We start from the raw sequence: 72,089 nt of genomic DNA, 5'->3' as shown, positions 1-72,089 counted from the left end.
CGTTGAGTTGTGTGTCTACTTTTTGTGTGTGTGCGCTGTTTATCCACGAGGAGCAGCAGTATTTATCGTATTCATTGTTTGTTGGCACGATGCGGATACACCCCAAGTGGTGCCGGTTAATTTGTTCAGCAAGTTTTTTCTTGTGCTGATTTTCTTCTTGTTTCAAAGTTAGCAAACGGTCGAGCGTGACTCCCAAATAGGCTGGATTGAATTCATGTTTTAGACACGAGACGTTGAACCAGATTCTTAGCTCTAAGGAGTCTGCGCGGTTGTTCAGGTGAAAGGCCGATGCGACGGTTTTCGATGCGTTTGGAATTAATCTCCACTTCCGGCAGTATTAAACGTAATTTACCATGTCTTCGTTCAATGTTTTGTTCAATTCTTGGATTTTTTTTTTGTGGTGGAACGCATATGCTTTGTCATCGGCGTACAAAACTTGCGAAATTTGCGTGTGCAGTTTCGATGTAATTGGTGAGTGAAAGGACCTGGTCATCGCATCTATGTCCGGTACGGAAACCACCTTGGTCATCTAGCAGGATTTTTTCAATTTCCATTCGGTTGTACAGGACACGTTCCATTAATTTTAGCGTTTCTGGTTTTCCTTCGTTCTTGTTCGGTTTTAGAAGTGCCATTGTCCCAGTCAGCGACCACCGCAAATATCAATGTATTTTGATGTTGATTAATCTGTCCGCATTTAGTTCATCTAGCTTGCATTCAGCTGCAGCTAAACACTTAGCTCGTTAATGAGTTAAGCTCAATACATTGTAGCTCACCATATACATGCGGCATAAATACAGCATAACGACCGACAATACAATAAAACAAATTTATTTTGTTGCACTGCACACACACACATACACACTATGGCAATATTTTTGCTACATGCTTCGTTTGGTTCTGTGTTTAGTGCCAATTTTCATTATTTTGATATTTGTTTTATGTCATCAGATACATGAACATTGATGCTTAATTGACTGAATTAGTAATTTGCATTTTATTGGTGTGTATAGTATTATAACATACACGCTCGTTAATTCTTCATTTATTATTTTATAAACTTAGTTGAAAGAATATTTGCAACAAATATGTTCGAAAACAGTTGAGACAATGTTTGTGCCTTACAAAGCTCGTTCTTTTAAAGGCTCATACAGCTAAAACACCGAATCGCATTGTGGGATTTAAACAGCTTTCGAAAGCTTTGACCTGCTTTTGGATTCCTTTTTAAAAGTTGACTATTTCAGTGGAGTACAATGAAGCTTAAAGCTCTCGAAAGCTCTATAAAAGGAATGGGATCTAAAAGACGTTCAAAGCTTTCGAAACCTCTCCAAAGCACAAATACAATGTCATATGATAATTTATTCGCAAAATTATTTGTAAAGTCAAAATAATTCTTTCGTGGATTTTGTTTCCTTCCATTTTTTTATTCGTTCCACCCACATGCATTTCTCTCTTCATTTCTTCCATTCAACACTCGTGATGCAACTACTCTCTTCATGTTTCTCTTGATGAAAGCATTGAAAACGAAGTGGAACTAATAAAACTGCAGAACGATAAACACTGGGATAAACACGTAAATACTTGATGGATGATGGCAGCTATAAGCATAGTACCTACAGGTAAAAAGCAACCTGCTGCATTTAATGTAGAATAATCAGTCGTGTCAAGTCAAAACACCACATCGCATCGCAACACAAGACTGCTTTGATAAAGCTTTCGAGAGCTTTGAACTGAAATATTTCACTTTTTCAATAGAAACCAAAAGAAGCTCAAAGCTTTTAAAAGTTCGCCAAAGCACACAATGCGATACGGGTTTTTTGCGGAACACGGCAGTCTCATCTCATTTAAAAAATTTATTTTTACAAACTTATAGCGAAAACAACTTCTATCAGCAATGTATCGCATTACTATTCACAGATAATGCATTTAGATACTTGCAGCTGCAAATAATTTCTAAACTCATTATCTTCTGCAGGTACATAGAGCTGAAAGAATTACTTTTGTTCCACTTTACCACGTTGTATCTGCTGCATCTATTTTTTTTTTCGTCGCCAACATGATTTAATTTCCCGTTTTTTTTTTCCTGAAATGTGATTCAATTGCTAGAATGGTGCTTGACAAATCCGACTTGACATGGTCTTATTACAATTGCAATTGTGACAATTCAAAGAGTCAAATAGATCCGACATTCTATGTTCCAATTATGTTTCATCCATGCATTTCATATTCAATAAAGATCGCTCCTTTCCTTTTCAAATATCAGTTTATCATAACGTGCATCGGGATAGTCATTCCATCATTTTTTTTTCTTTTTATTTAAAAGAAAGAAGAAAAAAATTGTAAAATCAAACGAAAAGTGAAAACTTTGAAACTGAAGAATCCTTTGGCATGAAAAATCATTTCGAAGAAATAATAAATTTTGCAGAAAAACTATCGAGAACACATAGAGCATAATAGAAGAGTATTTCATTACATATAGAGTCTCGTTGCCATTTAAAATAAATGAATAGAAAACTGCAAATCCTGAAGTAAAATAATATCTTTCCCAGTTCTTTTCTTCCATTCTTTTTTCGTACTTCAAATATATGAAGTTACACTGAAAGTATACGACAAAGATCGAAAGGAGTAATGATGTCAATAGAATAATGCAATCAATTTTTGCATGTTATTAAAAATAAAAATGAAAATTACGAGACAGATAGAACGCTTGCGAAAAGACGGATTTTAATTCAAATCATTTCAGAGCACGTTTCCGACTCTTGTTAGAATTTCACCATCGCCTGAAAGTCATCACTTCATCACTTCGAAGTAGCAGTAAAAATGCAGAGACTATTTCTGGGAAAACAATTTTCTCATATTTTCCTTGCTTTTCCAACATTTTGCAGAATTTTGTTACATTTCCCTCGCAAATTTTTTATGAAAATGTGGGAAAATGTCGGAAAATTCAAGAAAATGTTTTCCAAAAAATTTTTCCTGAAAAAATACGAACAAAAACACCGACAAAGTGGCATGAAAAAGAATCGCAGAAGATGAACAGCGTGTAGGTAAAGAATCTTTTGCAAGAGTGCGAACAGTCAACACATGATGCCTGTCAGAAAGCCCGTTTACTAGCATCATCTTAAGAAGAATCTAGACTATGGTTGAGCGCTTTACCTTCAACATCTCTTGGTCTATGCCTCGATAACGGCACCTTAAGAATTTCGGTTGCTCTACGAATTACAGCAAAAATTTGTCACTCCATAAATGCATCTGCGGCAAAGACGCTGATTCTTATGTCTATCATGGGTTGAGCTGTAAAAGCATCAGACCGACATCCGAGACATCATTCTTTGAACGAAACACTTACAAGAGGTACAGTTTCTGCAGGAGTTGCAGCCATTGTAGAATTGTAGAACCACCTGGAGTCGCACGTGAAGATGGAAAACATTCCGATGCACTCACATTGATGCCACGGTCTGCTGGAAAATGTTTGCTATGCGACGCAACTTGCCGAGACACAGCAAAATCGTATTTGATGAACAGTTCAAGACATGTTGCTTCGGTGGTAAGAACGGCAGAGGATAAAAAGATCAGGCTATAAATATAATTCTTTAATTGGCCAATATCTCTTTGTTCCTTTAGGTTTTGAAACGCTAGGTCTCATGCAAAGGAATTTGTTTCCGAATTAGGCAAGAGAATCTCGAATGTCACTAACGAGAATAGAGCTACGCTTTTCCTTCGGCAGAGACTATCCATAGACATTCAACGCGGAAATTCAGCTTCTGTGGTCGGAACATTGCCGTCAACCCAAGCATTGGATGAGGTTTATTATCTTCTTTCAAATGACAATATAAAGCGATAGGTAATGTTTTCCCCTGATTCTCCTGAATCAGGCCAGTTTCCATGGGATTAGGATTAATTTTAAAATAAAGCAAATTTTCGTTATCCTAAAAAAAGTCAACAAATTTAGATGCTATTCGCACCTGGGTGAGAATAGTTCCAGAATTATTATTATTCGCTTTCTCGTAGGGACTCTGTTTGGGAAAACAATAATCCATACTTTCATCAACCCGAATTTTCTAACATTTTTCCAAATTTCTCCAAAAACTTTTTTTGAAGATAAAGGCAAATGTGAGATATTTCAAGAGAATATGCTACAGTCAGAGGCAGTGAAACTTCAGCATGAATTTGCTTCAGCTGCTTTTCAGCTGATCCACACATACAATCCCAACTGTTTATACTGTTGAAGCTGTCAGTTGCACGCATGAAAGAGTGGTAAAACAGTATAAGGGCGTGTAAACAGTTTTGATTGTATGTGTGGATCAGCTGAAGCAAATTAATGCTGAAGTGTAAAAATTTTTCACAAAAATAGTCCCTGCTTTGTCGGTCGAGTGATCCATAGAATAAAATTCAAACTTTAATTTTGACGAGTTGGGAGTTATGGGTTGGGCTGAAGGCGTGCTATATAGTCCAACTCGTCAAAATAAAAATTTGGACAGGGTTGTACGTCGTTCACATACAGTGTTTTGTGTGTCGATGCAGACTTCATCAAATTTTCCCTTTTCTTCAACGGCCAAAAAACACCTAGTTCAATTCAACAGCGCGAGAATGCGACGGCAATAATCTTCGCTTGTCATCTGTATCACGACAACATTCCCATCCTAAGTTGTGAATTTCGGTATGGCAGAAGAAAATCTAATATATTTTTTGCACGGTGCAAATTGCACGTAATGTACCCACTTATGTCGCGTCTTCTTCCGTATAAAAATAGTGTAGCTATGAGCAGCGTAATCACAATGAACCACATACATTTTTGCAACAAAATTCTGCAAAAAAATAGATTTAAAATTGTTTTTCTTTGGGATCGCGTCTAAATAAAAATCGCTTGCATTACCGTTTTTTTGTTTATTTATTTTGCTATCTCTGCAAGCTTATTATAAAGCAACAATGCTATTATACAAACACTATCTGAACGGTATGAAGAAAAACCAGAATAATCCATTTCGAAATGATGATGCATAGAACGCAGACAACATGCAGAAAAAAGGGGAGTGTAATCGTACACGAAGCAATGGTGCTTAAACTATGAACTTGACTCTGTTACGACATCACACTACAATGTGAATAACATTTTTATGCGGTGAGCTAATCTAAGACTGGCATCTAAACTGTTTTAAAAAGCAAAAATGTGGTTTTTCAGCTAGCGCTGTGGTGTGATCGCCGTAAGTAAGCAATCAGATGAGCTTAAATGTTGCTCCATCACTCGATATTTTAATTTCGAAACTTGCTAGAAATTCATTAAATTTATGTTACCGAACTGGTTTAAAAATCGGACCAGCTAGTGATGGGAAATGGATGTTGTTCGTTTAGTAATAGATCTCAGATATTTACATCACATGGACACACGAAATTTCTGAATGACTGTGAATTCTTATACCGAGATAATTATTGTATGTATGTGTTTGTTCGAGCCGACGGCGAGGCACACCATGAAGGGATGTGCATATGATGCGGAGCGTAATATTGATGATTATTTCACTAAATATTATTGAATTAAAAAAAAAATTACTCGCAAAATTTTCGCAATGGGCACAACGTTGATCTAATTGTAAATTACGTAACGTAATTGTTTGAAGTTTGTTATTTTGCCACGACGGATTATAGCTCTTACCTACGGCCTCGGGCTACAAACCTTCCTCTGGGCAAAATAAAAATCTCCAAACAAGGACGTAATGGACTGTACGCTTTGACAATTGTTGCTATGTGTCTCAGCGTTTGTGGGGTTGTAATTGATGGCAGTAATTTTCGTGACGACATTTGTAGGCCTTTGAGTAAATTCTCGAGAGTGTTTCCAATGAATGTATGGCCGAACAGCTGATCTACTAACACACTCTTCTTGTATGATAATTTATCATTGATAACCAATTAAAACACATTATTAACAATGTGTTTACTTCAATCATACGTGTTATGTGCGCGCATAACAATTGCTTACATTACAAAGTGTTTTTGTTTGTACACCAGCTGGTGCTTATTCGGCACATAGAAATCTTTTAGGAATTTATCTTGTATCTCGTTACCGATACTTTTATATAACACTGCAATGTGGTATTCATCGTGTAAAGGTCAAAATCGTTTTCTTTCAATAGAGTTTCCATCGATAGTTTCGGAGTTTTCTAATCGAAAAATTTACATTTTATGAGAGTTTATTACGAAATAAAAAGAAAATTTCTTTTTTTTCATATATGGTGAGAGGTATAGTGGGTTGGATGCTGCGAAAGTAATTCATTGCACGTGGTCTCGCATTAGGTAACAATATCGTGATAACGGGAAACTCAAGTAAGTTTTTCAGCAACAAGCTTCGGCGACTGTCTGCTCGACGAGTGTAGGGTTTTTATATACGAGCCGAGGCCGAGGTAGACAATTACACTTATCGAAAATCAATTACGGTAGCAAGTTGCTCAAAAGCACACAAGTCAAATTGTTTCCGAATTAGTAAATTACGAAGTTATTGTTCAATGAACAATGTTCATGTAATGCATCATTTTCGCTGGAAACAAATTGCTATGTAATGGTCAACTTTCGCAAAAGGCAGCCAATAAAAATATTACCATTCACAAAAATGAATTTAAAGCAGTTAAACCTCGGTACACCGACACGATATAATGAAGAAATTTTATTTTGGAAAATTCAATTAAAATAACGCTGCCATTTACATTAGATCACCAAATTCCAAAAACAATCATCAAAAGTTAAAATTAGAGAGATTGCGGATTTCCCTTAGAATAATTATGAGTCGATGTAAAACTTATGATTCACAGGTCTACCCTCCTCATACAATCGAATACAGAAAAGTTACTTAAAATTTTCAAGTTTTGCATCAACTTATATTTCTCAGTGAACCTCTCAATCTCTCTATTATGAACGGTATTTCTCGGTGGTATAGAAATTTAAATCAGTTGATTTATTTGATGCTATCGTTATACCCCAGCGACATATTTTATAGTCGAAAATCGATCTCAAAGAGTGTTTATACTGGCATGGTTTTGATGATATTATTAAAATTCGCTAACGTATCCCTTCTGTGAGAGAATGTAAAATTGCAAAATAGATTGCTTTTAATATACATATTTTGAGCACAGTCATATTATATTGGAGTGGTATAAGGTACCTGATGCAGAGGTGTCCTATGGCAAAACATCCCATTTTGAACTTATTTTTTTCTTTGATTTAAAATGAAAGCAAAATAAAATGATCGAGTCTGGTTTTTGACATTTGAATTTCAATTGTCAAAAACCAGACTTGATCATTTTATTTTGCTTTTACCTTACACAAAAATATTTACAGTAAATGAGCAATTTTTTTCCGAGACATAAGCGGTAGAACAACTCATTACCTCGGTGTTATGTGAATAAAACAACATCCGTCTGAAGTAGTTGCGAAATTTTTGGAAAAAAAAATCATTTGCATTTTGTTTCAACTACTTCAAAAGGCTGAGAGGTATACTGAATCATGGTTAAATTATGGTTAAAATCGTGAGTTGTCCTTTGCTGCTTATTATTGAAAAATATTTTTTCTTAACCAATTTTCCATTGGAAACGGGTTTCTCTATCCTAAGTGGAATCTATGTAAAGAAATTCTGAAGCAACAGTCCTTGAAATTATTTGCCTCGATAGAAAAACAATCCTTTTCCTGCTGTGTCAAATACGGTCATATTAACATTCATTTTGCAACATAGTTCAAGTCTCCATCATTTACCTTATGCATGCTGCAATTCCAATGTGGTTAAAAGATAGGTCGGTGAAGTTTGTTTGTTTGATGACTAGACTGGATTCCCGCCAAGTTTCAATGTTAACCCTTACCATCGGCAAAAATTAATCTATAAATATTAGGCCGAAAACACACGAGCAATTTTGCGTTGATTGGATCGACAATTATGCTGTGTTTTCCATCTTTAGTCTGTCGTAAATATCGGATTCTATCAATTCTATCAACCAGGACAATTTTTTTTTGTTGTCCCATTCTAATTTATTTCAATAAAGTGGATCCTCATAAGAAAAAACTTCTTCAACGACACATGAAAAAAATGCATTTTTATATTTTAAAAATGAAATTTAAAAAAAAAACTTTTATTTATTTTAAAATTCTGCGCGTAAAAGATAACTTACTGCATACACGCATATCTGCCAACATGAAAAAAATATCCTCACAGCATATACGTCAACTTCAAGTTGCTATTATTGTGTGAAATGTAAATAACATAACCTGTTTAAGTTGATTGCACATTTTTATAGTTTCAACGAGTTCAACATTAAAATCTCAAAAATGAATACGAGAAGTAAACAAGCGCAGCAACGGGGTCCTGTAGTCGGAAACAGCGAAAGTGTACCATCTCGGCCTGGAGGACTTGGACGCGGGGCAACAGCCTCAACATTGCCGTTATTGTCATCAACGGATGCTTTACCTCGACATTTAGGCGTTGGACGCGGAGCAAGAAGTCCTGTCTCGACACTACCTTTATTGATGCCATCAACGGATGCTGATGCTTCTATTAATATTAGACATGCATCCTCGAAATTTTCATCTACTTCGATACAATCAACAACCGTCGATATTCCTGCGCGTCAAACTAGGAAAGGACGAGGATCTTCTACTCTAGCGGTAGTTCCTGTAGGTGTCCGTCAGGTAGGAAAAGGACGAGGATCTCCAGTGGTTTCCACTACAAATGATGTGTCTCGAGGACGGGGTCGTGGAATAGGGCGTTCTAGAGGAAGAGGACGTTCTGGAGGAAGACTCACTTCTAGAAACAATGGGGTCAATGTACATATTACGATGAGGAAGTACCGCTGCGTTTAAAATGTACCGAGAATCGCTCGGTCTTCGATGCACATCCAATTCAAGATCGAAGTGGTCTTCACACACAACAAAATCAATGCGATCACTGAATGTTCAAAGTCCTTTCGCGGTTTTATCACGGGGGTTCCAGAAGAACTGCTTATTGCTATTGTTCCTCCGATTGGTACATCCAGTCACAGCGCATTTCTCTGACACTAACGAATTAATTAAGTGAATTTGTAATTTACACAACGTTAAACACTTACTGTTGTTAGCGTTTTAACTTTAATTTTCCAGCCGAAGTTTTTCTACAAAACATTCATCAACAAACGACGAAACGTCAAAATTATATTTTCATGCCTTGGGCAAAAATTACGGAATTTTTCTCGTAATTTGGGCCCTCGGCATGAAAAGTTGTATACGCATCTGTTGTGGACGGTTTATTTTAGGCACTTTCGCTAGTCGCCCTCACTTCGTTCGGGCTACAACTCGCGAAATTGCCTAAAATATACCGTCCACAACAGATACGTAAATAACTATTTTTTGATACCAACATTGAAAAATGATACTTTCGCCCCGCATATGAGGGGCGAAAGTAAAAAAATGCATCCCACGGGGAGAAAGTACTTAACGAAGAGCGAACGCAACTGAACGAACAGCGAAAGTGACTGACGTCACAGAAAATGAGAGAAATGAGTCGAGTTGTCAACAAAATCCGCTCATATTATGCAGAATACTTTGATCAAAATTGTAAAACACTGTGCGCCAGTGTTCTTATTGAAATTAGCATACAAAGTTGATACTTTTTGTTACTGAATGATTTGTTAGTTATATCTTAATTTTTGTGTGTGTTATTGTTGTGATGGCTAAATTATTAAATTTTTCATATACCAGGGGGCTGCCGCCCCCTGGACCCCCGCATTTTCTGGCTAAATGCCTTTTTTTTTCAACATTTTGTTGCGATGTTTGCGATACGTATCAATTTTCAATGTTGGTATCAAAAAAAATAGTATGAACGACTCGGGGCGAAAGTAAAAAAATTCAACCTGTGCGATTAGAGCCCTTGCCTTCGGCGCGGGCTCCAACTCTCGCACACGGTTGAATTTTTTTACTTTCGCCCCTTGTCATTCAATGTACTATTTTTTATGTAAACAATACTACCAACAGAACTTCTCTAAATCATCAAGAATGACAGTCTCCTGACAGTCTGCTTACAGCATTCTCACATAAGATTATGGCCGCAAAAATTTTTTAAATTGTGAAACTGTAAAAGGCTTATAAAAATGTTTAATTACACCTAACATAATTTCTGTGTGTGTTGTTATCATCACTAAGGCATATTGAATCTATATACGAAATAAAAAAAAATCCATTTTCCTGACGGATTGCTCGTGTGTTTTCGGCCTCAGGCCTGAGGCTCAGTATGCAAATAGTGAAATTCCATCCAAAGTTCACAAAGAAATTTTTTGTCAACTATTACAACCGTGGGACCACCAACTGTGTCCTAAACGAAACGTTGTCTTTGTTGTGTGAATGCGTTGGTTCTATACATCTTTTCCATAAACTTTTTTTTTGTTCACCCACCGTGATGTCTATTGCGGATGGAAATACCGTATTAATAAATCAACAGCGGCCGTCAGTGCAGCGTTCAATTTTTGAATTACAGTTAGCGGCAATCAATTTTGTGTTTTAGTTTACATGGACCAGCCATGTTCTGAGTTCTACCTGTTTATAAGAGTGTGATAGTTATAAGCACGCTTGGTAAAAAATGACCGGAAATCTTTTCAGTAGACTGGATTCTATGAGTTAACATGAGTTACACTTCACACCACGCACACTTTAGATACAAGTGGGGGCTTCATTGGATAGTAGAAGTTAAGTGCATCAAGTGCAGATAGTTTTCACGAGCGTTTGTTAGTTTGCTGTAGCAGCAGTGTACGTTTCACTTTTTAAAATATATTGAATTGATCAGGGGGGGCAGTTTTAAAGGTACAAAAGTAAAAATGACTTAAGCATCTGTGTGTGAACCAGTGCTTATTCCCTTGACTGAAAGTCATGGATCTTACGGAGGATAAACACTTTGTTCATTCTTTGATAACATGATAACTTGAGTAATTCTGAATGGATTTCAAAAAAAATTAATCGACGAGGAATTAAAAATTCTTTAGGTTAAGTTCGAAGATGAGCTATGAGGAACCGGTGATTTAAAAGATATTCTCAAAAGAATTTTTATCTCGTCGCTTGAAAACACGATAACTTGAGCAATCCTCAACGGATTTCCATAAACTTTTTTTAATCGACGAGGATCGAAATTCCTGAGGATAAATTTGAAAATAAGTTCGTCTGGAAGCTTGATGATTCGATAACTCGAGTGGTCGATTTTGTGGGATCAGAAATGGACCACTCCAGAAAATTATCTCGTGGCCCATACACACACACACGCACAAAAGCCACATACAAACTTTTTTCCTGATCATCTCCAGGTGGTGGCGAAAAATCAAAATTTGAAAATTTTCGAGTTCCATGATTTTTTTCCTATTCTAAAGACCACCAAGACCAGGCTGTACATTTTTTAAACCTTAAATCAGCAATTTATCCTTCTATGAGGTCTACTCTAACATAAAAAAAAAGAAAAAAGTTGAAAAAGTTTGCTCACCGAGTTTTTGTGAGTCATCAAAGTTTCGCCGAGGTCCGATTTTCCACAATTGTCAGTATGAAAAAATCGATTTTTTTTGGGAAAATTATTTGGAAACTTGTCTTGCGATAGCTCATTTGAAATGTATTTCCATAGCGGATGCAGAAATTGAAACATTCCTAGAAAAAAATTCAAATTATTCTGAGTTATACTTGGTACAAAGCCTAAAAACCATTTACGATCCCACAAAATCGACCACCCCTATCGACTAATTCTGAACGGATTTTCAAAAACTTTTTTTTATAGTCGACGAGGACTGAAATTTTATGTGGAATGAATAAGCAGCTCAAGAAGGTCAAAATATCAACAAACGACTAATTATTCTCACCTTTCGAACTGTTCTATCTAAGCTGACAGTAAGTTTTAAGCTTTTACACCCACGTAAATCAGCAAATTGCTTGAAGTATCAATATGGCTGAAGCTATATGGAAATTTGGTAGAATTGTAACTCGGTAACAACGTTGTTGAGCAGATAATTAGGTTGATGAATTTAATTTTTTTAACATTATGCTAAAGTTCAGCCTCAAACGTAATCCATTATCGTAAGTCCATAATTTAAATATCTACCACACAATAATGCAAACGAAAAAAATACATTGAAACGTCAGATGCCATAACCGTGAAAGCTTGCCATTAATATTTATATTTTTTAAATAAATTATAAATTATTCCGTACATTAAGCGTATGTATCCTTCTAATGTTCACCACGTTATGTTTACCCTAATAATTCTTCAAAAAAAAAAAAATGAATGCGAATGTGATAACATAAACCATTACCTATCAATAGAAGGCATAAAAATACAATAAAGATATTGTCGAAAACCCAATTCATCAAAAATAAATCAACAGCCCTAGCTCGTACATACATATCTACTATATAATACACATAAAGTATCGCAGACACCGACTGCCTGGTTTGCAACCTCTATGTGTATAGATAAAGGATCCAGCTTCCGAATTATTGTGTTTGTGTATAACATTTCAAACCAAGCACAACGAATAAAGAGCTTGACTATTATAAGTGAAAAGCTTTCCATGGTATGTGCTGAAGAGAATGAATGAAAAAAAAATGAAAAAAAAATAACACCGAGAACATCATTTATTATCTACCTGTCTAAATGTCCCATTTTATTATCTTTTGTTGGAAATTTTCTTGTTGGTTGCTCTGTGTAAGGTACCATTACATCCTATAGAAAAGCGGGTACACCTTCACCAAAATTGAATTAAATATTAATGTTTGGGTGTAGGTTTCTCTCTGTTGCACATAAAAAAAAATTTATGGAAATAATGTGTGGCGGTGAACTGAAAACCGATTCTTTTTCAGAGAGAGCGAAAATAGGCTATTGTGTTACCAAGAATGTAATTTAAGAGAATTTTTATCTTCTCCGAAATTTAGTTTTTTATTCACAGAAATTTATTATTTTTGAATGTTACAATCCTGATTCAGAAAAAAAAGGAAATCTCAGAGATGATTTTCAGAAGAAGAAAAAAAATTGTTGAACGAAACAGAGTTTTACCGTAAATCGTAACTGTTTTCGTTATAAGAACGCTTGAAAAACGGTAAATTTTACAACTACATCCGCTTACGACCAGGTCGTCTCTAATTCCTATCTTTTATCCATTTCATACCCATCTGGTACACAGAAAAAAATGGGAATTTTAGTTCCGTGTGGGATTACTCTCGATTTGTTAGGAACGGTTAGACATTAACGAACGTATTTTAATCTCTCGCGAATTTTTCTCTATGTAACAACGGTTTGAAATAAACTCCGACGGGTCCATGAACCAATTTCCTACATAACATTCAAACATTTCAGTTTTACCAGTATAGCCAGTAATTCCTGAGCCATAAGACTCGACACAGGTCAGGCCCTACTGAGGGATTAGATTTACATTCCAAAAAAGATTAGGTCGCCTACTGTTAATCTATAAAAGATTGAGGTACGTTTGACCACTGCTTCGATCTGTGAGAACCTTAAATATGTCTTTCGACATGTTTTTTTTTTGATTATAAAAGTCAAATTTTATTACAAACAATCGAAACGTACATCATTTTACATGGGAATTATAAGTTATAAATTTCGTTAAGCTTTTCTTTTTTCGGTTGTGTTCCAAGAATGCTACGCGCATTCCCTAGTTGAATTAACAATTTCCCAACTTCATCAATAAAAGACTTCGTTTCATCACACCATGGACCCAAAGTTTCGAAATCTAATCCAACAAATAAGAAGTTTGACGCCTTGATTCTTGTATAATGATCGTGTTTTCGTTTACAAGCGAGCGCAGCAGTAGCACCGGCTTTTTTCGATGTAAGGTTTAGATAAGAAGGTGCCAAAGTGTCAACACATGTAACGTCCCACACTAAACGTTTTCCTTTCGACATGTTGCATTAATATGCAGTTCAAAAATACCATTTCTCATCAGGCCATGGCGACAGTGGCGTGGCAAAGAAATGACCAAACTGCGAGATGTAGTCATAAATAGACGCTATTTTTCAGTGAATCATTAGCTAAATGAAGAAATAAAATTCTTCAAAACGCCTCATCACTAAAAACCTTATACTCCACGTGCTGGAGTAATGTAGCTATAGCCACTACAGAGCATCACACACTGCGAAGAAAAGCACATTAGAACGATGTGTAAACACATACACAACAGACCTGTAAACAAGTCAAATGCTCATGCATGAGTAGTTTGATTCTTCTACAGACACGATATGTAATGTGTCTGCATTTGTTGAATTTGTTAAACCGAAAGATGAACCGATCATCATTAAATTGGTTAACATAATATGCTAAATGCATTCATCACATCAACAACGAATCCATGCCATTAGACAGGCATAATGTCGTACGAAATCGAGGTACGTTTGACCACTGTTTCGATCTGTGAGAAACTTAAATATGTCTTTCGACATATTGCATTAATATGCAGTTCAAAAATACCATTTCTCATCAGGCCATGGCGACAGTGGCAAAGAAACGACCAAACTACGAGAGGTAGTCATAACTTTATACACGCTATTTTTCAGTGAATCACTAGCTAAATGAAAGATTGAAATCTAGATCTATGTAGCTATGCTGGCTGTATCGCTTGTCAGTCCTGCCAGCTCTTACTTACTGTGGGTCGGTCTACTTGACGAATTTATCGGCCTCAGCTGCTTGGTCTTTGGATGGTGCTTTTATAATGCCTGTGTGCGCTTTGTTCATTGCAAGAGACACTACGACAGCATTCGAGATCGTGGCTTCTTGTTGCTCTGTGATATCAAGCGTCAGAGCTCATCACACAGTATTCTGTGCAGATCATATTCGATGCCCCCATTTAAATCGAGGGGATGTTTAAATGTGCATACCAATTTCATCATCTCAACGAGAAAGGACAGCATTCACTTATTTTCGAATGCATTACGCCCCCACGTCCGTCAAATGCTAAAAGTAATCGTTCGCCTTCTGTTCAATTTCACAATTTAATTCAGTTTGATAGAGTGCTAATTTATTAATGAACATTAGCATTACGTGCTAATAAACTCATTTTCATTTCAATTTTTATGTAATAACACAATGTAAACCGTAATGTCGATTTGGTTTTGTTTTCTTTCTTTTTTTTCATAAAAGGTGGGTTTTTCCATTGAACGAAAGATCGTTCATAATAACAACAATAATAAGAGTCTATACGGTACACACGTAATAGTCGGATTAAAGATTTTTTTTTCTTCTGGAAGACATTAAACGAAATGAGTATTCACGAGCTAAAGTGAAAGGTAAATGAAGAAAGAAAATTTTTGTCTGAAATCATTAAGAAAAGGTAAAAAAAAATTTAAATTTTACCCTAGTCACGAAAGTAGGCCGTTGTGCGTAACCCACCGACAGGAAAAAACGGAATGTGGATTTATTCAAAAAAAAAGAAAGAAAAAGTTTTATGTTTCTTTTACGCACCTTTTTTTCGTTAAAAGGATAAAAGGAACTGCTCTTTCTTTTGTCGGCCTTATCTACAAATAATTTTATAATAAATTTAAATTTTTTACCGTTATCCAACACAGTAACATTGAAAAAAAGATGTGTAACGGTCTCAAATTGTCCTACTTAAACGAAATGCATCCTGACAGATATGTCTGGGACCTAGCGATTTGCTGTATATATACAAGAGGCACTACATTTTGGGTGGATTAAGTCCCTCGATTGATGAATTTTCCTTCAGTTAATTAATTTGTCTACTACTTCGAAAGTTAAAACTTGTGAAAAAGTAAGATTGAAGATATCCAGTTTTGGCACAAGTTAGGAACAAGATCTTATGAGCAAGAGTGGAATCTCCATTTTTACAGACGTCGCTTTTACACACTATTGCGTAAAGTCCATCCACTACTGTACGTAAAACAATTTTTTATTATTCATGACTTAATTAAGTTTGAAATGATAGTTTAAGCGAACAATCTAGCTAAAAGAACACCCACCTGCCATCTTTACAGTGTAAAGTTTACACGCTTTCATATAGACATGACTTTGGAAGACTTTGTTTACCGAGGGAATAAAATCTGAAATTTCAGCAAGAGTGAAATTTTGCTGCCAGAGCGTTGGAATTTCCTATTTTTTACATCGGTGAACACATCAATTTGTTACACCATCTGTCAAATCAAAATTCAGAACAAAAGGTGATAAAATAAAAATTTTCTCCCCCGAGCTATTATCAGGCAAAGAGTCAACAAAACGTCATTTTCTCACTGTCTTTTGAGTGGAGAAAATAAGGTTTATCACATCGCACGTATGAAATGACTCATCCTCTCCTTGACGAAGGTATGGACCCTTTTGAAATGTTCCTTTATATGATATGGAAACATTCACATTTCAATGGAAAGCAACTAGATTGTCAAAGATCCTTTTCAAAATTTGTCTCATTCAAAACATTCAATGTCCACATTATTTGAACTCCTTCGTATGAAAAAGTATTGCAATTTTTCTGATTGGAATCTTTTCTCCGAATTTTGTGTTTGTTTCAACCTTTTGAAAAAAAAAATTTCGAAAAAAGGAAAAGACTAATTACAAAGTGCATTTTTTCAAAAGAAAACATTTCTGGAGAAAGATTACTATACATTCGCATCAGCTAAAAGTTCAGCAACATAAAATGTTTTATGATTCCTTTTTATGATTCTGATGACAAAAAACAATCTTCAGAAAATCGATTAACACCAACAATAAGTTAAGTTACTGCTTAGAGATTTAACTTATATACAAATAAACTAATTAAACTAAATTTAAATATCTAACGCAATTCAGCCCACTCTGCGACACAAAGGCGTACGAGTGACTAGAAGATGACGCATTTTTGTGTGCCAACCATTTTCCGTAGAAAAAATCCCAACGATTTGATACACCTCGGTGGGATCGCCGTTCAATGGGACAAATGCAATGCGACCATTGACGATCTCGAAAACGAACCGTGCCGTAGAAAAATTTGTGGCTCCTCCTCCGCATCTTCATTACCTTAAATTAAAAATATTTCCGGTTTGCTAAAGTGTCAAAAAAGTAGAAAATTTAGCTCAAAAGTTGCAACCGTTCTGAATTGGATAAATTGTGATTGTTCTTGTACCCAAAATGGTGTACAAAGGACATTCTTAACGTTTTGATTTAGCAACGGTGACAAGTGACAATTATGAAAGAAACTTTTAAAATTTACTGTAAGGCTCGGAACGGGTTGGGTTCGGTCAGACCGGAACCCGAACTTGATTTAACCCGAACCTGAAAAATTATTTCGGCTTCAACCCAAACTTGACCCGAACTTGAATTTTCGATTTCGGGTTTAACCCGAACCTGACTTGAACCCGAAATTGTTCAACCCGAATTTGACCTGAACCTGAATTTTCAATTTCGAGTTCGACCCGAACCTGAACTGAATCCGAAATTTTAAATTTAATCAGGTCGGGTTCGGGTAACCCGAAATTATTGACTTTTTTTTAGTGTAATAAACGTCAACAACGAAAGGATATTCCGTCTCAATTTCTCTCTTTTCCATTAAGGCCAGTTCATGTCGTCTTACATATTTGCGATATATGCGACATGTCGTCTTACATATTTGCGATATATGCGACCATGAACTGGCCTTAAGGTAAAGGTACTCAGACGCTTGTTTCGGCCTTCTTCCAAACTTTTCCGTTGGGCAACCGTCCTTTTGCATCTCAGTCTCTGCATCACTTGAATTTCACTTTTACTTGAATTTTGCTTCAAGTTTCACTTGAATTTCATATATCCTTAATGGAATTTGCAAAATAGTTAGTCGAACGCGTACAGTGATTGAATTTGAAACAAATAGCGTGGTGTTAAGCATAGTTCATTGCCGGTATTAACGGTATACAACGCTTTTGCATTTAACTATTATTGAAACGCTTGAACGTATTCGGCGAAAGTTGTTGTTGTTGTCTAAGGAATTCTTATTCCAATTGGTGGTCGTCACCGTCATTTTGTTACGAAATCGTAACACTTTTAAATCATTGTTGTATTACATAAAATTGTTCACGTAACAAGCCAATAAAGGTGGCGGGCTAACCAGGGTCTTTCATACTTAAATTTTACAAACACAATTTGAGCTCGTTCTAGTCCCCAAGACTGGCTCAAACAAAACGACACTCCACTGAGGAAACGTGGGAACTCGAAGTGTTTACCAAGGGTTGCAAGTCCTCGCCGACCAACGGCTGAAACGAAACTCTCGGCGAAAGTTTATGTATTTTTCATTTCATTAATATTTTCTGTGTTTTTTGTCGCGACAAAACAAAAAAAAAACTTTTTGTTTTTCCAACGAGTAAAAAGTGTTTTAGTGTTCAAATATGCCTTGGCGACGTAAAGAGACTATGCCCGAATACAATGGAGAGCATAAGAGGTGAGTTTCTTTGAATTATTTAGGTGAATTTTTGTGATAAAATTTTCCAGACATTTTCGGGAAACTGTCCTGTCATTTCCCTATGACAGGCCTTAAGGCGAGGTTATGGCCGCATATATCGCAAAGATATAACCTGGCCTTAAGAGAAAAAAAATCGAGATTCTATTACGAATCCTTATCACCATTGACATGTGCATGTTACCAAATCAGTCAATTTTTTTGTTTGGCTGATTGTATTTAAGTTCGCTTCAACAAATTCATTAATTTTCGATAAAACGAAATCGAAATTTTGCTGGCTTGAGAAATCGATTTGATTATTTCGAATTTTTTCATTGTACAGAAACATATTTAGATTTGAAAATAAATAAAAAAAAGTTCACCGGCAAACGGATCGTAGATACGACATTCAGAAAGGTTTTTTGATTATACAGTTACAGACGAAGTGATTTTGCAGTATAATTCAATAACAATGATAAAGCGCCGACAAATTGGTTCAGTCAGACGAAAATCTCTATTTTCGCGAGATTTTTTTTATTTTTACCAAATTTATTTACAATCATCAAAATAATGGCAATACGCTTGTGTTGCTGACAAATTTTCCCTACGGTAATATACCCCAATTCAACTAAACACTCAACCCACACGGTGTCTGTAATCGACAGAAAGACAGGCAAATAAAATATTGAAATGTGGTGTCAACTTGTTAGATAGCATTGTTTACCAAAAACTGCTGTTCCAACTAAAGGGCTTCAGGCGCGTCTAGCATTTAGAACAATTAGTCTACTTCGATGTCTAATGATACGACGATATTATCAATGGAACGGTTTTATGCGCTAATTATCTCAAGATGAAACAGGCATCAACTTTTCAGACACGGATTATTCATCTGTTATCGATGAACAAAGATGACAAGAATAAACCGTTTAATCATTGATACAAGAAAGTAGTGGCAACGAAAAGCTTTTAATGTCTCAAATTAACGTTAACATTGAGTGACTATAGGTACTACGAGCTACTCCGGAGCATTAATAGGTACAATTCCCTGGGGATCGCAAAAATCTTTATAGACGTCGTCAGCCAATTCTAAACGGAGATCGTGACATAATTTTTCAATTTTTCAATGAATTTCGGGCACGGCAGAGTAAAATAAACCAGGCACGAGCGGTTCATTTTCGAAACGTCAAATGAACTCAAATGAACACAGACATAAATTGAAAAATTTTATTCGCAAAAAATATGGGTTACTAGATTATTCAGGTCCCTTGTCAAACGTCCACTCCTGCCTGGTTAACTTTACTCTGCCGTGATTTCGGGTCATAGTTCCTCTAGGTAGTCTCAATCCATGACGGAGCTAAAACAATGAAATTTCATTTTTCTTATAAGCCGCTAATCTGACATGTCCTGTTTCTGCTTTTAACTATTCATTTACTATGTGAGGTCAAAGTTCTGAGAACGAATTGATAAAACTTGACTGGTAACGAACAATGATTAAATGCAGTCAGTATCAAGACCAACCAAAGGGGGATTTTAACAAGTCAGGTTCTGATCATCAAAGGAAAGATGAGAGATATTCGGAGTGTCTCCATCGGAACACCAGTAATTACAATAGACAAAACTCTCTCACTTTCCCATCAATTTGCCCAACATTCCCAAAATTCGCATCAAATTAGTGTAAAAGTTTGAAATACACCTACGATTTTGGAAGGACTGGCTCGAAAAAACCTTTTGGGCTTCGGACGTTGTATGACGAAAATGTGTAAAATGCCATACATACAAATAAAAAAAAAACCTGCGAGCACCTAATGTCCGTAGGGCCAGTTCGGGCCTGCCTATTTAGTAACTTTTCAGACGTTATCATCCACACTAAATAGAAAGTTGGTTTCAAAGCAAAAGTTCCGGAGTTTTGTGGTGATTAGAATATTTTAGATATCAATTCTCCAGCTACATCTGGAGATCAAGCATAAAACACATAAGTTTGAAGATTAACGGACTGAGTTACAGAATCTAATTTAAAATTTCTGGCTTTCATCGGTTTATATTGTAGCCATCAGTTTTCCGAGATAAGAAATTTCAATTCATTATATCATGCTCCTGAACCTTTAAACTATTTTAGTAGTTTCGTACAGAGCCATACACAAACTCATACACATCCAAATATAAATCGAAAAGAAAGAGAAATATAAAAAAAAAATCTCCCCCCCCCCTTCAGTCAATATCATTTTTAATGGACATAAAAGGATTTCCAACATTTTCCACAACAACATAAAAACATTTCCAATTTATTTAACAAATCTCTTCGAATGGTAAAACTATACACAGCGCAGTTAGTTTATGTTCCAATTCGAGAAATTTGGCGCAACCAACAAAAATTCCATTGAACATTGATTGATGATTGCAGTTTCGGATTTTCGATATCGATTTATAGGTAGCAATAATTTATGTTTGTTTTTATTACCTTTCGAAATACGTCGGGAAGAGAGAGGCAACGAGCAGGAAAAAAAACAAACACCGAACTAGAAGAAAATACTGTACACATTTTCCAAAGATACTTCTTCAAAATGTCTATTTATAGTGCGGTAAGCTTTTCATTCCATAATCGCATATACTTTGTATCGCTGTTGTGTATTTATACTACGCTATTGCGAGAGAGAGAGAGAGAGAGAGAAGAGGGTAATGTTTTTTTTAAATTTAAAAGAAATATTTATGGGAATTTTGCAGAATATTAATGCATCTTTAACGTTATCTGTTATCCAACGGTAAAAAATATTGGGTATACGAAGATATTTAAGTAATAATATACGTGAAAGTAGTAGAAGAGAGACGAACAAGACGAAGAAAAAATACCGCGAAGCTCAATCCAGTATGATAATATCAAAATTGGATGCTAAAAGAATTTTAATACCATTCTTGATCAATGAACGTATATTGTCTAATGTATGTATCGACGATACAACGAACATATTCTCCATATACATTCCATCCAATGTTGCTTTATGAAAACCAATAACAAGGAAGTATGAGGAAAATGTATCGAAATGATGATATCGAACAATTTCTTTGCTGTAAAGCTTTTAGCTGATTGAAATATTGTATGATTTGTGTATGGCATATGTCAAGGTTGGTGGAATTGCGGTTCAAAGAGCAAAATACATTCTCCTATTTAAAAAAAAAAAGAAGAAAAATTTGAATACGATTGCAGCTTACCTGACCTGAATAGCGAAAAAATGTTAAACAATCAATTTTTATCACGAATATGCTGATTGCATTTATAGACTGTGCACAATTATGTACAATAAAAATGGTGTCGAATGTGGACTTTAAGTCAGAGAAAGGATGGCAATCAGTTGAATTAATTCGGAGGGAAGAAATTCGTTAATAAGGCCTTAGAGTCAACCACTAATAGATAAGAGAAACCTTCTCGCAATTATGTTGGGATAAGGGACCTTTGTTAAAGGTGGATATATCGAAAATTGTTTGTGGTCTGATTAAGTGTACGTTAACGTACACAGTGCGTGGTTTTTCATCATATTCATAAACGATCGTCTTGGTTTCGCTTTCGTCTGGCTCAGAATTTGTGAATGATCCAACGCATCTTAAACAATTATTACGACTGCTAGTCCAGACGCGAATTCAGCGGAACCACAGACAACATTTGGACCGCCATTCGTGTGTTTGTCTATTGTCAATTTAATTCATATTTTTCGAATTTCCACGGCAAGTATATTAACAGCTTTACTATTCAAACTTTTACTTCATTTGATCGAAGATTTTCAGAGATTGATTTCAGAAATCTTTTACTTCATTTGTTTTGAACATGCTTTTTGCTATATATAATAATTCATCCGTTTATTATTGCTGTCGTTGTCGATAACAGATGACAGCCGTCTGTAGCAGGTTAAGAGTTGTTGGACCGAGTATTTTGAACCGTTTTGATCTCAAGCTCTGGTTGTGACTTACGATGATTTAATTAGTTTCTAATTTTTTCTTTCTTGTGCTTCAATGCCAATGAATAACAATCGGTGTGGCGTCAGTGAAATGTAGACATGAATCGGTATCAGCTGCTTATACTTGTTTACGTGGCGACAATTGTTTGTTGTAAGAAAAATTTGGACATAGAAAGTAGTGTTATCTATTGAACGTGAAAATAGCGAATAGTTAGGAGACGTAGAGCTGCTTTGTTGGTATGAGTGGAGCCGCTGAAAAACAGCTGAAGTCAATTCATGTCAGAATGTCACTGACGATTACTGTATCTTGAACAATAGAAAAAATGAATGCTCATGAATCCAATCTACTGGTTGGGAGGTTTTGTAATGGTATGTGAAGGCCATTTCTTTCTCACTATGCGTTGTGTACGAGTAGGTACGCTAATCTCCTCAAAACAAACTTCTGAACGAAACAGCGCGCAACAAGGGATTTTTTAACACAAAGAAATATAGCTCGTCTGTCTGGAATGAGATCACTGTATATCCGTATACCTTCGTTAGTGGCCCTTGTCGACTGTATTTGATAAAATTAAAGATTCACATCCAATGCTGGTCTGGTATAAAACGTAACAAACATCTACAAATACAATATCAAATATATATAAGAAGATTACACTGACAATATATTCGAACAGGCCCATATTGATATAATAAACGCTGTGTTGTGACGATCTCTAACAGCTTATCACATAATTTCATGCTTTTTGATTTGACATTCTCATTTATAAAATAGTTTGTAGCATAATCCACATAGCTCACAACATAATATCCCACACAAAAACAATTCCGTAAATCTGACCCCTCCATAACATATGTTGGGATAGGCTGCTCTAACACCCGTACACTACGAAATGTATCTTTGTAGCTGGGAATATGGATATGGATATGGACACATACATTGTGTGTTATATATATCGTTCTGCGAAAATATAAATACACCCGACTGCGATATATATACACACACGGAGAACACAACAAAACCAAAATTGTATAGTAAATCCTAAGCAAGAACTTATAAAATATCCGAATGGAAAAAAGCGTAAGTTCGGTAAGAAGAGTCTGCAAGTAATTGAATTAATATCGAGGGTAGAAGTTTTTGCCATTTTTATGTCGTTTCATAAATGACCTCAATACACAAAACCCTTTGTACCATTTACTATCGGTTTTTCCCGTAAGAGAACGCAAAAATGGTTTTCTATAGGACTCAGAAAATATTTCCCATGTGATACATTTGTTATTTATTGAGTCCCTAATCAATTTTCAATGTTTTTGGTTTCTTTTTCGGACTCGTTTTTGGTTTTTCCTCGTTTGTGTTTGTTGTTGTTCTTGTTTGTTTTGTTTGTTGGTATGTTTACTGAAATGTTTTTTTATTTTTATTCTGCTGTTCGTCCGTACGTCTTCTCTCTTTTTCGTGTGTTGGTGTGTTGTGCTACTCTGGGAATTTTCTTATTATTTTGTACTTCGAGAAATTGTTATGCTTGGACGATATTTATCAATTATGGAGCTTCGTTATTTATGTCTTCAGAGTAGAATTAGTTCTAATTTATTTACGTTCATCGGAGGGTATATTTCGTTCCCATACATGGGCATACGAACACATTTCGAATGTATTTTGCCGGAGCATATTTTCAGCAGAAAATAATGATGAATTAAGTGATACACACCATAATCAAGAATAGCTCTCAATACCGAAACATTGACTGGAACAATCCCATACAAATTCGGTTGTGTTTCCGTGTATACACACTTTAATGCACTTCATTGGAAATTCCTTTTACAGTTTAATGTGCATGTCTGTAGGGACCATTAGTTTATTTATACTGTGAACTGGTAGAGATTTGTGAGAATATCATAAATTGGTGTGTCAATCAATATACGATACCTAAGATCAAGCAAATTCGTTCCATTTACTAATTATTAAGCTTATTATAAGCAAAACTATAATGTGGTTAGCATATCCATTTGAGAACTGATGCGATGTACAATTCTATATCTTATGTTAATCTCTCAAGCATTCGATATTTCACTTTTCAGCTTGAAGCAATGTAGCAGCTGTGTGAATTAAAGCGAACATACTTTTGTTGTTAGGTTTGTGTACACTCTAGAGGTCAATTTGGATTATCACAAATTTTGTTTTAGATTATTGGACTGATGAGTAGGTATATGTAGAAGGGGGGCGTGTCACACTAGCGAATTATAGGAAAAATGAAATTTTATTCATTTAACTTCGCTTTGAATAGGCTGACGTTGTCAGTAGAAATTTTTACGACAGTTTGAAACAAAATACATTGTCAGCCAATTCGGAACGGAACGAAATTTCATTTTTCTTGTGATTCACCAATATGACATGCCACCTTTATTCATTTATATATACATTTTGTTATCATGTTATACCCCACTACGTAAGCGAACTCCGACCATGTACTCAACAACAGGCAGTGTTCCCGTAAATTTACAATCTTTTGATCCGTCTGCCAATTTTCTTTAATGATTTTATTTGGTGCCGAAAGTTTATAACTAAAATTAAAAGGTTTCAGAAAGTGTTAACGTGTACAACCGTTTCTTATCGCTGTTTAAAACGCAACTTAATAGTTAATTTAAAAGTCAACGTGCACCCGCGCCACTAAATTATCAGCAGTTTAAGAAGACAGCCTTTGCAATAAAACGAAATTGAAAAGAATTTGTATCAAAACTCCCATCACTTTAAATTTAAAGGAGCATTAAATAACTTTAAAAACATCTACCTTCATAAAAGCTCGCATTTAAGTTTTTTTTTCAATTTACGTTTCCAGTTTCATAGGGATTTTATCATCGTCCCATCCACATACACACAGATTCAACCACATTAAGCTTAGCAACTACTATAACACATTTTTCTTCAAAACATCAGTGTTATACACACCGACAACTCTACAAAAAGAAAGAAAAGAGAAACATTCGATTTGGGTGCGGCAGGCGTGTCGGGAGTCCCGTACCGCCAAATATTAACCTTATACAGGCCATAAGCAAATCAACAGTTTTACTATCGAATCTTTTCCTTCATTTGATTTAACGATTTTGAAGTGATGCCGAATCTAATGCTTCAGTCAATTGAACATTCTTTTCATTATAACCAAGCCGTACTAATCGTTTAGTCCTGGAAGTCGTTATCTACAATAGATGATTGTTACTAACGTAACAGGTTCAAATAGAGTTCATCTGACTGTGAGGTACATAGGGCTCGCGTATTTATTAACAGTGTACACTGATAAAAAAGATTTTGGCGGTGTACTTCGGATATGTATGATATACTTCTGTTATGCATAGTATGCGTCGGGTATGTATGGCAAACCTGTCGTATGTAAGTTTACGTACGATATGTGTGCCATACATCTCACGCGTGTAGTCGACGTAGGACATGTGTAAAATTTTGGTATGTGTAACTTCATCGCAAAATTACCTCATACGCCCAACACGTATGAGAAAAGCACACGTTTAGGATGTTTGTATACGCATGGTAAGTATGATGTCAAAAGATCGTACTTGTTGTGCGTTAACATTCGTACACTGTGCATTTTATATTAATAGCAACTATGTCAAGTCCTTTGCGTACATGAGATGAATGTATCTGTATCAGGATTTTAGGATTCACTTAAAAACAGAAATATTAAATTCAGTCATTTAAATTTCAAAACGTTTTATTCCCTGAGTTCCAATCTCATAATGTTGAAATATCGAAATATTACGCAAAAAGAAGAAGAAGGAATTACGATTACGATTCTCGATATTAGGTCATTGTCATATACCATAGTTCTAATTAGAATAAAAATAGTACATTACTATGCAAGGGAAGTAAAGTGATATCTCGTATCCAGATGAGAAAAAGTATCCGAGGGCGGTAGCCCGAGGTACTTTTACTCATCATGATACGAGATATCACTTTATTTCCCGTGTGTAGTATAACGTTTTACTATGCGAGTGATGTAAAAGCTATTGTCTATACATGTAATAGCCTTATTACATGCACCAGCATAGTAAAAGATATTTTCAAAGTTTCATATGTGTGTCATGTAAGTAAACGTATAGCATGTATAAGTACTTTGTGTGCAAACGTGCTCCACGTTTACCTACTTCTACCAACGCTTCACAATACAACTATCAATATAGTATGTCTTAATTGCAACATTGGTTGAAGCGCCGCTTTGAGATCAAGAGGTCCCCGGTTCAAACCCAGCACCAAACATGGAGAAAATTTTTATCTAAGAAAAAGTTACGATATAAATGAATAAAAACACGAAAAATAAAAAAATTAAAATTGAAAAGAACGAAATTTGACGAAATAATGTACATCAAAATTTCATTTTATTTCGGATACCAGAGCAAACGTACTGGACGTTTACTGACGCAGTGCACGTGTACTAAACGTTCCCGAAGTTCGATCCAAAAATAGCTGTCTGCCAGCCAATTTACACGTCCACTACGTACAGTACACGTCCAGCGCGTTAACTTTTCTATCAGTGTACATAACAAAGTTCGCAATTTTTTGTCGGAACGATCAAATGATCAAATATGAGATTGAATTCACAGTGTTTGAAATAACATAAAAAAGTGAGAGCGTCCCACATTCCGTACGGGACTGAAAAGACGAATAATGTTCACCATGCAATTTAAGACCGAACCGTAAATTTCCTTAATAGTTTATGAGATAACATTTATTACGAAATATTTTGTACCAAAATAATGGAAATACTGCAAAATCTTGCAATAAAAAGATTCTTAAAATCAGTTTTTTGCGCAATATTTTCGTACGAACAGAGAAAAAACTTGGTGAAAGAAAGAGTTGAACTTTCCTTTGTTACATTTTGAATACACACGAATGCAGCCACTCATTTCAGCATCAAATCCTTTGCGAAAAATAATTTTGATATCTATCTACCATCGTGATGCATCGTGCTGTGAAATTAGTTCAATAGTTTCCTAATTAAATTTTGTGTTCTGAACCTAATTGTGCTTTGTATCTATTAAGCATTCAATTTACGTAAGATTGCTCGATTTTGAGGATGCATCTTACGTTTAATAAGTCATTAAAAACTTTCAGAATTTTGCAAGATTTCTTTATCTTAGTAGTTTTAATAGCCAAGATTGAAAAGCAATTCATTCGAAATAGAGAGGTGCCGTAACAGATGGCAATTGGGCGAACGCCATCTGTTACTATTTCTCTGATCCAGAACTCATTACTCATAATTGGCGATTTTTATGATCACTGGCTTCTACGCATGATTAAAACAAAAGAAAAAATTGAAAATTTGATGAAAGATAGCTATCAATTTTATTATTCAGATGTTGTATTGCTTCGGACTTTCACCGAAAGGTGTCGGAATAATTTTTATGCATGAAGATATTAATGAGAATTTGGAAATAAAATTGTTGTTTTATGCACCCAACGAGATTTGAACCGTGGACCTCTTGCTTATGAAGCAAGCGTTCTACGTACCAAACCACAGGACTGAGTTCAAAATGATCGATATTATATCCGTAACGTTCACTCAAGCTTCATAATTTGGGCAATTTTGGTGTGAAACCGAAGGAATTTCTATTCTTTATTTAATTATTTAAGAGGAATCTACACATGGCTAAATTGTTATCTACATTTGGTGGAAAAATTATTATTATTTTGATGATAATTTTGGGCGCACATCCTTTTTGGAAAAAGTACGACCATCGTTTGGTGTTAAAATGTGTTAGTTCTCAGCAAAAATTTAAATGTTTGCGGATGTGCGAACCTGAGAAAACTAAAAATATGTGTAAATTTTCGTGCAATATTGAGTTTTCTCGGAGTGAGGTTACATCTCCACAAACATTTAAATTTTCACTGAAAGCTAAAACATTTTAACACCAAACGATGGTCGTTTTCCAAAAAGAATGCGAGTCCAACACTGTCGCGTTACGCAAAAACATCGTATCGCCTTGAATATGTGCTTTCGAAAACTTTTAGCTTCTTTTAGATTCCATTGGAATTTTATTAGAATACAAAAGAAACACAATGACGGTACGTTGCTTAGGTATAACACGGCAGAACATTATCATCAAAATAATAATTCCCTTGACTGAAAGTCAGGGTCTTACACCAGAAAATACCGAAAAATGTAGGTAACAAAAAGGTTCACTGTGATTGAAAATGTATGAAATGCTATGAAAAACGTTAAATGTGGGTAACAGTTTTTCGTTGAGGGCACGATAACTTGAGTAATTCTCAACCAATTTGGACAATTCTTTTTTTTAAATACGTGGAATTAAAATCCAGAGGCTAAGTTCGAAGATGGGCTATGTAGGACTAAGGATCTGGAAGCTACCCGAGAAAAACGGGATTTTTTACTGTTGATCATAGCCTCAATTAAAAAAGATTACTTTGATGAAATTTGATTGGTAGTGTGGGTAAATTATATAAGTTTGTTTTCGACGTGCATGAAACTAGTAGGAAGAATAATTTCATCATTTGATGCCTAACTATCAGTGATAGTTTGATAGTTGACTATCAAATTTGATAGTTGACTAACAACTTGATAGTTGACTATCAAGTTGTTTTTTTATTTATCAAGTAGGTAGTTTTTTACTCCCTTTACAACCACATCTTACGCAAGCAAAATGCCTGTTATCAAATTAGCACACTTTGATTAAAAAGTGTAAGAAATTTTAATAAAAAAAGTTAAATTTTTGCAGGCAAGAATTATCTCAACTAATTTCTGACGATTTTTTTAAATACATGGAATTAAATGAATCAAAGATAATATTGTAAAAATTTTACGAGTGTAAAGTTTGCGGCCAGAGCGAAGCGATGGTCATAATTCACACGAGTCGTGACATTTTATTCACGATTGAAGGTTTTGTGAATGGGAAATCGAGGGATTACCAATAAATTTCTCCTTTTACAAATATTTTTAATCCCTTTACCATTATAGAGTCGAAATTGGTACCAATTTACCGAAAATATTGGTAAACTGTGTTATTTTTAACGATGAACCAAAAACTAATAAAGTTCAGTTATTACCATGTCACCATGTGTAGGTATATTAAATACCGGGGACTTCCTATTTTTACGCAAAAGTGTAAGAGACGAACATCTATCGCACTCTTTTATTTCGTGAAAAAGTCCTCGTTCCACATTCACAAAACAAACTTCACATCTACTCTGATGTAACAAAAAGGCAATCAAACAGAATAATAGACAGCTTATACGAGTGGGAAGAGCGAAGCGAGGGCCATAATCTACACGAGTCATATTTTATTTATGATTTGAGGTTGATTGAAAATCTTGAAAATTGAAAATTTCTAATAAAATTGAGAGCTCAAGAATTTTTTTTTTGTCAAATTATGTATTAAATGTGACAAGTTTTTATGAATACGTCATAAATACATTTAGAAAAGTGTCAGTCAAGGGACTTGACCCGCCCAAAAGGTGGGACCTAGTAATTTTGCTCCGAAATGTAGTAAACAATTTAGCCATGTGTAGATACACACCAAGAAAAGATAGTCAGAGTAAGCCGTCAATGATTGAATCGTTTTTCGTAGCCTTTGTATGTTATTAGGCGTGATTCAGATATACAGGCTAACTTAGTTTTTGGTTGTGTCCCACCAATAGTTTCTAACGGTACGGAGATGTGAGGAGATGAAAATTCTCTGAGCAAATCTCCACTACCACATCTCCTCACATCTCCGCACATCTTAGATCTAACTTATTCGTTTTGAAAGGGTTTTAAGGCTGTCAGTGAGGTCTCCAAACAAACAAACAAATAATTCGTGGGGGAACTTACACATAATTTCTTCGATACCCCAAATCCTTCACTTACTCGAATCTTTATCATTACCCCCTCGTCCATGTCACTGTACACAGACACTGGACATTGCTGCATCATCGTAAAAATCGAATATAAACAGTAATGCATCGTTCTAATACGCTCATTAGGCGAGAACAGACGAATTTCATTAAAGAAAAGTGTGATAATCTTATCCGTTGACTTCTACACACAGAGAGCGATGTTAATCTTTTTGTTCATTTTTGTGGGATTTTCTATTGGAGTTGGAAAGAAGAATAACGAACAAAACACACCAACAAAAAAGACGAAGCACCGAGAAACGAAAAAAAAGAAGTAAAAATGGAAACAAAATTACTCTTTCGATAAGCATCAAGTTGAGAATACAATAAACCAAAAAATATTGTTAGAGAATATTCTATATAGCAAAACAGGAGATATAATAGTATCTGAGCTACACATAGTGAATACTACACATATATCATGCATTATTTTCAGTATAAATACAGCTGTTTCGTAAACCAAAGCGATTTACTCTGTTAAATCTCTTAAAACGTGTCTGTGTCATTGAATAGAAGAAGCAAGAAGGATAAAAAAAAATCCGATCCGAATAAAACAAGGAATCTTCCGTTTGCTAGGAGACACAATGCCAAATACAAAAGTTCATTACACAATTTTTGTGTTTGACTTTCTTTTCGCCACAATACTCGTTTATAAACTGGTAAACGGCGAAGATAGTCTCGCAATGATGTGGTTGTTGTACATATTGCCGAGCAGCAAAAGATAACTACGGTCTTGTCTTGCTTGATCAAATCTTATTGTATGTACGCTACGGTTGATAATAATGTGCTAGAAGGGCACAACAGACTATTAGAAAAATGTTTCCAATGTTATCTACACGGAGTTTTAAGTTTAATTACACATCCTTTTCTGTTGGAAGTTTAGTGAGAAATTTTGTTTTTAATGAAACAGGAGGGAGAGAGCACAGAAAAAAAATGTTTTTCTTCTTTTGATATATCAAAGAAAAATAGCAAAACCGGAAAAGTTTCAAATTGCAAACTGTAATGATTCTTGAAAATGTCTTCATTTCGCAAATATTCTCTTCGATTTAGTTTCTTTTTTTTTGCTGGGGAAAAATCTGTCTGTCGTCGTCATCACATCATTTTCCTACACGACTACACCGATACATGTTTCGAGACCATCAACTAAAATGATTCGAAATATATTTGATGGGGTTTGGGAAGAAAATGGAAATTTTGGAAAAGTTTTCTCCAATTTTCGTTTTGATAATTTTGCTAGGCTCATATTCAAACGTTTCATTGGGGCAATTCAAATATTTTTGGGCAGTGAACGTTCAGCATAATAACAACATTTAAGCGTGGAATGATTAGACTTATTTTGAGCTTAGTTAGATAGACGTTTGTGGAACAAATTCACCCTTTTTTCAATAGAATAACATAAGGTTGTCTATGCGGATCTGTAGTAGCTGCCAAAGGTCTACATGGATTGAGTTGTCAGAAAAGTGCAGGCAGCTATCTACTTCACATAGAATTGGATGAAATCGTAAATCGAGCACTTTTGTTCCTTCATATTCCAAACCACCTAGAACGCAAAGGATTATCCAGAAATGACGGAAAGAAATCTGACGGAGTAACTTTGACACCATATGGTCTAAAGGAACACTTCTGGTCTTGGACGCAGCTTTCGTAGACACATTCGCTGATTACCACTTGTCGAAAACAACTAAAAAAGCTGGCGAACTCGATCATTTTGCAGTGCTAGAAAAACATTATTAAAATTTGATTTCTTGATTTGAGACAAAAAATCGAAATTTTATCTTACAAAAAGAATCACTTTGGCTATACAACGCTTCAATGCATGATGTGATGGGCACGATTCCTGCGGCGAAACCCTTAAGAATTTTTTTTTTATTTTTTATTTGTATTCTGAAAAGATCCAAGTGTTTACAGGTCGGGATGACGGCTTTGCCTGACCGCCTTATCTTGGTCCATGTGAATCAGAATAACTTAGATTGGATTTTTTACGTTCATGAGAGTAGATCTTGTTACCTTGTTACGAAATGATAGTGTTTTGCAAGTACGAAATGTTCCGCCCATACTCACTGCTGATGGAAACTTGGGAAATTGTGGAAAGCTGCTAAAAAATCTCCAAAAAATGCAGCAAAGAAAAGAGAAGAATTGAGCCTGAGCTCCAAAAACAAAAGCGAAAACTGTTCACGCGCCGTACTTACGATTCTCACGCAACTCAGCCAGCAATCATTCAGCCAGCGAAAATTCTTTACAATTAATCCAGTGAAAAATCGAAAACCAGCCAAAACTTTGTAACACAAAACCACAAGTGATCAGTCAGCACTAATTTTTTCTGCATACCAACTTTGTTCTGTACATACCAACTTTGCTTAACCTGAGACGAAAAGCTCAGGGCCAATTGCAAGAACCGAATTCCCGCATACAGAAACAGGACTACTTTTCTCTCGTTTATTGAACTTCAAAGAAACCTCCTTCGGAACGACAGATAGAGCTAGCTCTTCCGTCTTCCCTTACCCGCACATCACGTTAAGTGGCAGAAAAGAAGTAAAAGTCCATGTTCAAATGTTACAATTTTCGTACTGCGCACAAAAGTCCATGTTCATATGTCTTACTGCATACCAACTTTGCTTAGCCTGAGACGAAAAGCTCAGGGGCGCAGATTGCAAGAACACACAACTTGACATGCAAATAGCTATTTCTAATTTTATCGACACATCCCAAACAAAAGATTATAACAAATTTCATAGTTGTGCGCTGCTGAATAGTACATTACAATGATGCACCGTACTTTTCTATTTTGCGAACGAAAGCAATCAAAAAGATTAATAGACAGTTCATACGAGTGGGAAGTCGCTTCGCTCTGAACGTAATTCACACGAGTCATATTTTATTTATGATTTACAGTTGATTGAAAGTCTTACTGAAAATTTAAAAAAAAACATTAGGAACTCAGGGAGTGGTCAGAGATCACAGTCACAGTCACAGAGAACGGACGTGTTTATGCGTTGCTCTCTAAAAGTGTTTCTTTTGTGTGGCTGTGTGTGAATTCATTTTCGATTTTGTCTAATTTCTGTGCCAACTTTTACGGCTTTGGTGTTTTTATTTTGCTGTAATGGTTAAATGGTGAAATTATTTTAAAGGTTTTATTAACGAAGTCAAAGTGTTGTTCTCGTAGGTCATTTTCTCTTTGATCAATAAAGTTGTTCTCGCCTCATTGTGCGATATCAACAATTGTGTTATTTCCTTTGTTATTTAACATGTGCTTCGTGGCGTCGGTGTACGGATTAACAATCGACTCTACCAGAAGCTAATGCTAAATTACGTGCTCGATTAATGTACGAAAATGACACATTGCCGTATGGCATCTGGCAGTCAATTTTAGTGCAGGTAAGGTACAAACGCCTCGGGTTCTCATTTGACACCCCAAAACCACATAGCAAATTTTTACAAATTTGCTGTGGTACAATCCCAAGATACAGAAACTATCTTGTACTCCAAAATGACCGCGAGGTTTAACAGATCTATTGATTGATACGTTGTATGGATGTCAAGGGATATGACGAAATACGAATCATTCAAACGCTACAACCTGCAACGCCAGAACGAGTTCAGTCACATGGTGGCATGGCGATTTATACGAAGAGGCAACTCAGGGCCTGTGGTGATTAGACACTTGCTATTACCTAAAACTAATAGCCGTAACCGTAACAAAGTCGGAAATATCAAAAAACCCAACATTCGCTTTCTCCATAAAAGAAACCATATCGACATAATGTCAATAGTAGAAAGAGCTACAACATGACAATGTTGATAGCGCCATCTTTGGGAAAATGTACAGGTCAATTAGTGATGGTTGTGGTATTCGCATACCACCCACGGCTTGGAGAATTCACAACGTATGGGACGTTAACACACGGTCGATTTGTGAACAATCTAAGTCGGGAGAGATATGATGTAAAATCACAGTCCATATGATCAAGAGACTTGTACAATAGCACAACAGGCCCATCTGAGGCTTAGGTGCTGGGCTTACACCCTCCCATCTAATCTAATCTAATCTAATGATGCACCGTAAGTATGTGATCATATAAGTTAAACGGCGAGTGTATTTTTGAGCAACACACTTTAGAAACTGTTATTTTGACAAGTATTCTCAGGCCGAAGGCGAGGTTTGCAACTACACAAATCAAAATAACAGTTTCTCCAAGCCCGTTACTCAAAAACACACAAGTGACTTCGCGAGTACTACCACAAACAGTTCCATAATTAATAAATTCCTTGTAAGCATCCGATGTAGTGGTTTTCCATCCATACATCTAATGAGAACTTTGCCGGATGGGATAATGAATAAAATTAGATTATGTCATAGTTTGGAACTTTTTATTTTGTGAAGATGTTAGTGTCAAGTTCAGCTCGGCGTCAATTACGTAAGTTATTTTCCTCGCTAATCGCCTGAGAAGCGAGTCATTACCGATCATGTGAATGATGTAATGACTCATTTTCCGGAGGTGTGGTGGGTAAAACATTGTATGATTGTACATCGTAAAATATGAAATAAAAATGTACTAATTGACTTTTTTTGCCAATATAAAATGTGCAAAACTGAAAATGACGATAAATGTAAGGTAATAAAGTGCATGGTTTTGCGATAGAAAATAATAAAAAAAAAACTTTCGTTAAAGTTTTGTCATGGTGGTAGTAGCAGGTATTTTCTGAATAAAATGAATGCCAGTCTTTCAGTTAAACGTAAAGCATAAAATATTTAAAAAAATATATTTTTTATATCCGTCAGCTCTCTTCCGTTTGACGGATGTTTTAAAATAGTATAAATACCTCATTCTGCATAGCATACTGTGAAATTGGTTTTTTTTTAATTTCAGTTCGCTCTATTTTCTCCATAAGTCCTCTTCCAACACACATTTTCCACATAGTATGGAGGCATACACTGAATACTCCATTCAATTTATAAGAAAAATTAAATTTGATTTTAATACGACGGAAAAGCTGAATAGTTGAATTTGTTCGGTCGTCTCTTTACACTCACAGTGGTACCGATGCAATATATGTGTATACTTTTGACTATGATATAAAGTTGAGCGAGTCCTCTGAATAAAAATATATAAAAAAAATTGTGTACGTAATATCATACACATATAAAAATTGGAACAAAAAGAAGAAAAAGTAAACGAAGAAGAAGAAGAAGAAGACAACTATATCTATAAATGTTAAAAAAAAAAAATGCAATGCGAAAACGACCCCTATATTCTTTCCGGGAATATAACATAAATTCTTTCCAGTCTATTTAAGTCTTAAAAATATGGGTACAAAGATCACTGACATCGTTATAACTACTAACTACAATTTAAGTGAAATTTTCGTTTTATTTTGGCCGGGTGCAATGTTATGTTGCACAATGAAGCATAGTTAAACACTTTGCGAAAGTGGGAAATATATTTTTTGTGATTAACAAGAACACCGTGAGCGGCTACGCTTGCGGAAACGTAAATTGCAACATGGTTTCTGATTTGGGGGTTGTTGTCGTTTGTAATAGTGCCCACAAAGAACTAATGACAATCTAGATTATTATTGTTAAGTTAGCCCGTGAGAGAGTTCCGTCAGTGAAAGGGAACTCTATCAACGATCATATTAAAATTTAATGTGTCTCTCAATGTTGACATGAGATATTTGAGAGAGTTATATGTGATTTACAACTTTCCAGCAGAAAGTTCTGTGGAGCAGCTTAATTATCGTGGCAGCTGATATGGAGGTTGTGACGATATAAAAAATCCGTCCAAAATATATGGAGGTTGTGACTATATAAAAAATCATCGCCCATATGGCCAGTACGGGCCTGCAAAGTATTGTCAAATAACATGGTGACAATCTTTTGTATGAAGAACGAGACGAGCGTACCGACAAAAAAGAAACTAAGAAGCATGAAAATCTGTCAACATCAAAAGCATTTTACGATTTCCACTTGCCTGCTGCGATAAGCATCAGTTATGAAAGTGGAAAAATGAATTTTTCTGTCTCCCGTCATTTTTGTCGTCGCAGAACGTTTTTTGCGATCGATTCCATGCTGAAAAGGAAACGTAGTTTTTCACTAAAAAATTTCCCCAGTACGGACACAACACCTTATAATTTCGCACCCATCATCATCATCATCAATATTCAATACCGTAAACCACTTAACTAATCAGAGGCTTTGTTTAGGAATTGATTTAATTATGTATTCTAAACGAGTGCTGAGGTTACGATAATTGCGTACGCTTCAATATGGAATGGCATATAACATCCAGCCACTCTCTCTGCTATTCGAGATTTTCATTTCTATTCATTTTCCGAGTGTGAATATATATAGCGGCACAAATTGCTGAATTCAATTAAGAATTTGAGAGGGGAACGATCAGCGAATTGTAAGAAATTGATGAAGCTGAACTATTGTCGTTAACGCGGGGAAAATATACCTACCAGACCCCATATATGTGTATTACTGCAATTGGTTTGATTTTCAGATGGATGTAGTAGTATATATGATGGTTGTCAACATGGATTATTAAAGAGATTGCTGAATTTTCATGAACAATCCTCAGATGAGATGATTTCGGTAGACAAGCTTTATTCGGGTAAAGTGTTCGTAAAATATCAATTGGAAATTCCACATTCAGTATGTCCCCTACGAAATAACGGTACAGTTCATTAGGCCATTAAAAAGAGGTGATGCTGTTCAAACGTGCGGGCAAATAGCTAGTGGCGACTGCCGTGTTAAGCCAAAACACCGTATTACATCGCATTGTTTGTGTGCTGTAAGCTTCTCTTGAAATCCATTAGAAATGTGAAATATTTCGGTGGAATACAAAAGAAGCTTAAAGCTCTCGAAAGCTCTGTAAGAACAAAAACACAGATGCGATACGATTTTTTGGCAGAGAAATATAAACTCGCTTCATGGAAGGCATGAAAGTCCCGGAATTTTAGTGTTCATCTTCTCCCACACTTTCTTCGCATGCAACTCCTTATAACTCTCTTACAACTCTTTTTGGTCAAAACTTCATCTTTCTTGCATGATTCATTTTTGGCTTCCTTCGACACTGAACGAACTATAGGTAAGCAATGAGGTTATTAATAACGAACTCCTGACAGGTGTTAATTTCTTATTCTCACGCAACTCAGCCAGTCAGCAATCATTCAGCCAGCGAAAATTCTTTACAATTAATCCAGTGAAAAATCGAAGACCAGCCAAAACTTTGTAACACAAAACCACAAGTGATCAGTCAGCACTCTTGGCAGAGTAATATAAACTCGCTTCATGGAAGGCATGAAAGTCCCGGAATTTTAGTGTTCATCTTCTACCACACTTTCTTCGCATGCAACTCCTTATAACTCTCTTACAACTCTTTTTGGTCAAAACTTCTTCTTTCTTGCATGAGTCATTTTTGGCTTCCTTCGACACTGAACGAACTATAGGTAAGCAATGAGGTTATTAATAACGAACTCCTGACAGGTGTTAATTTCTTATTAGAACGATTAGCATCAACGGAAGTGTGTATCACACTCAGTCCATCGATCCCTATATCTGCGCATTCCACACGTCTTACATTGCTGCCTATTCAATCCATTCAAATTTTATTGTTGATATACTAGTAGTGTGATGCCAAATAAATCTTCCTGTCAATCTTTGTGTTGCCAAATGTGTTCTCAATTTAGCTAAAGTCCACACGTAAGTAGCATATCCCCAGTACAGCATTCAGAGTATGTATCCTCTGTATCTATAGACATTTTGAGTGAGCCAGGTCATTATTTTGCTGATAAGTGAGAATTTAAACCTGTAAAACCCTCCCAAGTAATTGTTCCAAGACTTTTGAACATTATTTCATTAATATTGATGAATAAGTGGAATAAGTGCAATGTCATCATGTCTATTTTCGTCGAATGGTTATTTTAGCACCATACCATGAAGATGTTCGGTAAATGCTGTTTTACATACACCGAACCGTTATACGATGAAATGAGCTTTTTCAAAAAAAAAATGTCATGTGTTCGTGCCACTAACCACTGTAAATTGGAACGTACACCTATACCTATACTATTTATACATACAGATGTTCCATCAAAGCCATTCGAATATAGTCTTTCATTCGTAGAAAAAATATAAAAAATTTTATGCTTCCCTCACATAAGCTAAATATAAAGTCGGGTTATTATCGCATCAAGTGCAAGAATTTCTTGTCTATTTTCTTTACGGTTATTGTTATCGAAATGACACAATCGGTTTTATTGTGCAGAGCTCGCATTCACTGCCACACTGACTTATTTCCATTATAATGGTTGCTTAATCCATATTTTTTTATTATTCGTATTTGATACACATAATATGCTGCCACGCACCCCTATTATTCTGATTATTATCCAGAAACGTTCGACCCAAAAATTCATGCCACACCGATACGACACAGCCCGGCATGGTGGGCTCTAAATGCCCATTCTCGGTCATACGATGGGAGAAAACAAAAGTTGGAAAGATGAAACGAACAAAAAAGAATTTAGCACCAAAATAGAGACATTGACATGAGAAACAAGGCATCAGAACAGTCGGAGCGTTTGCTGCGACTTAGCCCCGTACGACCCGTAATCCTATTTCGTCCGTAACCATAATACGTCCGTTGCCGTAATACGCCCGGAACCCTAATAGCTCTACAACCCTCTAATGCGTCTGTTACCAAAATGCAAGTCAATTTGGGCATGGTCAAATTTACTGAAAGTGTTCATTTTTAAAATTGCGCATAGCGCAATTACGAAAGCCCGTACGAAGTACCTCTCAAATAAAACCAAAAATTTAAGACATTATTTTAGAAACCCAAAATTTTTTGCCAACTTTCCATTGGGTATTCAATTACCTCTCAAATAAAACAAAAATTAGCAAAATCGGATGATATTTACTCGATTTATGTGCAAAAAACACTTAGGGCCGAGTAGCGGTCTTAGTCCAAGGGCCCAAATTTAAAACTTTTTTTGCCACCATTCTATTCGGCATTCAATTATCTCTCAAATGAAACAAAAACTAGCAAAATCGGATGAGATTTACTCGATTTATGTGCAAAAAACACTTAGGGCCAAGTAGCGGCCTTAGTCCAAGGGCCCAAATTTAAAACTTTTTTTGCCACCATTCTATTCGGCATTCAATTATCTCTCAAATGAAACAAAAACTAGCAAAATCGGATGAGGTTCACTCGATTTATGTGCAAAAAAACACTTAGGGCCGAGTACCGGCCTTAGTCCAAGGGCCCAAATTTGAAACTTTTTTCGACACGTTCTTTTCGGTATTCAATTACCTTCAATAAAAAACAAAATCTAGCAAAATCGGATGAGATTTACTCGATTTATGTGCAAAAAACACTTAGGGCCGAGTAGCGGCCTTAGTCCAAGGGCCCAAAATTGAAACTTTTTTCGACACGTTCTTTTCGGTAATACTTTGGGGAGGTCACGCAGATACAGATACGCGGGTTACACACCACAGTTGATGATAAAATGGCCGATTTCATACAAAAATTCACCTACTCTGATGATTCTCGTCGTCTTGATGATGTGGTGAATTTTTTTACATGTAAAATCATCAGAAGTGGTGTGTTCCCGCGTATCTAATAAAATGGCGGTCTGCGTGACCTCCCCAAAGTATACAGCCTTGGTAAAAAGGTGTTTGGTTTTTGTATTGATGCAAAATAGTTATTTTTGAGTGGTGACATTGTGTTTAATTAAATAAAATCAATGAAATAATTTGTGTTTATGTGGTTCTTGTCACAATTTTGCTTCTTTCACTGAGCGCATTAACCGAGCGACGAAAAGATATATTTTCTGTACGGCCTCTTAAACTTGTGACATTATCGAAAAATTTGTGATCAACGCTGACAAAAGAGTTGAAAATCTTATCTATAGCAGGTAACTTTGTCTCCAGGTAGAGACTTTCCATTTTTATCAGTGAAATTCCGAAATTTTGCGATAATGTCTGAGTACGAGTTAATAGCCTGTTCATTCCTTATTCGCTTCTTAGCATTTATTTCAGGCGCTACACATCTCGTTGATTGCTTGTTTATGTGTTACATTCATCACTGCTACTAATTGATAAATATTTTGAATGGAAGATAGATAACGAAACAACGCAGAAGGTCTTATGGGATCAGTGCAGAGTGCACACTAGAGTCATCCAAAGCAAATTTCCACTGAGAACTGCTAGTAACCTATTTTCCAGTCCAATTTCAATTTGGATGAAATTTTATTCCGAAATGCAATATAGCAATTATCGACAATTGTTATGTGTCTGTCTGGGAACTGATTCTAATTAGCTTGGCAATGCGTTTATTTTTCATAGAATATTGAAAGGTTGAATTCAATTCAATACAATATCTTTTTGTTCACTGCGAGTATCTATACATTTACAATTTGATTTCGTCAGGGATTCAACGCTTTTAAAATTACGGAAGTTGAAAGAGTTTTCTGTATAGAGTTGACAATTTGGGAGAAATGGAGAATTTGCCGTTTGATGGTCAGAGATCTATGGAAAAAAGCACCACAGGCACACCATGCCAAAAGTGATACACATCTAACTTATGTCATAATTCAAATTCCTTCCATAATTTTTCACGTCACATTTCAACTCATAACTGTAGCTACGCGATAGCTACATAGCGACGCGATAGAGACCTAATTCAATTATACAGTCAAACTGGGCATGAGAACAAAAATAAAAAAAATGAATTAGGTCTCTCTCGCTATATGAAGGTTGAGCAAGACTTAAGGAGGATTTTTCAAATTCAAAAGAAAATGCCAATCTGAGAAGAGGTGGAGAACTGTTTTGTTTACACTTATTTGCGATGTACATTAAACTGACATTGATGTCATCTCCAGAGAACGTTTTATTAATTCAGGTTTTATAGGTACTAATATTTGCGAAACGAAAATATGAAAATATTTTTTTCTGACAAAAAAATATCAATTTGTTTGTCGATATGGTTAGTCATTATCATGTGTATTGCTGACATACACAACAGCAGGCATATTTTTTTTTTCGTCTGTAAACCAGAAATATTTAATTTACTTGGAATTGATGAAAAAGGAAAAATAATTTATTTTTTAAACAGCACGTTATGTTGTCTAAAAATGATAAATTTCGTCGGTATTCCTATATTTACAGTGATTCGAATTAATATTACAAACAATCGTGTCTGTAATCGTCATCTGTATTTACCTTGCTCAAAACAACGAAATAAACAGTCGGCGAACATACGCTACAAACATTACAAGAATATATGACCACGCGAATACCTTTTCTACCTTTCTTGTTATTCATCAAAGTTACAACAACAACATCAACAAAGTGCCAATTCATTTTTCTGCAAATTCTCTCTAAACTAATGACGTCAAAGAAGAAGAAGAAACACCAACCGAATTTTTGAATTCGTTATGCATCTAAAGTGGTACACATATTTCATCATTGAAACATATTTTACATTTGTATGTCATCAATGACGTCAGAGTTTTTGAGGTGAGAAACAAGAAACGTGTATTGCCAATTACCGAGTTCACAAGCGAATGCCAAGAGAGAAATATCTGCTCGATTCTTCAGTGTTGGTATATGAAATGTTAAATTTATCGTTTGATCGCTAAATGCGAAGAGGTCTTAATGGATTTCTCTTACGAAATGAGAACGGTCCACTGTGTGTCAGCAGAAACGTTTCCCATTTAATTTGGTAATATTTTATTGTAACTTAAGGGGTGGGATATACCACACCACAATGGGTGCGCCATAGTCAGATTTCGGGTTAAATCGGGTTTTCTGACATCCTCAAAGCAATGGTACCTTTAGATGCTTCAATTTCAAGTATACCCTGTAAGGCGTGAGATTCAACAATTTTGCTGAATTTTTGATTTTCCTCCCGTGGGTTACCTTTTAGTTCCTTGACTGTCAGTAATTTTTGTGAAAGTCTGCTGATTCGATGATTGATACAAAAGTTCTGTCGTCTAGACATTACATACGTGTATTTATCATGTTCAATGACACGATGACTCACTGCATTTTTATTGTTAATTCTATTAGTATATTAATGATGACAATCACTTGTCTGTGCAAATCTTCGCCAGCTGCGCAGTATAATAGGTAGAGGCAAGAACAAAAACCAACACAATTGTTGTTAAACATCGGCCATGTGATCGATCATTCAAACTAGTTGAGAGAACGAAAAAAAGCAAACCGTAGAAGAGCGTTCTTTTCGTCACATGAACAAAACACAAATTTATTTCGTAATATATTAACAAAAGGCCACAGCTAAAATTGTTTCGGTGTACAACATTTTCTATATACATACAGACAAGCGGTTTACAATCAAATAGACTAATGGTCGTTAAGTGTCGCTTTTTAGTTTATTTAATAATTTTTGCATAAAATCGAATTTAGTCGTCAGTTGGACCTAACACATAGAATAGCATTGAAGTGGAAGTCCCTCGTTCGAAAAATTTTGTGAAAGTTTTTTTTTTATTATTATTTTCGTGTGTTGTTTCATTTTCAAAATTTCTGTCGAGTGAACCAACAACGCAATAGAGTTTTATAGTTTATGGAGCAGGAAAATATGTTTTACGAATTCAGTTAATAAACTCCAATTTATATATTCAATTGAATTGAAAACAAACCAAAGTGTTTTTGTGTTGTGGCTTGTGTGCTATAAGCGAATTTCCAGCCACATAACTCAATTATTTACTTCGCAAAAACATTTTATTATTAGAAACTCTGTCAAAATGAATAGCAAACAAACCGTTTGCGTTACGTGGTTTTGTGTGTTTTTGTTGTTATCGAGTCAATTCACCAATATTGACGCCAGAAAACAACCAGCAAGTACAAAGAAAACCGGTACTGGTAGCCACGTAACAAGAACCAGCAGCAGCAGCAACACTGATACCAAAAACTCAAATTCCCATGCCGATCAAGCGAAATTAAGTTATGCCGGTTACAATTCCGCACCAAATCCGCCAAAGGCTCAACAGCCTGCTGCAGCAGCAGCACCTCCACCACCACCACCTCCACCAGCAGCGCCAGTTCATCAAGCACCCGCTGCGACACCAGATGCCAATAAACCGGCAGTTGGATGGAATGTTCCCGATAGCAATGTGCAAAGACAGACGGTACACAACACCAATGCGGCACCGTATCCACAACAGCCACAACAAAGTGGGCCGCCGCCACCGTATTCACCACATTCAAATGTTAACTCGCATCCACATGATTCTCCTCCACCATATCAACAGCATGCAGGTGCTCCATCACAATATCCTGGAGGTAAGTTTTGGCGGTATTGAAATTTGGATGCAGGTGGCGTGATTCCAAAATATTTTATTTTTTTAAATTCGTACAGTTTTTCGACCCCTCGACTCAGGCTGGTAATTTTTTGCCCTCGAAGCTTGACTTCTATCATTAGTTCAATTTAGACATCAACTATGTGGTGACGAACATCGGTTTTGATTTCGAGAACAATCTGTTGACATGATTCGGTTGTTGTCATTGATGAAAGATTTCGTGTTCGTAAATTTTATTACCAAAGGCAATAACAACTTTTTTTGTTGTTGTTGCTGCTGCTGCCATTACCATTTAAATATAAAATTTTTAATGATTTTCACTTAAAAATTGAATTCGTTTCACTTGAGTTGAGTGTTTAATTAAACAAATAACAGATGCGCAATAGTGGGAAATTTCCATGATAATTCATGTGGTTGGCTCAAAATTTCAAGAGTTTACATTGTAGAGAGGAGTCTGAACTGGAATTCCCCCAGCGAAAAATTAAAAATCTTTTTAATTGATCGAGAAACATTTTTGATTCCAGTTCTGATAGAGCAATGCGATGAATCTTTTCTTTGGATGAAGAACGTGAATTTGTTTGTAAATATTTGAATATTTTAACACAAATTCGAGGTTCTGAAAGAACAGGTTAGCAAACCTCTTAGTTGATCAGAAAGGGAGTGACATCCAATTTTTTTTGTGGCACCCTCAAGAACTTAGAAGAGAAAGGGTGCCATCCATCGTAGGAGTTTTAACTAGCTCTTTTGGAATCTAGCGTAAATAAGCTGGAATTTGACAGTTATATTCTTTAATGTTTGAGGAAAAGTACTATCGAGAAGTTAAATATTAATTGAGTTATCACATTTTATGCCATCTCATTTGCATACCATTACCCGTAGATTGTTGACTGCAGCCTATGAGCGTTTCGACGTCAATCATCGCTACCCGTGAATAATAAATGTGACAACAGCGTCACAAAATAAACAATTAAATTTCCAACAATTTTACCTGAATTTATGTTTCATGACCGCAGTCATTGTTCTTGCGCTTATTCGAAGATTCGATTTGAGTATGCAAATCGAAGGTTGTTTTGTCAGCACTGCCATTGAAATGTATGAATAAATTAATATTGACTAAGTGAGAATTTCAACATATTACAAACTGAGTGAGAAAGTAATTTAAAAAAAAATTGAAATGTTCAGCTTTAATGTCTACTCTATTGCCTATATGGCCTATATTTAAGCGTTCAATTCCTATAAATCGCTAAAAATAGGCCTATTGAATAAACTGACCAACACATTCGTTTTGAATCGCTTTGAGACGGATAACGATTAAAAATTCTCACTGATTCTGATTCACTAAATGTCTCATTCCCACCGTGCTCGACCTATGAACTGCTAATCTAATTATTTTTTGCTATTTCAGTTTTGTAAACACAAAACCAAATGTTGGCACCAGGAATACGATTTTTCTTCGAAATAAATTTTAATCAAAATATTCAAAGATCAGCTGATCAATAGACAACGTAGCCACTATAACTGTGTGACTAAAGAAACCGCTATATGTACTAAGTGTTTACGACCATACTTTAAATGGTTTGTTTGTTTCAACACGTTTATCGACCGACAAAAAATTACGTTAAATATTTGACAGAGGCCATCCATTAATTGCGAAGTCACACTAGCAAAAATGTTGTATACCGCATCCTGTTGACAGTTTCTGTGACGTTTACACAGTGTGAACGATTCTTAAGGTACTAATTTTTGGGAATTGGGTACATTTCTGGTAAATTTAGGTAAACCTTAGTAGATTTCGATAGTTTTCATTATATTCTGTAAACAGAATTCCAAATAATAGGCCTTGTCAGTTACGTTAATCCATAGGTCCCAAATTATGACCTTTTTGGTAACACATCAAATACTCTTAGTATGCAATCAATAAACGAATTTCTTGTTCAGAATACGGATCAGCTGGTTATCCACCAGTCTTTGCACAATAATATGAATACTTTTTGCACGTATAAGCATTAATGAAATAAGAAGTTGATCATTAGGAGATGTCAGCGCCACCTGTTCATAATTTCCATTTTTTTGACCAAAAACATTTTTCGATAAAATACGAAAAATCTTAAAATAGAAATTTAGGAACATTCGGGAAAACGTTGTCCACAAATAGGCTCTGACGGTAAATTATGAAAAAGAGCCTGGTTTTGCATCATCTGCTAAATAAACAGATGTTGCTAATTCTGCACAAGAAATTCGTTTACTGATTGTGTATAAAGTGATCCTTGCAGAAAATTCGACAATTTTTTTTTTATCTTTCGCTACTCGTAATACAAATCTCTATAATTCAGTGAACCTTAAACCACACCTCTACCTTCATTATCTCAGTGGAGTATGGTGAAAGAAACGTTTGACTTGAATTACAATTTGTCGTAGAGAAACTCCAGAAATCGTAAATCGTAGTTCATGCGTAATTTTAAAATTGATTTTTTATTTTACAACGTCGCCATTGTTGTAATATAACGATTCACTTGAATCTATTTATTTTTAACGAAAATCATTTGTACCATTTCTCTACTCAAAGGAGTCAGAAGAAGTGGCATTTCAGGTGAAATGTAATTTCGTTGTTTGGTTATTTCACTCCTGATTTGGCCATGACAACTAAAGACAAAGAATGAGTTTACGGTCCGTTAACTGCTATTTGGTTGATGTAAATGTAGGTGGTGTGGTCATGTTTTAATATAATGTTTTATAGCGACCAGAAATGCGTCCCTGCCAAACGTACACATGTGAATTGTTTCGCTTACACGAGAATTGAAAAAACATGCCAATTCGAGTGAATATTGATTTGGGAACATTCATAAATTACGTATGCCGGTTGAAAATAACTGTCTCAAAAGTTCGAAAATCGTATACTTCGTACACCTAAAAAGACAATAGATTTGAGACGGTGTCGGGGAATCTCGCACACGCGATCATAGTATGCGTCCTTTTACGACATGTAACGAAAAGTCATGACTGTGCGAGATTCACCACTTAGAGGTGAATCTCGCACACCATGAATTTGTGTGGTGTACGAGATTACCCTACCCCTTTGAGACTGTGAGTTAAGTATTCGTTTTTCGAATTTTTGAGACTTTACCGGGGAATAAATGCGTTCGTAGGCACACGATGTGTAGTGTCACGCTCGGCCTCGAGTGAAAATCTACACATCTAGTGCCTACAAAAGCATTTATGCAATTCAGTGATGATATTTGCGACTTACGCAGCCTGTGTGCAATGTATATAATAGCTATTTATGACATCGAGTGCGAAGTACTTTATGAGGCTCTAGATGTGTTATTATGACACGAGGCAGCAGTGCATTTTATGCAACAGAGGGGTCTAAAGTTCGCAGTTTTAGAACATTATTATCTCGGGGTGCATGAATTACAATTAATGTCATAGCAAATTTATCAAATTATTAAAGATTCAGTTGTGATGACAGTTATGATGAAAAGGCGTCACGTAACTTATGAATGTTTCCTTCGCAGTTGTAGGCATTTTCTATTTCAATTCTACTGAACAAATATCCGTTTCCATAAATTTCGAACGCTAAATTTCAATCCAAAATATTTTTATTACTCTCTGTCCAATAACATTCCGACAATCATCAAACATGAATTGCGACCATAGTAAAATATGTTTAGATTTGGTGATCAGATACAAAAATTTCGCTAGCGAAAAACCTTTTTTTTTTGTTTTGTTTCACAGCTGCTGTGGTCTTGAACATGTTCCATAAAAATGTTTGTTTTATAAAATGGCATTGAATCACTGAATCAATATTGAATGAAGTCGTCCGATCTTCTTTTTTTTTCCTACATATTTTCGCTAAATTTATTTAAAATGATTCAGGCTATTCTGTGCTGCTATTGAAATTATTTCGTTCGCGTCTGCATCAAATTATTCCATTTCCGTTTTAAGTAAAACAATGAACTTATCTCGCCCCACTGAACGGCTAATACACATAATGTTCTATATTCTTGAGTGCGCTGAAATCAGTTCCAACAAGCGTGTACGTACATATTTGCATAACGGCACACGCCTGATGCTCGATAAGTGTCTCTACGGTTTCACCTAAATTTACGTAAGAATAAATTGAAATTATGAAATTGGTCACGGTTCTGGCATAACATAAATTTAGCTGGAAAACGGTTGCGATTTGATAAAAACTCATTATTATCGTGTGCATTGAATGCAGAGAAATAAATTGCGAATTTTTTGTGTCAAGCAAATTATGAGCTTAGAAATGAGTCATCCGATCAAATACCTTTCTTCTGCTTATCTAGAAAATTCTTCTGAAACATTCAAGTACCAGCGAGCAATTTTACCAATTTTCGTTTCGCTTAGATATTGTCTTTCGACTGAACACTGATTTCATTCACACCACGTCCCATTTTCGTCAAATTGTTTCTCGGAATAACATTTTGAACACTCAATGGGAACTAATTATTCATTTTAATACTTAACAGCTCCAGTTGGAGGATATCCACAGCAAGGAGGTTTTCCCCAGCAGCAAGGAGGTTATCCACAACAACAAGGAGGTTATCCACAACAGCAAGGAGGATTTCCCCAACAGCAAGGAGGATTTCCGCCACAACAAGGAGGATACCCACAACAGCAAGGAGGATTTCCTCAGCAACAAGGAGGTTATCCACAACAGCAAGGAGGATTTCCCCCACAACAAGGATATCCAGCTGGTCAACCGTATCCGGTCGTCCAACAACCACCTCAAAAATCTAGTGGAAGCGGTCTGCAAACGTAAGCCGTATTGTTTGGACATCAATGAAATATTTGTAATTTTGAAAATTTCATTTCTAGAGCTCTTATCGCTGGTGTTGGTGGTCTTGCTTTGTATGGAGCCCTAAAGCCGAGCGGAGAAAAGGTTATTGTCATTAATAATGGCGAATCAACGACAGCAGCATCATCATCAGACGCAACTACGGCAGCATCAGTAGCTCCGGCAGCACCAGCAGCTCCGGCATCGGATGCTAATACAACTAACGCAACACCAGTATCTGCAGCAGTTCCAGTTGCCCCAGTCGCATCAGCTGTAGACGCTTCAGTTGCTCCAGTTCCATTAGCATCAGTGCCACCACCAGCTGATAATGGAGTTTCAGTCACTCCGGTCGCAGTGCTTCCATCCGACTCAACAACAGTCTCAAATAGTCCCATGCAACCAATACCAAGCGATGGCAACACACCTTTAGCACCATTACCACCATTAGCACCATTTCCCGTCACCGTAACAATGGCACCGTCCGACATTCCACCATTTTCGGGATCAGCAATCCATTACGATCAAATACCACTGGCACCACTAGCACCATTCCCATCATCACAGCCGCCACCAATCTGTGCACCCGGACAAAATCCCGATGATCCACTTATGAAATGTACACCATTAACCGTCGCTCCAATGTATGTAACACCATCAAGTGTAGCTGGAACGGCAACCGCACAGCAAGAAGTGGGCATTCCAGTTGCATCGAATACCAATCAAAATTTACAGGCACAATCAGCCTTAAAAAGTGGCGCTGTTTCGTGTACACTTGTTGCAATCAATCTCGTCATAATTCCGATTTTGACAGTGTTGATGGTGTAAGAATTGGGTGTTTGTGTGTGGGTGTGTAAATTTGGTTGTGATTTTAGCTTAAAAAAAATTTACTACCGACCACCCCGACACACGAGAGTGTCTATATACCTCTAATTTCATGTTTTTTTTTTATTATTTTATTCTTTTGTTTCTCGTAAATTTTTTTGTTTTTGTTTCAAAGATAAACCATGTTCTGTTTGTTGGTTTGCATGTTCGTGCATAAATTGTAAGTAATACGCGATGTAGGATACATGAAATATTTATAATAAAAAGTTCCGTGCATTTCTTCCCCGTCGAACAATGTGAAGAGAAAGATTTTCTTACAAAACAAAAATCGTTCGCGATGCGGTGGGCTGCGGTGATTAACATACAAAATATTCATAAACTGAACTGAATTAAATTTAAAAAGAAATGAAGAACAGGGTTGTCTTCATTTCTTTTTAAATTTAATTCAAAGAATTATTTGCTAGAGCCATAGACCGTAAATAACTCATTACTCAGAAAGGTTGATTAAATAAATCCTCTAGTCGCTTAAACTACCTACCTTAATAAAAAAGAAAGAAATAAAGACAAACAACAACAACATTAAGAAAACCCTAAAATGTAAACAAAAATCTAATTATTATTTTAGCTCGAATCTCAATGTACAACCTTCTGTTATCGGTAAATGCGCGAATATAAATGTATGTCTGTGGCACATAACAATCAACAAATTAGCGAAAATAAAATAACTTTTCGGCTGATATTGAAATAGTAGTGTGTTGTTCGAGGTCAATTAAACAAGAATAAAAGTGAAAAAGCATAATATCATCATTGAATTGTGAATTCCGTCAATATTTTTTAATTGTAATTTAATTACGTGCCGCTTTTGTAGTGCACCGCACACAAATTTGTAATGAGTAAAGTAAAAATAAAAAGAGAGTAAAAGTGGCAACGAACTGAGTTTATTTATGCACTTGGTCAGCGTGCACTTGTATAACATAAAATGGCATATATATAACTGTATAAGTCACCTAGCGTTCATACAAACAGCCGTGATTGAATAAACAACAATTGAATTGACAAAAATGTAGCGGCCATCATTTCGTGTCTGTAATTTAAATGAACCCAAAAATAGAAACGAACAAGTTCAGTTACTCTTAGACCTTGAACTTACGTGCATTTCAGTCCCTCATCAGGTAATATGGTTTAAAGCCTCTTTCTAGGGCCTGTTGATTATACAAAATTCACGGAATTTATGAAAATTCTCGAAATTCATGAAATTTCTCGAATTAAGAATTTCAAAAATTCTTAAAATCGCTCGAATTTCTTCAAAATTCAAAAATAAATTCCAGAATTCCAGAAAGTAAGCCCCGATGAAGTCTTCTTCTTCTTCTTTTTCAGCCTCTTTGCATCCACTGCTAGATTTCGGCATCCCCAATTTCTTTCCATTTCGAACGGTCCATTGCCTCTTGTTGCCATTTTGAGCCTGCTATTTCCTTGATCCCATTTGTCAATCTCTCTGGTGGTCTTCCTCTTGGTCTTGTTGTCGGTGGTCTCCACTTCATGATAGTCTTAGTCCATGGGCAATCTGTTCTCCTGCCCAGCACCACTTTAAAGACATTATTCTTTCCATGACATCAACGACAACAAGCACCCATTGATTTGTCTTTCTGTCTCTGAGCGTAATTCCAAGCGTACTTCTTTCCATGGCTCTTTGTGCTACTCTCAGTTCATTTTCGGATGCTTTTGTTAACGTTAACGTCTCCGCTCCATACGTTAGCACTGGAAGGACACACAATTGAATACTTTCCGTTTTAAAATATATTCATTTTCCGTTTGAAAATTAGTCTGAGTTCATCGAAAGCTGCCCATCCAAGGCCTATTGTACGCTTGATTTCAGCAGTCTGGTTGTCAAGATCTAATTTCAGTTTGTGACCAGACCAAGGTACACATAGCTGTCGACTCTTTCAATGTTTACAACTTTAATGTGTCTGTCGTCGTCGATGTTCGTCATGATTTTCGTTTTCGATAAATTCATCTAGAGGCTTGCTCGTCATTTGATTGTTGTAACATACCTTGAGCACCGTCTAGATTGACTGCTATAAGAATGATGTCACCTGCAATCTAGTCTAGTTTCTTGAAAAACCCTTTCCAGAGTTGATGCGAATAACTTCGGTGTAGTCTTAGTCAGTTAATATCCTAGATAGAAACCAAATTGATGTCAAATCAATGGTATTAGTATTCATTGAACAATGCCATAGCACTGCTTTTAGCATATAGACAATATTTGAAGGTTCATTGTAAGTACATCAGAATAGGCTCTGTGTTTCTTTCGTGTACAGGTCTCCCGAAGTCGAATATTGGCAGTACGGAGTACGTGCACAGTAAATCGTAATCAAACTGCCCCATTTGGCTATTCATCTGTTATGAAAAATACATGTTAAAAAAATTGAAGTACAAGATTTGAAATCAACTGATTGAAAATACTTTTATCGATTGAAGTAAAATACCAGACTGGTCATAAAGCTTGTCGTCTGTAACAAGTTAGATTTATCTTTTTTTGTCGACATGTGTATACGAAATGACTGTTTAATGTCCGCAATTCAAGACTGTCTCCTCCAGTCGACACTGATGGCTTCATTTCATTTTTTCTTTCTTTTGTTGTACAAAATTACTATAATTGTTTTGTCAGAGTGAATTGAGTCCCACCATACCTATTCCAAAAATGTTACGTCAAAGGCAACTTATTACACAAAATGTCTTTCTATCGTATAAAGCTGAACAACAAAAACTCAGTTATAAACATAATATTGTTCTACGAAACTAACTTCATGCGATTGTAATTAATTCGGCACGCAAAACATTTCACCATCCAATAGATTTAAGTTGAAAATCTTATGATTTATTAATTTATAACTAAACTGAAGTCTTCGCTAAATCCGGAATTCCTGTAACATTCTCAACGTTGCCAATGTTAGTTTTACAGGAAATTGAATGAACGTGTAATATAATACACACAACTGGGGGGATAAACCGAATCCAGATGAATTGTATATGTGTGTGTATATAATTGCATAACCATGATTGGATGCGCTATGTGTAGCAACCCTATCGCTATCGATATAGATTTGTAAATGTTAGCGACTAATCTACAGATCGATTGAAACAGAGTATTCGCTAAGTCAGCTAGTATCTGTCAGAACATTTGAACAGGTATACATACAACATTAAAGTTGCATTCACAGTCGTCCGTTTTTCCTCGATTAAACGGATTTAAGATAAGTATACAGGCAGCCGGTGAAATGTACGGGACAACTGTCAAAATTTTCAGCTCGTAATAGAATTTCCTTTCACGGACTTTATGTGCACTTTTCTGTTGTTTAGAAGACTGTTTCATTGTATTAATTCCAACTGACAAGTAAACGGCTAGATTACTTAGGGAAAAGGTGCGTACAGCGTTTGTTTTTCGTTAAGTGATAACTGCCAAAGTTTACTTTCCATCTCTCTCCTCTACCCATGTCTGCGATATGGATAACCTTGTTGAAACTGACAAAAATTCGTTACAGTCGGAATAATATAGATTTCGGGTTTTTAAGAGACATCAACATTTCTCTAAGTCTCTCAATTGCCATTTGAAATAACATGCGAAATGAGAGAATACAGAAAAACGATGAAAACGATGATGTCTCTTAAAATCCCGAAATCTATTTTTCTCTGACTGTAATGTGGACGAATAATTGATATACGTGCTTAAAATTACTTGAAAACGGACGATTGTGAATTCAACTTAATGAGTACCGACCATTAAAACTGACTCGCTTTAGTGGTGAAATATGAAAAATTATTAGAGAACTTTAGCAAATCACACAATAACGACAAAACCAATAATTTCCAACAATAACGAAAACGATATTGACACGGAAAAATTGTATCATTGTGAATGAGGCGGGATGGGTAAATATGTTCACAAATCATGGCGTGTTATGTGGTGGCAGAATTCAAAATACTTATGAAGTACTTTAACAGAAATTAAATTGAAGTAGAAAAATATAATTTGTGCACCGGACAACTATCTTAAAAGCAGATATTGAGCTTTAAAAAATGTATCTACCTAGGTGAAATAATAGCAGTGAAAAAGTGCTATTATTTCGTCTGGGATGAATATACACATGGTTTGAAAGGTCTTTGCCAGTAGACCTCAAAACAGGCATCACACAGTCTCGAGCTACACTTGGTTCCTGGCTGAAGATATCCGAAGATGGAAAAAGGGTGTTTTTAACCTAATTTTTTGGAGATCGTTCCGGGTGAGAGTGGGCTCATTGGAAAGCTGACTTCAACTACTTTCGGGGAATGTCTAGTTTCATTAGATTCATTGATAGATGTTGTAAAAAATGTACAACAAAAATTTTCAAAATCTGTGCGAACTTTTGACAGGTCTGGGCTGGTACTGATGACGCTTAATGTGACCCTAATATGCTAGTTGTAAGCTTTCCATTGATACCTCATTTGCAGTGCTGGTGAATTTTACGAGTAGCGGGTGTAATTACATAAAAATCTGTTATGTGGACAATCTTATTTAACTTCTTATTTATGGCTCAAAATTTCCAGTTGTAAGACAATTATTATTGAGAGTCAAAAATTGCGCAACCAATCAGAGGGTGCGATTTTATATTTATCTGATGCTGTTGTTTCATAAACCACTTGAGACAAATATAAAATCGCATCCTCTGATTGGTTGCGCAATTTTTGACTCTCAATAATAATTGTCTTACAACTAGAAATTTTGAGTCAACTTACAAATTTAGAATTTTTGTCTACAACGTGTCTATTTGAATGGTAAAGGGAGTTACCCGAAAAAAAATGTGTTTCGGGTGAGCATGTGCTCCACGTGCTGTTTGTGAGGTTATGCTCACCACAGCACAACTTGTTCTGTAAATTGTGTCGTCAAAAGGCAAGCTAATTTTTCCATCTCATTTCCACTAGCTTCAGAATGTTCTAGTCTACAGATTTCAATAAATCTATGCATGTTCAGAGACACACGTTGTAGACAAAAATTCTAAATTAAATAAACAATCAACGATATGACGATTCTGTCAACACATTTATAGACAATATAGTGGATATACTCAAATATACTGGATTACTGGAGCTATACTGGATTACTGGATCTACTGGAGCATAAATTCGAGTCTTGATTCATTTGGGCGTTTGTCTATTTCGGTTGTCCTGTGCATAAATCGTTGTTTCTACCTCAACAGAAAAGTGATTTTCTCAGCACACGTCCTAAAACTGAAGACTAGTGCTTTTTCCTCTCGTTTGTCTTTCTTTTTTTTTTCAAAAATTCCCATTGATTAAACCGATAGGCTAAATCAGCGATTTTATTTCACATGGATTCAATTTTATATTTATAAGTTCTCCTTAGTTGGAGATGCTAATTCAAAGTAAATCCTTGAAAACTTGTGAAGACTAAAACTAGAATTTATTCATAAAAATTCGAAATTCACTTATTGTCAACGCTGGTCTATCGAGAGATTCATATAAATTTATCATTTTCACATGAAACGTTTATATCTTCTGTGTGACTTTCATTTGAAATTGTCAGATCAATCGGATTCAAAAATTTTAAACACAAAATGAAAGAAGTTTGAATTCTGCCACCACATAACACACCATGATTTGTGAACATATTTACCCATCCCGCCTCATTCACAATGATAAAATTTTTCCGTGTCAATATCGTTTTCGTTATTGTTGGAAATTATTGGTTTTGTCGTTATTGTGTGATTTGCTAAAGTTCTCTATTACCGTTATTAGCGCCGCTAACCCAATCCTAGCTGTTTGCCAAGTTTTGGATGTCAAGTCATAATATTCCTGTTTGTAATGCAATATGTTTTTTGTACAGTGAAATTACTGGAGGAAAACCAGCATAATGAAGTAGCAAAAAATATTATGTTGCCATTAGCTAAATTTGCATAGGGAAACAGCTTGTTTGTTAAGTTCCAAAGTAGCCAGAGAAAGAAAAATAAAAAATAATAAAAAGAACTAGTTTTCAGTGACTGGGTGAATATTGAGACGACGAAGTAACAGCATCCTATATGGTAATACCATATTATGGTATATGTGAACAATTATCACGTTCTTGATACTAGAAAATACCAAAATGTGAGAGCTGCAACATTTAAATGAAATTCATGACCAGGTTTCGAGATCCCCCGAGATCCCCTTAATACACATGAAGGATTATTTAGCCTCAGAAGCATAGTCACAGGATACAGAAATACCATCGCCTCATATCTCCTGATGTGTTAAGCCAAAGCACCGTATCGCATTTGTGTCTTTGCTTTTAAAGATCTTTCGAGAGATTTCGAAAGAAGCTTAAACTTTTGTATTTTAAAGATTTTTCGAGAGTTTTAAGCTTCTTTTGTTAAAAATTACACTTTTGGTGAATGGAATCCAAAAGAAACTTGAAGCTTTCGAAAGATCTCCAAGCACTCAACAATGTGATTAACACGGCAGTTCGGATTTTGAAAAATGATGTCTATCTTCATTGATTTCTCTAATCGTCCAACATGTCATAGAAGGCGATGCCGTTGATTTTCTAAAAAAAATCCTGTTTCTAATCTCACGATACATGTGATGTTAGCAACGTCCTTCCTGTTGGATCGAAAAATCAGGATATGAGTAGACTTTCATGTCTCTGCGCGAAACTGTCGTAAAAATTAACTCATGAAGTACATCGAAGAAAACGACCTTTTATCACGACAAATCAGGATATAGGATGAACCACTCATGCGAAACTGCGAAGTGGAAGGAAATAGGGAAACAAGGTGATACAATTCTGTAGGTATTTCTAGATTTGAAACGAGCGTTCGAGACGATTGACCGTAAAAGCCTGTTAGCGAAGCTGCGCAAATTGGGTTGTTCACAACGAGTGGTTGATTGGTTAAGAAGATATTTAGATGGCAGAAGTCAACAGACAAAAGTGAATGGACACACATCCGACCGTATTGCGAACGACCGGATCCGTTTTAGGCGTCATTTTGTGTGTGTTATACGTGAACGATATGCCTCGTCAGCTACACAATGCATTCATAAACCTTTTCGCCGATGACACGTTGATTTAGCTGTGCGGAAAAGATATTGATGCAATGCGAAACGAAATGAACATCGAACTCGAAAGAATTAACCAGTGGTTGAAGCAGAACAAGTTGAAGCTGAACGTTAGCAAGACAAAAGTGATGGTGCTGGGATACGCATTGATGAAATCTCCGTTGAACTCAATTATAATGGACGGTGAAGTGTTGGGAATTGAACGTGAATACACGTTGCTGGACGAAAAATTAAGCGTTTAAAGCAAACATAGACTACGTTTGCAAAAACGTGGCGAAGAAACTGTCAAGATTGACGAGAAACCTTACCTTCAGTGCAAGGATGAGCATTTATAAGTCGGTAATAGCCCCTCACTTCGACTACTGTGCATCGCTTCTTTATCTGAGTGACGCATCATCGTTCGACCGTATGCAAAAACTGCAGAACTGAGAAATGCGGGCGATGCTTTGATGCAAGAAGCTGACACCCATAATGGAAATGTTAGATGCACTAGACCTAGTGTCAAACAGAGAGTGAACGAGACTACGATAAAGTTTATATACAAACTTAGGAATGGTCAACTACCGCGATACCTCAGCGATATGGTGACGCGACGTACAACTGTGATATACACATGTACCCTACTAGATCAAAAAATTACTTCAGGGTGGCATGCAGGACGAGGGAAAAAACTTGGAATTCAGTGTTTCATAAGAGATTGGTGCAGTTTAATTCGTTACCTGGACATATAAAGAATGAGAAGAGTGAACAGACGTTTAAAAATAATTTGAGACAATTTTTGAAAGTGAATTTTTGAGTTTTGTGTACAGTCTCAATATGTATTCTATTTAAATTTGTGATTTTAATAGCTTTTGCTAAATAAATGAATAATCTAATCTAAACAAGGTGCCACTTTTCTGATTGTTTTGTTGCGCGTCATGGTTGTTTTTCTCATGTGAGTGTGCACAGCACTGCTTCTAGCATGAACATAGAAAATATATTCGGAGGCTGTTGAAATCACAGTAGGTAACGCAGTTACGATAGATAACTTGTTTTCGTTGTATGAGTTTTAAAATATACAATACAAACAATCCTAAGCGGTGGCTCTTGTCACTAAATCCTCCAAATTTTACACATGTCAACTCAGTGTTCATGCTAGGAGCAGTGCTCTGAAGTGTGCACTCGTACTCTACAATTGAGTAGATCGGCGCCACTCAGCTTTGCAAGGAGAAGAATTACGGCATCAATTCTCTTTCCTGTATTCTATGTCAGCTCTACTGGTAAAAATCGAATAAAATGGACTTTGTTGCAGCGACACCTTTCAGTGAAATAGTGAATCGTACTATATCTATAATGATGTCACTGAAGGGAAGACGATTGATAAATGATGAAATCGTTCTTTATAAAATCATTCACCGCCACATGGACACGACCTTGAACCAGTTGATTACGTATCACAATCATGGCAGACTGACGAGAAGGAATCTTGGGATGAATAGACCGATTTTTTACACAACGACATATTCAAGTAATGCCGAACAGAATGAGCCGCTAAATAGAATGCAACATCATCACGACAAATACTTTTCCGAAGTAGTGGATCAGTAGTGACTGGAATGGAAAATGGATATGAGATTTGAATTTTCTTTAAAGATTTCTGTTTAAGATTTGTAAATGATTGATATGTTATTGGGTCGAACATATCCTGTTTATTGATCAATAAACGAATAAATAAATAGAATTGCGAAAAGACAACTGTAAGCGACCTGAACACCTGAAAATTCCGCACTGCTGCATCCCACTGTCTTAGAGAACATACAATTTGTGCAAGTTCCACGCCAAATGTTATAAGTGGTAAGTAGAAATGCCAATTAATAATGAATCACATTCATTATATTCTGAATTTATAGTCAAATAATAATTTCAATTGAGAATTATTATGCGATCGATATCTACACGCCCAATTAAATAGACAGAGGTTATCGGGAATTGGTATCAGCACGAAACGGGTGCTATACATATACATATACGAATGTGTGTTGTATAGTCATTGCTTTAGGTGTTGTCAGTTCACAAACAAAACCGCATCTCTAATCCAGATAATTATCAATTCAATATTTTCTTTTCATTTTGTTGGATTTTTCGGTTCATTATCTCGATAAATAAAATTAAAATCGGGAAATAATATTTAGCGATTGATTTTCGTTTGTGCACGATCCGAGCATAACGTGAGCATAAAATATGCAAACAAAAGACTGGGACGATACATTGAAAAGAATTAAAGAAAGAAAAATTCGGGCCGTATATGTTTGCGTTGGGGGTCGTGACGCAAGTGCCGGAAAGCTCAGAGGAGCGCTCCGCTAATGTCACGTTTTTGTGACGTTGAATATTCGCATGTCGAGACTGAAAAAGCGTCACCCTAAACGATTACATTTATTTCGGAAAACCGCATAACAGCAGCAGGACTCTGACGTGAACACTTTAATGTATCAAATAGGCTTGCATAGATAATATCGTAGCGTCTGCTAAGTTCCCCAGTCAGTGGGGAATCGCCATTAACCAAAGCCTAACTTTGCAACAAAAATCCACTTAGTGAGTTCAGTGATGACTTGAGATTTCATTTCCAATAATGATTCGCTAGAGTTGTTTGTGTGGAAAATGGTATATTATTTTCAGAGTATTGTGCCAGTATCGATGCCGTCATGTTCTGATAAGAAATTATATTTTTTGATCGAATATTAATGTACACCGACGAGCCGACTTTAGTTGGAAAATTTGTAGAATAAAGATTTTGCCTAGGATTTTTTTGCAACTACTACTAAAGGCTCACATATGGCTGGCGTCACACACTCCGTTTTCAATGGGTTTTTCTTTTCTAAGAAATTTATTTTTAGATAGAATTTCATATTCGAATGTTCTCTGTACAAAGGGGCCGTTCATAAATTACGTAACGCTAGAGGGGGGAGGGGGGGGGTATGAGGCAAGCGTTACGGTTCTAACAAAATTGGGTCAAACTTGACCCTTTTAGCGTTACAGACCCGGGGGGGGGGTCTGAAAAATGTTGATTTTTGCGTTACGTAATTTATGAACGGCCCCAAAGAAAATAATAAAATAATTGAAATCGAACCCAAAATTGAGAATTGTATCTTACCTTCCAACTTCCCCATTATTTCCATTATCCGGCTCGTTTACGTTGTAGGATGCAAAGAGGTTACGACATTTTTCTAAGTTTTTTTTCTTCGTTTTTGAAGAAAGAACAATGATTTTTTTGTTTAATTCTGTCTATGATACGAAATAACATTCAGCTTCCGCTGTTAACATCCGGAAATGTATTCACGTGTAGTACATGAACAATGAACAATTGTGCAGGAGTCAGTGCTATGATTGACTCGGTGAGTTTTCCAGCTAGCGTAAAAACATACGTTTCTTTCTTTCCGTTTATTTGTTCTTCTCTCTTTTCCATATCATTTTACTTTGCATAAAAGAAAACTTTTGATCGAATGAAAAAATAATACAAATTTTGCTACAATCAATTTCCTTTCGGAATAAAGCTGGTTTGTTTGGTTCGATTATTATGTTATGATACAAAACAGTTTTTGCACTGCCGTGTTAACCTAAAACACCATATCGCGTTTGTGTCTTTACTTTCGAGAGGTTAAAGCTTTCTTTTATGTAACACTAAATTACTACATTTTCCAATATGCATGATGCATGATCACGCCTCCTGACAACTACAAAAGCGACACCTCAATTATCGTAGCTGAATACGGGCGTTTCTATTTAAAACTACAAAAGCGACCACATTCAGCTATAGAAAAATTGCTGACAAAAGTAGAGACCGTCAACAAAAAAAAACATGTCCCATGGCATCGAAAAAAAGCTCAAAGTTTTCGAAAGCTCTCCAAAGCACAACAACAATTTAGGACTTTGAGGGTTTCTGTTTTCACTGTCCTGGGGCCTGGGAAACCATTCGGCCTTGGAAATTACGCCACGCTAGTTACAAACCGCAGTCCCTGCCAGCTATGAAAATCGTCGCTCCCTTCTTAATTGTTAAATGTTAATTACTAGTAGAAAGTAGAATGTTAATGTTCAGACAAAGACGTAATTTCTTTGGTGCCCAGTAAAATTAAACATTTATTGCTTCCAGTATTTTAATGGCAAATCTGTGAGACAAAAAAAACGGATTTCCAGATTTGTAAAGACGATTTTACTTTCGAAAAAAAAAAATGTTAATAATCTAAAACAAACATCTGGTGATTAACATAATGCCAAGAAGAGAAGTGGCAATTAAGATTAAAGTTTTCTCCGTCTGTGGTATTGAAAGATATCGTGATGAAAATGTGCGATGCTTTTTCACATAAATAATTACATACACTTTATACAGCCAACAAAATCATTTCTGGTGATATGGAGACCGACAGTTTTTCTATGTCCGATCCGGCCCAAATCGACAACGTTGCTCGTTTCATAAATTCAACCCTCCTTAGACATTCCAGCAGTAGCTACAATATAACATTGTGTGCTTTTCCAAGGTTTTATCGCAAAAATCCAACGTATCACATGTATATTCCAACGTATATCGTACGAGTGACACGAATAGTCAGTAGCAGTATGTATGATTACACGTCGGACATGTACGATATACGTGTCAGACGTTGGAATATACATATCTGAAGTAAGGCTGTCTACCAGCCATTTCATACATACTGAACGTTTGCTGACGAATTTTTTTTTTATCAGTGTATGACCCTGGTATTAGTGCGGAAACACTGGAATACCAAAGCACAAAATGCTAAAATGTTCGACAACATTTCAAAATTGAGTTAAACTATTTTTGATATTAACATAATTCGGTGCCAATGACATACCTTCGTCTGAGTTAATTAAATTGATTCAGAAATTTTTCCTTTCATTCCTGCGTATCATTTTCTGAATTCGAAAGGCACACGCACGGAATTTTGAAAACCGACACACTTTCAGTTTTATGCTAGGCCAGTCTTTTTTTGTGAATTTTGGCATGTAAATTTATATGAAGAGATTGCAAACTCGAGTAAAAAACAGAAATGTATCGGTTTTCAAAATTCCGTGCTGGTAGTTCAAAAAGAAATTAGATCAAATCGTTCTTGCTCAAACGTTTTAGAAAACATTTTTATAGATCTCCGGGTGGGAGACAAAATTGAATTTTTTCAATTTTTCCTTTGTTTATTTGACAGCTTGCTCTCTCACGGAGTACTTTTTGTTGAGTGGAATGGACACTTAAAAAAGCTCATACAAATGAATTAATTTAACGAAACTTAAGTGAGGTTACGTGTGAAGGTACAGTATCTTGAAGATGATCTATTAATCGAACATGATGGTAAACTTTTCAAAATTTCGAAATTGTCCCTCTTTCAAGTTCAAAATTATCAAGAAAATTTTGAACAATCAGACGACAGGGGTCATCGGCTCATATATTGTTTTAAAGAACTGTTAAGCCCTCATACTCAAAAAGAAAAGCCCTAGCCTCCTGCTGTTTTGCATCCGTATTTACTGTGAGAAGTAAACTTTATTTTCAATCTAAAAAAAACTCACTCTCTCTCTCACACACATACACACACTTAGAAACTCATTGGTAAACTTTCATTAATATTCCAGATGCCTATGCTTAGTAAAAACAAACAGGGAGAGAGAAACATACACACGAAGAAAAAGCAAACATAAAATATGTTTACGGTATGTACAATGTACAAGTACATGCATTTTGAGAGGGAGCACTTAACAACAAAATAAAATTGCACAGCAATTTAACAATGGAAAATATTCTAGTTAATTAGAATATAATATCATTTTTTTCTTTCTGCCGAGAACAACACAACGGTATACACATTAAAATGTATGTTTATATTTACCGAATGATAGCTGGTTGAGTGAGAAACTATATATAATACCATTCGCCATGCAATTCGTATGCAATTCAAAAACCATGAAATGTGGAAAACTCTTGATATTTTCAGCATTTTTGTTTTTAGCTTTGTGTGGACTTTTTTTTGTGTGTGATGTTATTAGAGAACTTTAGCAAATCACACAATAATGACAAAACCAATAATTTCCAACAATAACGAAAACGATATTGACATGGAAAAATTTTATCATTGTGAATGAGGCGGGATGGGTAAATAAGTAAATATGTTCACAAATCATGGTGTGTTATGTTTAAATTTTTTGAATCCGATTGATTTGACATTTTCAAATGAAAGTCACACAGAGGATAAAAGCTTTTCATGTGAAAGTGATAAATTTATATGAACCTCTCGATAGACCAGCGTTGACAATAAGTGAATTTCGAATTTTAATGAATAAATTCTAGTTTTGGTCTTCAGAAGTTGTCAAGGATTTACTTTGAATTAGCACCTCCAACTTGGAAGAACTTATAAATGTAAAATTGAATCCTTGTGAAATAAAATCGCTGATTTAGCCTATCAGTTTAATCAATGGGAATTTTTGAAAAAAAAAGAAAGACAAACGAGAGGAAATTGGGAGAGAAGTGAAATATAAGCGTGACGCATTGCCACAGTATAATATAGAAAATATAAGGCAGGCAGAGTCGATTTTATCAGCACCAGTCTTCAGTTTAAGAACGTGTGCTGAGAAAATCCTGTTGAGGTAGAAACAACGATTTATGCACAGCTGAAATAGACAAACGCCCAAATGAATCAAGACTCGAATTTATGCTCCAGTAGATCCAGTAATCCAGTATAGCTGAAGCAATCCAGTATTTTTTAGTATATTCGAGTATATCCACTATATCGTGTATAAATGTGTTGACAGAATCGTCAGATCGTTGATTGTTTATTTAATTTAGAATTTTTGTCTACAACGTGTGTCTCTGAACATACAGCTTTATTGAAATCTGTATAGACTAGAACATTCTGAAGCTAGTGGAAATGAAATGGAAAAATTAGCTTGCCTTTCGACGACGCAATTTAGAGAACAAGTTGTGCTCTGGTGAGCATAACCTCACAAACAGCACGTGGAGCACATTTTGAAATTCATTCATTGCTTTTCAGAAATTTTTTTTTCGGGTAACTCCCTTTACCATCCAAATAGACACGTAAACACAAAAATTCTAAATTTTGTAAGTTGACTCAAAATTCCAGTTGTAAGACAATTATTATTGAGAGTCAAAAATTGCGCAACCAATCAGAGGATGCGATTTTATATTTGTCTCAAGTGGTTTATGAATAAGCAGCATGAGACAAATATAAAATCGCACCCTCTGATTGGTTGCGCAAATTTTGACTCTCAATAATAATTGTCTTACAACTGGAATTTTGAGCCATAAATAAGAAATTAAATAAGATTTACCACATAACAGATTTTTATGTTAGTACACCCGCTACTCGTAAAATCACGGCAGAGTAAAAGTAACCCAGGCAGCAGCGCTTGTTTGACTAGGGACCTGAATAATCTAGTAGCCATATGTTTTTTGCGAATTAAATTGTTCAACTTATGTCAGTGTTCATATGAGTTCATTTTCATACAGTGTATTTGGTCCCTCATTTGACGTTTCAATAATGAACCGCTCCTGCCATGTTTACTTTTACTATGCCGTGGTAAAATTCACCAGCAGTACCAAGCACAGCAAATGAGGTATCAATGGAAAGCTTAGATAATGTACGTTACAACTAGCATATTAGGTTCACATTAAGCGTCATCAGTACCAGCCCAGACCTGTCAAAAGTTCACACAGATTTTGAAAATTTTTGTTGTACATTTTTTCCAACATCTATCAATGAATCTAATCATACTAGGCATGCCCCGAAAGTACTTGAACTCAGCTTTCCAATGAGCCCACTCTCACCCGGAACGATTGTTTATAGCGGCCAAAAAATTAGGTTAAAAAACACCATTTTTCCATCTTCGGATATCTTCAACCAGGAACCAAGTGTAGCTCGAGACTGTCTGATGCCTGTTTTGAGGTCTACTGGCAAAGACCTTTCAAACCATATTCATCCCAGACGAAATAATAGCACTTTTTCACTGCTATTATTTCACCTTTTAAGAAAGTTGTCCGGTGCACAAATTATATTTTTCTACTTCAATTTAATTTCTGTTAAAGTACTTCAGAAGAATTTTGAATTCTGCCACCACATAACACACCATGATTTGTGAACATATTTACCCATCTGACCTCATTCACAATGATAAAATTTTTCCGTGTCAATATCGTTTTCGTTATTGTTGGAAATTATTGGTTTTGTCGTTATTGTGTGATTTGCTAAAGTTCTCTATTGTTAGAAAATGAGTTGGTTTTAAAATAATATGCATATGATAAAACATACTCGTTTTGTCGGACTAGATTTGTTTTGTGTGCAATAATACATATTGTGCTTACGTTGAGAATATACGAATGGGGTCATTACGACGAGGTTGTATATAATATTCGGGACGATTCATACTACATTTATGGTGCGTGGACCGATAGAGGCACATCAATCTTGTTTGTGAGTAAAAATGTCAATAAAAACAGCCAACTTCACTTTTGACGTTTACCCATTGCACATAGAAACTAGCGCTGTGCCCTCCGTAAATGTCTATCTTTATCGGTATAATACCATTACAAAGTTAACGGAGAGGCTGTCTGATTGAGCGAGGTTCGAGGGCAACGTCAAGCAAAAGAAATATTTTTCGAAATTCTCCCCGTTAACACTGTAAACTATACAGTGTTAAAAGAGAGTGGAAATTTTGACATATCACCCATCGCGATCAGTTAAATTAACTGGTTTTCCCCTTTTTACATACAAATTTTGACATATCACCCATCGATCTCAGTTAAATTAACTGTTTCTTTCCCTGTTTTTACGCTGTTTTAACACTGTATACCAAAAGGAATTCTATCCACAATTTTCCCGATTCTCAGCAAATTAGCTGAAGCTGATGATGGCGCTTTTGTCGAGTTCATTAAGATCAATTACTAGATAGAAACAGAGTAATACATTCTCGTAGCAATAGCCGCAGTTCCCGCTTTAACTTCTAATTTAACTTGGTGGCAGCACTTGAAGTTCGGTCAGAAGGATATGACTCAAAACTCACTTTGTAATGTTCAACATTTGGACACGCAAAGTCAACCTAGCAAATTGAAGTTGAACGAGTAGTTAAAATATAATTAAATTAAACCTCCGTTGCAGACAACCATGCACCCAAGAGACAGCAATTTCTATCATGTCAAAGGTGAAAATACTGCAAGAGTTTAAAAAAAAACGAAATAATAAATTTCTTATACGTAAAAATGACCCTTTCCCACGTTGCCAGCATAATATTTCCCATCTACAATTTCAGGGCACAAAAAAAATGATTTTTCGTTTTTCGTGCATTTTTCTCTATTTAGACAATATTATATGTGTAGAGATGGAAGAGCGCTCGTATTTATATATTTGTGATGTCATATGACAATTTTGAAGTAGAAAAACATTGTTTTAAGTTTCTTTATTGTTGATTTATACGTTCAGTTTTGTCTGTTTTGAAAAAAAGTTGGTTTATATTTGGGACAAGTTTTATATATTGAAAGTTTTAGTCAGAAATCATGTGGAGCTTTATTTTTCTGTCGTTTTTTTTTGTTTCCGAGTTTAGGTAAAAGTTGCTTCATTCGCCATTTTACTTATGGTACATTAATTATCGCTTATCGGTGCAAATATTGGAAAAAATCACCTGCTCGAGGGCGATTTTATGAATATGAATAACATGTTTTCACTTCCGAAAAAAGGCGTCAAGGTATGATGTATTGCATTTCCAAGTGCAGTAGATACGGGGAAAATAATAGCAAGTTGTGGATGTGTAGTGCAACGCTGATTATTAGTATGGAAAGTTGAGTACCGACCGCTTATTATAATCTGCTTGCCTCCCCAAAACTTACAGCCTTGATATAATGGTGGTCAGGTAAATCGAACCGGTATTTTATTGGATACGCGAGAACACACCACTTCTGATGATTTTAAGTACAATAAAGCTCATCACATCATCATGGCAACGGTATGCTGTGTATGGTTTGATCAAAAGTTGGATGTCATCGGCGCATTCCTATTGACGTTACTTCCCCAACAGCATACACATCCTAGGGTGTTGACTTGCGATATATTTCACTTTTCTAACAAATGACCGCACCCAGGCTTAACATAAGGCCGAAAGCACACGAGTAATTTTGCGTTGATGGGATTGACAATTATGCTGCGTTTTCAATTGTTTAGCCAGAGGTGAATATCGAATTACAATGCATAACATAATTGTCGATCCCATCAAAGCAAAATTGCTCGTGTGTTTTCTGCCTAAGTGTGCACCGCACGAGCTTTATGAAGGATTTATACAGATTTGTGCAGTAAATAAACCTTCAAGAGAAAAAGTCTGCTCATTACATTTTCTGTAACTTTTCCACTTCGCTCGGAGGTATCAAATGCTTTGCGAAGCGGAAAACTGACTGAAATTTTTAATAAAAAAAATCAGATTGAAAATGTGTTCATAAGAAGTAATTCAGAATACCCCGAACCTCATGCAACCGATTAAGTTCTCAGCTTTGCAATGTGTCCGTGTAATATGGGAATACGTTGTACCGTACGGAGAGAGAGAGAGTAGACACTTCATCAATCTTCATACAAGATAATCCATTATAGATTTACGAAGCGAATAAAGTCATACTTTTGTTTAGAATAACGGAAAGAAAACAAAACTGTAGACGACCACATGATGTATTTAAGCACCTCACCGAAGAAAGAAAACCTAAATTACATCCCATCACATAAATATACCCAAACGAACGAACGACAAAAAAGTTACATATTTTCGACTCATCCGAAAATCTGAAAGAAAAAAGGAATAGTGAATGGAAGAGCATTGTCGAAACGTAAGAAGCATAAAAGGTTTTTCGGTCTATTCTCTACACTCCTTTCTTCCGTAACAATTTTTCGTTAGGGCGATTCCTTTAAATTCTGTGAAGAATCTTTGTGCATTTTCGAGTAACCAAGCCTGTAAGTTTAGTGACACGGGCGACACAGCTTATTTTATGACAATGTGTTGGATTCGCATTTCAAAAGGGAAACTCACCTGTCCTGTTGATTATTATTACTGCCGTGATGGACGTGGTGAATTTGAGTGTGGGGAAACTCAACAATGGTTTAATAACAAAGAAAATAAACATACTGAAGGTAACGCAAACCCTCAGGGAATAGCAAGAAATACGGACCCCTAGTTTCGGGTGAATTTGTTATTTTGCAACCGTGACGTTTAACAAAATAATGTTATTGGAACTGCGTTGTTTTGTATTGAGTTTTACATGTCCTACAACATAACAAAGTGAATTACACTTTTGTCCAACATTATAAAAATTATATTCACCCGAAAGTAGGGGTCCGTGTGTTCTTGCAGATTTGCGTTACCTTCAGTACGTTTATTTACCTTCCCAAAAGTTTATAGAATTGAAATTCACCACGAAATCTGCAAAATGTAATTTTTTGCTGTTTTGGTGACTTTAACGATCAACAGAAATGTCACTGCTTTCCACGTTTGATTTCCACTTCTTCGTGACGATATTTTGACCGTTACGCGTCGCAACTTTCGTTACAAATCACAAAATGCCCATAAATGGTGGTCGAATTTATATTTTTTTAATCACATTTTTAAGGTTTTGCATAGTGCTAAGCCAAAACACCATATCCCATTGTGTACTTTGGATAGCTGCGAGCAACCTTTGGAAACCACTGGAAATTGGATTTATTTCGGTGAAATACAAAAGAATCTTAAAGCTCTCGAAATATGCAAATGCGATACGATGTTTTGCGTACCACACCATCATACTGTACTGCTCCTAGCATTAGCATATGGAGGCTGATGGTAGCATTAGCAAAAGCTTATTTGGATTTCTTTTGTTAAGTCAGTGGTAAGGCTCTCATGGTGCTAGTTAAAACACACCACACATGGAAGTGTACACCCCAGGAGGTATTTTGACGTCTCACCTACGAGTGCTAATGCTAGGAGCAATGCTATAGTGTAACGAAACTTTATTGGAAAATTTATGTCACTCAAAATTGTACTTGAGATATCCACATGAATGAAAGGAATCGCCCTGCTATTTTTTCCGCATTCTATTTCGTTAAATAATTCCTTCTTTTCACCAGTGTTTCTCGTCTCATTCATGGGTAAGCTTGTGTATAAAATTTAATCAGATTCTCAAGGATTTCACTCAAAAATAAATTTTGATATTATTTTCGGGGTAGAGAGATATTACAACCGAGAAAGAAAGAAGAAGAAGAAGAAGAAGAAGAAAAAAAACGGCAAAGAAGAAGAAATTTTTATTTGAATATATGTGAAATGGATATTACATTGCCGTTGACGGGAAGATTATTTTGCTCGATGTGGATATGAGGCAAAAATTTTGCCTGTTCCTAACGCAATTCCGAAACGCTTTGAGACTAAATCTTACAGACAGGAATATATGTGTGCCAGTATTTACGTGAATGGGGGGATTATACATACTTAGAGGGGAGAGGGAAAAAAACCGTTCAGAAAATATAATCGGAATTTATTAAGTTTAAATGATTAAATGTATAAAATATACACATTTCAAGAGCAACTCTGTATTTCTGGCGCAAATGTAAATTACAAATAACACTCGTATAGAATAAGCCTACCCCCACACCGTGAAAATGGATGTACGAGTTGGTAGAGTTGCAATAACGCTAAATGAAATAAAATTTTGACAGAAATGATATGGACGTTCTGTCACTATTTAAGCTAAGTGTATCCCTACGGGCGCATTTCCACATTGAAATTTAGAACCATCAGGCACGCATAAGGAAGGGTGCTATACGAATCATAACTGAATACATTCCGTTCTGGACTTTAAGTTAAGTATACAACCAGTCGGTGAAATGAAATTCTCATACATTTTTCCATACGAGTTGAAAATTTTGACAGATATTTTCTGTCAAAATTTCATTTCACTGACTGGGTGTATACTTAACAAATTCAGCTTGAGAGTGCTTGTGAATGAAACGTTACGTTTTACAAAGTAGCTGTAACACAGAACACTTGTCCACAGAGCTGTGCTAGAGCCTTCGCATAAAGAAATCATTCGGAATTCAGCGTGCGTTACGTGTAGGAAAATAGAAACACGCAACATTGCATGTTTGCAGATCAATAATAATGAAAATGTTTTTGTAATAAAATATTTGTTTAAAAAGAAATTACATTTGACTGGACGTTGTATAATTGCCTCTGGTATGACCATTAGATAGAAACACACTCCCTTTGTTCGCTATTTGTTCGCCGGCTTTACTGGCCATAATCATGGTTAAAGCAAATAGTAAACATTAATTTAACACAGGCGTTCCTCTAAAAACAACAGCAATGCAACTTCTTCATAAGAAATTACATTTGTCGGGTGACAATGGACGATCGACATTTTAATAAAACTAAATATTTTCTTCAGTCGACCAAGGTGATTCTGACTAGTTGGAGGAGGAATAATTGGGAGAGGTTGAAACCCGAAAATTAATTAAAATGCAACGCAAATCCCAAACATCAACACGAACAGGTTTTCGGTGTTTCCCTCTAGAAAAACGCACAAGTTGAACGAAATATTGAGATCCTCTTAGGTACAATTTTTTGGTTCATGTCATTGTTGCTAGTTAGTTGTCGTTTACACGCATTAAGTCTAAGTACAGACCTAATTTCATAACATACATTTTGCATCAGGCCATGGCGACAGTGGTACTCAATACAATGCTCTATACCGATACTATACCGATTTGGACACGAACAAGTCAAGCGAATCCTAGTCGAAATGGAATTACTATTTTTCAGAAAGTAGTTTTCGTTTGAATTTTGTTAATCCGAGGCGAAGCTGAGGTTAATAAACACATGAAAACGGGACTTTTCAACTTTTTTAATGGACTTTACATGCTACATGCGTCGAAAACCGTACTTTTCATGTTTCAAGCACTTCCGTCGACACCTTCAGCCTCGGATCAACAAAATTCACACGAAAACTCTACTTTTCATATTTGTATACCTAGTTATGTTAAATACTATTACATGCTTTTAAAACCTAAACCAAATTTCTTGTTTTTCCTAGATGTGTAATAAGCCACTTACCGAAAGGGTAACAGTAGACTTAATATTTTCAACACAAAAAAGGACATCGCTGCTCTTACTTCATTTAAATTATTGTTAAAAGTGTAAAATTTTCTATGACAGAATACACTGTACAGTTTTACCACCTTAATTTTCCTAGTTTGGTTAGAGAGGGTATTAATTCCACTATATCAATACTATCTCTGCGATCCCTACATTGATTTAATGTTTTCTTGAAACTGGTGGTATCTTTACAAACCGACTTAAAATTTTTATGCTAAGCTTGGTATCGCAAGGCAGAATAAAGCAGACTACGGAGGTAGTCTTACCGAAACATTTTAGGACCAAATTAATGTACGTATCAATTAACTTTTCTGACATAACTGTACATTCACGCGTGAATTGTTCGTAAATGTTGTTCGAACTAAATTAAAAAGTGTGACTTAAAGCTGAATAGACTTTGGTGGCTCGGTCATGTGGAACGGATGGAGGAAAATCGTATTCCGGTGAAAATATTGAAAACCCAATCTGAAGAGAAGAGGAGTGCAGGTCGACCGAAGGCAACGCAGTCCTTTCAAATCGTAAAACAAATGGAGTCACACGTTAAGAATCGTTAGCTGCGGATAGGTGCGGTTAGAGAAGCATGTTGGAGAAGGCCAAGGCCCTTAATGGGTTTTAGTGCCTGTAAAGTAAAAAAGTAAGTGACTTAAAGCAATCAAATTATAGACTGAAAGTTCTTATCAACAGTATCATAATCACCAATATTATTGTTAATCCCTAAAAGAATTACATTTTTTCAATTTTTAGCGAAGATTGTGGAATAGTACAAATGATTACTTTTTGAAAGTAATCCCCTAGGACCTAACACAATAGAATGATGTCCACACATAACTTATATGGGTAAATGATTCCCTGCAATGTATGTCCCCGATGTCATTGTCTGAAGTCATTCACTAATTTCAATTTAATTTCTTAATTTTTATTTTTCTTCTCTTTTCTTTTTCATAATGTTGAAAGCTTTTCCATTCAAGATAAAATAGCTCACCATGAATAGCATAGCATATCCTTCCGTCAAAAATCTGGAAAACATATATACTTTCAACACATCAACTTCAACAGAACTTGATGAATATAATATATCCACTTTACAGACTTATACACAACAATGAAGTTGATAAGACATTTAATGTGAAATATAATACAGTCAAAAACGAAGATACATATAATATTCGCCCTGCTGCTGCTTTGTGAGTTTCTTATGTTTGCCGATTCATGGATACGGATGGATACTCTTAGCATTTACTGCGTGTGTGTGTCTCTTCTATCCTCTGTTGATACATCACATATAACATCGAAAACCAATTTAAATTTAGATTTTCTCATAATATTCATTTTCATAATATGCATGAAACATTTTACGCATTACACTTTACATTCAATAGCTTTAGAAATTCAATAAGAAATAATTTCATTTTCGTCACTACTCCATACATATACATATAGATACTACATGTACACACCGCTTGAACCTTACATGAGAGCGTAATATCCATTTCACGCGTGTACCATCCATATTTTGTAATGTTATACAGCAGCAGCACCATTATACCACTTGTCATCTTTTCCCGTGTAATATAGTGACAATCTGACAAATATGTTTCATATCAAATTAATCATTCAAATGTGTTTTCATCGTGTTTTCCTCGGTTGTAGGTATCGCTCGGCATATTAGCTTTTCAGGACCGCACTATTCGTTACACCTTTCG

General features: G+C 35.7%; 1 protein-coding gene across 4 annotated transcripts; it reads left to right on the top strand.

The window, feature by feature from the left end:
• Positions 1 to 42,369: 42,369 nt before the first annotated feature.
• Positions 42,370 to 49,208, top strand: LOC119067449 (basic salivary proline-rich protein 2-like). Of its 4 annotated transcripts, none has more exons than XM_037170430.1 (4): positions 42,370 to 43,518; positions 48,029 to 48,042; positions 48,082 to 48,317; positions 48,378 to 49,208. In XM_037170430.1, the coding sequence occupies exons 1-4, from the start codon at positions 42,981 to 42,983 to the stop codon at positions 49,159 to 49,161; spliced, it is 1,572 nt and encodes a 523-aa protein (XP_037026325.1). In that variant the 5' UTR covers positions 42,370 to 42,980; the 3' UTR covers positions 49,162 to 49,208. The 4 variants fall into 4 exon arrangements, with proteins under 4 accessions (XP_037026325.1, XP_037026326.1, XP_037026327.1 ...); XM_037170431.1 differs by having other exon boundaries at positions 42,371 to 43,518; positions 48,103 to 48,317; XM_037170432.1 differs by having other exon boundaries at positions 42,371 to 43,518; positions 48,029 to 48,045; positions 48,169 to 48,317.
• Positions 49,209 to 72,089: the final 22,881 nt, after the last annotated feature.

The sequence above is a fragment of the Bradysia coprophila genome (genome assembly GCF_014529535.1).
Source record: "Bradysia coprophila strain Holo2 chromosome X unlocalized genomic scaffold, BU_Bcop_v1 contig_12, whole genome shotgun sequence".
In the NCBI taxonomy this organism is placed as follows: domain Eukaryota; kingdom Metazoa; phylum Arthropoda; class Insecta; order Diptera; family Sciaridae; genus Bradysia; species Bradysia coprophila.
Note: the sequence above shows the minus strand (reverse complement) of the source record. Positions and strands in the feature narration are given on the sequence as shown.

Excerpts from the sequence above, each read along its gene's own strand:
- LOC119067449 (XM_037170429.1), top strand. The coding sequence starts at position 42,981 with ATGAATAGCAAACAAACCGTTTGCGTTACGTGGTTTTGTGTGTTTTTG. Across the intron at positions 43,519-48,028 it reads TCCATCACAATATCCTGGAG|CTCCAGTTGGAGGATATCCA; the intron begins GTAAGTTTTGGC and ends AATACTTAACAG. Across the intron at positions 48,318-48,377 it reads AGTGGAAGCGGTCTGCAAAC|AGCTCTTATCGCTGGTGTTG; the intron begins GTAAGCCGTATT and ends TTTCATTTCTAG.